This window comes from Anomaloglossus baeobatrachus, chromosome 2 (assembly GCF_048569485.1).
Source record: "Anomaloglossus baeobatrachus isolate aAnoBae1 chromosome 2, aAnoBae1.hap1, whole genome shotgun sequence".
Classification (NCBI taxonomy): domain Eukaryota; kingdom Metazoa; phylum Chordata; class Amphibia; order Anura; family Aromobatidae; genus Anomaloglossus; species Anomaloglossus baeobatrachus.
The window spans coordinates 671097595-671169683 of NC_134354.1; the positions used below are offsets into that span (position 1 = coordinate 671097595).

Below are 72089 nucleotides of genomic sequence, written 5' to 3' on the forward strand. Positions count from 1 at the left end.
GGTTTCTCCGTCAGTTCCCCCTGTGCTGACATAGTCTTTGCTAATCTGTAACCGATCCCTCATCACTCATCCCACTCCTTGTCCATTCCACCCCCGGACAGCTTAACTGAGCCCGCCGGGCTAAGTCATAGGCTCCCGACCACTAGAGGTGGCCTCGGGTTCCGGGACCGGCCCTCACACCTAGGCCCATGTTCTTTTCTTTCCCTTAGTCAAACCCACTCTGCCTCCTAACCCTAAGATGGCTGCACTTATTAGTCTTTCCCCTCCCCTAACTATTATTAACCTTATCTGAAATCGTATCTAAAGCCTTCTTCCACTCGTACACCTGTACTAACCTAAGTTTACATTACCTAAAATACCCACTAAATGGCAACATTTCTAACTTTATGCTAAAAGTTATCTAACTTGTACAAATAGTTATTATCACATACACACAAATTTCAAGACAGCCATCATTATGTACTCTACAGGGGGAAAATGTCGACCACCTCCTATACTTGTTAAAACTCACTTGTGGCAAGTAACACATGTGGACAATATGAAAATCCCACCTTAAACCAGATAATAAGGGTACTCAATCTTTGGGTGTCTGTGTATGCCATGGAGAACAGAAAGAGGAAAAGAGAACTGTCTGAGGACTCAAGAACCAAAATTGTTTAAAAATATCTACAATCCCAAGTTGACAAATCCATCTCCGGAGATCTTAATGTTCCTTTATTCACAGTGCGCAACATAATCAAGTGGTTTACAAACTATGTATCACAAGGAGGTTTTGATGGGTATCACCAACTGTACCAACTGTCATGACAGTGTCAGGATCTGTGGAGACTACAGATTCTGGCACTTTGCCTGCTAAATTCTCTGATGTCTGTGATCAGCGCAGAGAGACTCGGGCATCGACTAACAGACTTGTAGTTCATAGGCAGGCTATCAAGAGTTATTTCCTACTGCGCTGGTTGTTAATCTCCTTTGATCACGTGCTGTGGGGAAGCCAGTCATATTGCATCCCCTCCTATATATGATGGCTGGACAATTCCATTAATGCCAGCTATAGCTAGCTTATACTGGTCTGGTGGTGTGATGCATGCTTACTGGTGGTTGTAGTACTTTATTGCTCTGAGAGGTTGTGGTGTTAACTTTTGTCCTTTTGTTGCTTCCTTACTTCTCTTGCTTTTCTCCTTATTCTCTTACTGTTTATTCCTGTGAGTTTGCAGTGTGCTTGAGTTTTTATTTTCTCTTGTATGTCTTTATATGTGTTGCCATCACACTCCTGCCCCTTCGTTCCCTGGGGGGGGACAGATTAGTTCTGGTCAGAAGAATAGCCAGGCAGATGACTCAAGCATCTCCACTATTAAGGGTAACCCTGAGTTAAGGGATAGCCCAGGGTCCCCTAGCATCAGGGACAGCATAGAAGCCCCCTGTTCCTTGTTATCCTGCAGTAACATCGTGACACCATAGGTCTGTAGCTAATCTCCCTGGACGTGGACGGCAAAAAAAAAATTGTTGAAAGGTTGCAACGCAGGATAGTGCGAGTGATGATAAGCAGCCCCAATGAAATTCTTAAAAAATTCAAGCCGTCAAGGTCAAGGTAAATCAGTGTCAGCACAAACTATCTGTCGACATTTGAAATAAATGAAATGCTATGGCAGGAGACCCAGACGGACCTCACTGCTGTCACAGAGACACAGAAAAGCTAGACTGCAGTTTCCAAAAATGTACATAAGTAAGACAAAATCTTTCTTGGAAAGCATCTTGTGGACAGATGAGACCAAGATAGTACTTTTTGGTAAAGCACATCATTCTATTGTTTACCAAACACGGAATGAGGCCTACAAAGCAAAGAACACGGTACCTACAGTCAAATATGGTGGAGGTTCAAAAACGTTTTGGGCTTGGTTTGCTGCCTCTGGTACTTAGTGCTTTCACTGTGTGCAAGGTATCATGAAATCTGAAGATCATCATCTCATTTTGGGTTGCAATGTAGTGCCCAGTGTCAGAAAGCTGGGTTTGTGTTCTACGTCATGGGTCTTCCTGCAGAACAATGACCCCAAACATACTTCAAGAAGTACCCATACATGGATGGAAACAAAGCGCTGGAGAGTCCAGAAGTGGTCAGCAATGAGTATGGATCTAAGTCCAATTAGAACACCTGTGGAGAGATATTAAAATTGCTGTTGAGAGAATGCACCCTTTAAATATGAGACACCTAGACCAGTTTGCAAAAGAAATGGTCCAAAATTTTAGTTGAGAGGTGTAAGAAGATTGTTGATGGTTATAGGAAGCAATTGATTGTTGATTGTGATGGGTGACCATGCTCGACACTGCTCGATGGAGCATAGGGGTGCTTAAGCAGGCTTGATACTCAATCTAGTTATCCTGCTTCTCGAGCGCTGTTCTCAAGTCCCTGCTAGACATGAGCGAACATGGTCCATAATAGTACACAAATTTCAAATTTGGTACGAGCCTTAGCCTGTTTGGCTCGGGCATGGTAACACAAGCACTTTTCCCAAAATTCGGCAATGTTCGGTTTTGTTCAATAACTGATCGCGTTTTCCAAAAATGATTTTCTAATAACAAGTTATGCTTTTGGATAGAATCGTGGTGATGTATGATGAACAGGGGGATGTGTTTAATAAGTGGAGTGGGTGGTGATTCGGGGGAAGCCAGAGGAACGCCATTTTTTTTCTTAACTTTTCTTGCGGATGTTCATGCACCCACAAGGTTCAGGCACAAGGGCTTGTGTCATTGGCTGCCTAAGTCACATGTCCCTCTGCATAAAATGATGACATGCGGCGTCGGCACTATTTTGTGAATGTGAATGTTAAAGATTAGGGAAGGTGCTACCGCTGCTTCTGCACACTTAGCTTATCTAGGGGTTTAATCATAGGTAATTGAGATAGATAGGAGAGCAATAGTGTAGAATAGAAATGTGCAGTGCAGGGAAAAGTGTGTGCCACAAATCGGCATTTCATGATATAAATAGGGAAGGCTACTTGTGAGTGCCTCCTAAAGAGTTGCCAGTGAACGATCTAAATAGGCTTTGCTACTTATTACTGTCTGCTCCAAATTACCCAGTGAACCACATTTCTAGGTATTGGTAGTTAGTAGTGCCTGCTCTAAATTTGTTAGTGAAGTAGCTAAATAGGATTTGGCACTTTTCGCTGCCTTTTTCAAATTGTGCAGTGAACACATTTCTAGGTATTGCAACTTATTAGTGCCTTTTTCAAATGACCCAGTGAACCACATTTCTAGGTATTGTTACTTATTAGTGTCTGCTCTCAATGTGCTAGTGAACTAGCTAAATAGGTCTTGGAACTGTTCAGTGCCTGATCCAAATTACGCAGTGAACCACATTTCTAAGTAGTGCTACTTATTACTGCCTGCTCCAAATTACTAAGTGAACCACATTTCTAGGTATTGTTACTTATTACTAGAGATGAGCGATGTTCAAATCAAACCATTCGCCAATTTCAAATTTGAGTGGTTTTTGGCAGTGTTCGAGTCGTTCGACGAACTCGAACGATTTGCTTCATGTTCGACTGCTCGAGTTACCGTTCAATAACTGTTCGATCACCAAAAGTGTGGCTTTTCACAGTAAGGCTATGTGCACACGTTGTGTATTTGCATGCGTCCTGCATCCCCAGCACAATCCCTCTCTCTTTCCTACTCACCGATCACTGGCGCGGCGCTGCACGGCTGTCACAAAACTCTGGCGGCTTTTCCTCTTTTGAAAATGGCTGCCGCTTATTATTCAATCTGGTATTCCCTGCTTTCCCCGCCCACCGGCGCCCATGATTGGTTGCAGTCAGACATGCCCCCACGCTGAGTGACAGCCGTCCCACTGCAACCAATCACAGCCGCCGGTGGGCTGGTCTATATTGTGCAGTAAAATAAAAAAAAAAATTAAAAAAAAAATAAAAAAACCTGCGGTTCCCCCCAATTTTGATACCAGCCAAGATAAAGCCACATGGCTGGAGGCTGGTTTTGTCAGGATGGGGAGCGCCACATTATGGGGAGCCCACCACCCTAACAATATCATCCAACAGCCGCCCGGAATTGCCGCATTCATTAGATGCGACAGTCCCGGGACTCTATCCGGCTCATCCCGAATTGCCCTGATGTGGTGACAATCGGGGTAATAAGGTTAGGTTAATCATGACAGGCACCTCCCCAAGATACCTTCCATGATTAACCTGTAAGTGAAAGTAAATAAACACACACAACGAAAAATCCTTTATTTGGAATAAAAGACAAAAAAACCCCCCTCTTTTACCACTTTATTAATCCCCAAACAGACATCCAGGTCCGAAGTAATCCACATGATGCTTTCAGCTCTGCTACATGAAGCTGACAGGGAGCGCCATAGAACACGAGTGCTCTGTGTGAGCTCCACGCAGCAACTGAAGTGAGCCGCGCTGTCACCGGAGACTTCACTGAGGTAGTGCCTGCGTGTCTCATTCTCTCTCTCTCTTTCTTTCTTTCTCTCTCTTTCTCTCTCTCTCTCTTTCTCTCTCTCTCTCTCTTTCTCTCTCTCTCTTCTCTCTCTTCTCTCTCTCCTCTATCTCTTCTCTCTCTTCTCTCTCTCCTCTATCTCTTCTCTCTCTTTCTCTCTCTCTCTTTCTCTCTCTCTCTCTTCTCTCTCTCTCCTCTATCTCTTCTCTCTCTTCTCTCTCTCCTCTATCTCTTCTCTCTCTTTCTCTCTTCTCTCTCTCTCTTCTCTCTTTCTCTTCTCTTCCTCTCACTTCTCTCTCTCTCCTCTATCTCTTCTATCTCTCTCTCCTATCTCTCTCTTCTCTCCTCTCTTCTCTCTCTTCTTTCCTCTCTTCTCTCTCTCTCACTCATCTCACTCACTCATCTCTCTCTTTCATCTTTGTAGCTGAATAATCTACTTCTGGTTTCTCTACTGTAATACAAAGGTCAAGATTACCAAATCTTCCTATGCTTTTTATTACAGGCAGTGGCTCAATCAGTAGAGCTGCTGCCTAGGGAGAATTAGTTCACGAGTTTGAGTCCTGTCCGTCCGGGTAAAGAATTTAATTTATTTATAATTTTAAATTATAATTATTATTTATTTATAATTATAATTTAATTTAATTATGTACTGAGGGGAGGAGCCAGACATCAGCTGTGAGCCGTGGGACACACCTCTAAAATTGGAGCAGTTCACGGAATGAGGCTGCATTGCTCTCTCCTCTCTCTCCTCTCTTTCCTCTCTCTTCTCTCTCTCTTCTCTCCTCTCTCTCTTCTCTCTCCTCTCTCTCTTCTCTCTCTCTCTCCTCTCAGACCTGGCGATGATCAGCTGATGCGGTCACCTGACGGAATCAGCTGACAATGTAAGTCGAGGGGTGAGGTCGGCTTTTTACCACCCAGCTGGCTAAATTATCAACTGATGCTGTCGGACATGAGTCTGCACAGAAGTGTGTAGTTTGCTTTTTTTTTGCACTGATGCATCAGCTGATTGTATAAAAGCCGTTTATACAATCAGCTCCTGTGATTCAGGCCCTTGAACCTGACACATCATCTGATCGCTTTGCCTTCCAGCAAACCAATCAGAGGATATTGGATCCGGATTGGACGGCGCGGGACCCTTGACCCAGGATTACTGCGGAGGGGGTTCTTTATTTCAATAAAGATGGAGTCACTAATTGTGTTATGTTTTATTTCTAATAAAAATATTTTTCTGTGTGTTGTGTTTTTTTTATCTGTACTAGAAATTCATGGTGGCCATGTCTAATATTGGCGTGACACCATGAATTTCGGGCTTAGAGACACTTGATAATATCCAGCTAGCCCTAACCCCATTATTACCAGAAAGCTTGGGCACCCTGTGCTGCGGATTCCAATCCCCAGCTGCCTAGTTGTACCTGGCTGGACACAAAAATTGGGTGAAGCCCACGTCATTTTTTTTAAAATTATTTCATGAAATTCATGAAATAATTAAAAAAAAAAGGGCTTCCCTATATTTTTGGTTCCCAGCCGGGTACAAATAGGCAGCTGGGGGGTTGGGGGCAGCCCGTAGCTGCCTGCTGTACCTGGCTAGCATACAAAATTATGGCGAAGCCCATGTAATTTTTTGGGGGGGGCAAAAAACTCCTGCATACAGTCCTGGATGGAGTATGCTGAGCCTTGTAGTTCTGTAGCTGTTGTCTTTTGTTTGTCTGTATGGAGGTGAGCAGACAGCAGCTGCAGAACTACAAGGCTCAGCATCCTCCATCTAGGACTGTATGCTGGATTGAGAGGCAGGGGGAGCAGAACTACTAGGCTCAGCATGCTCCATTCACTAGTGTATGCAGGAGAGCAGACAGCAGCTGCAGAACTACAAGGCTCAGCATACTCCATCCATGACTGTATTCAGGAGTTTTTTGCCCAACAAAAAAATGACGTGGGCTTCGCCAAATTTTTGTATGCTAGCCAGGTACAGCAGGCAGGTACGGCTGCCCCAAACCCCCAGCTGCCTATTTGTACCTGGCTGGGAACTAAAAATATAGGGAAGCCCTTTTTTTAATTATTTCATGAATTTCATGAAATAATTAAAAAAAAAAAGACATGAGCTTCGCCCTATTTTTGTGTCCAGCCAGGTACAACTAGGCAGCTGGGGATTAGAATCCGCAGCACAGGTTGGCCCGAGGTTTCTGGTCTCCTCTGCTGAAAATTACAGTCCGCAGCCGCCCCAGAAAATGCCACTTTCATAGAAGCGCCATCATCTGGCGCTGTATCCAACTCTTCCAGCAGCCCTGATGCCGGGTGGCTTGCTGGGTAAGAAAGGGTTAATACTAGCTTTGTTTTACTAGCTAGTATTAAGCCAGAGATTCTTAATGTCAGGCACGTTTGACCCGGCCATTAAGAATCTCCAATAAAGGGTTAAAAAAAAAAGACACCACACAGAGAAAAAATACTTTGATAGAAATAAATACACAGACACACTTAGAGACTCCATGTTTATTACTCCCTCTCACCCCTCCACGATCCTGGTCTTCTGTCTTCTTTCTCCTTCAACCCATGCAGCACTGCTACATCAGACAGCACTGCATGGGAGGAAGACGCTGCTGCTTCCATGCAGTCTAATCACTCAGTGAGTGAGCAGAGGCTGGGGGTTGTAAGCGGTGAGGTCACCGCTACCACCGTTGCAATAGTAATCTGACAGGCGGGTTAGTATAGCAACGGTGATCTCTGATCACCTGATTCCCAGCGCCGCTATTCAATGGCTGTCGCATCCAGTCCCTGCATGTGGGCTGACTCTGTAAAGAACGCCGACATGCAAGAACGGGGAGCCAAGTATGTGCCCAAGCATCTCGCCGGTACACGGAGATGCTCAAACGAGCACCGCGTACTGGAGAGATGCACTGACAGGACCTAGCATGACGTCTAGCCATGTGACCAGTCTGTAGCCAATGAGATAATAGACACGTGACTGGTCACATGCTATGACGATGTCACGGATGGTCCTATCATCAGTGCTGGTTACCGGGAGGGTGCAGTGATGATCAGAAGGAAAAGCGGCGGGAGACAGAGTCTGCAGGACGCATCGCAGGGACCTGTAAGTATAATGGCAATGTTTATTAACTGTATGTGTACATGTATAATGTGTTTGTATGTGTTTATGTTTGCCTGCCATTGTTTTCAATGGGGTTTGAAGGTGTTCATCGAACGTTCGCCGAACACACCTGCCGTTCGACGAACCGAACTGAACTCGAACACTAGGGGGGTGGCTCATCTCTACTTATTACTATTAGTGCATGCTCCAAATCACCCAGTGACCCACATTTCTAGGTATTGGTACTTGTTAGTGCCTTCCCAACATTGTCATCTCAGGCAAGAAATAAAGAATTTATTTGACAGGTGTGGGTGTAGGGTTGTGAGATATCTGTTTGAAAGGGAAAGGGTATATCAACAATGAATGTTAAATCACAACGACGTTGTGGTGGAAGGGTGAATAGGTGGGGTGTTCGAGCTGCATGTGTAGGATGTTATAACATTAATCAAAGCCCTACTGAGCAAACACCGGCTCATCCTATCTCAAGAGATATGAGTATAACTTCTGTCACTGGACAGCCTACTCCACTAGATATCTTTGGCAGCCACACCTTGCTTCAATTTCAAAATGAAGGTGGTAAACAGCATGTACTAGAGTGGATGGCAAGTGCTGAATCAAGTGGCCTCTCCTCCTTTTCCTGCACCTCAACATCACACACAGTTCATTCCTCAGACGTGCCACCCAAATTATGTTGGTTTCCCCCATGTCACGAATTTCCAAATGGCAAACTGATTGTGGGGAACCACACATGGGTTAGACTGCAGAGCTGTTCACACATTCTATCCCATGGGCATCAGAGGTCTGCTCTAAAAATTCCCAGACTAAAGAAGAGGAAAGCATCTCTACCAATGCACAAAACCTTTGTTAGTTGGATCTTGGACCAGAAGAATTAGGGTCCAAGCAGGATGCCGGCCCTCATCAACTGACGTAAACCCCCGGTGGTGGAGGTGATGATGATGAGACTCAGATATCTGAGGCACACGCATACTGTTCTGTAATGTTAGGTCATGAAGAGGAGGCGTGGCAGAACATAGAGCATGACAATGAAGTTGTAGATCCCACTTGGTGTAAACTGAAAGCACACAGCTGATAAGCTCAGCAGATGAGGAGGAGGAAGAAGACAACGAGGTTATGTTGGTGATTCCCATGCAAACAGCTAGTGATGCAATTATGAGAAGCACTGCATCCTTAAGCTGGGTTTACACACTGCAACATCGCAAAGGACATCGCTGTAACGTCACCGGTTTTGTGACGTAACAGCGACCTCCCTAAGTCTCTGCTAAGTCGCTGGTGAGCTGTCAAACAGGAAAACCTGGCCAACAACTCAACAGCGATCCGGACCTGCAGAGCGACCTAGCTGGTTGTTGGGGACGTTGATAAGCAGCCTTTTGAAAGGGAAGTTGCTAACAAAGTCGCTGCAAAGTCTTCACACACTGAAACTTCATGCTGCACAGCGGGAAACAAAGGACCTAGGAATGGTCCTGAACGATTTGTAACGATTACAACTTCACAGCAGGGGCCGGGTCGCTGATAGGTTTCACACACTGCAACATCGCAAACAACATCGCTATTGCGTCACAAAACCGGTGACGTTACAGCGATGTCGTTTGAGGATGTTGCAGTGTGTAAACCCAGCTTTAGACACAACTCTGGCTGTGGCTAGCAGCGGTCGCAGGTCTGCAGTTTGCAGGAAGGGTTGCCTAGCCTGGGCCTTTTTTGAGATCACAAAGGTTGACCCAACTTTCGTTATCCGCCAACATTGTAAACAACGACTGAGTAGAGGCAAAAATTCAAATAATTTGACTACAACATGCATGAACTGGCACATGTGCAACCAAGAAGCATTACTGTGTGAATCTTGCTGCACTAAAATGCGGACTACCCTGCTTCCCAACCACCGGCTGCCAAGTCAACCGTGTGCTGCTTCTTCCTCTTCCTGTGTCACCTTTGAAACTATTCTCCCACAGGTCTCCAGCCGCGCGCAGAACCTCCACTTGTTTACCCTCTACAGTCGGGGTGAGTGAGAGCGCATCAGCTGGTACGGAAGTGATCATGCATGATGTTTTTGACCCATGTGAGACACCGAGCACACCCCATGTTTCTCAATCCAGCATTACATCTCTGCCTACACCTCCCTCGCAGTCCACCGGTCGGTCGTGTACATCTTACTCCACCCAGCCAGCCCTCAGTCCCACACTTTTGGTCACATAAAAGATCAATTCCTCCCACACATGCCAAAGCAAAGAGCTTGAACTTTACCATATCTAATCTGTTGGCCATGGAAATGCTGAGTTTCCACCAGGTTGATACAGATGGTTTCCAAAACCTGATGGTCGTTGCAGTCCCCCAGTATGAGTTGTTCAGTTGTTATTACTTCTCTAATAAAGCTGTGCAGGCACTACACCATCATGAAGCAGTCAACATTACTTTGTCCTTCAAAACCTCTGTGTCTCCCAGGGTGCATTTCACCACTGACACCTGGAAGAGCAAGCATGGTCTGGGGCATTACATCTCGCTGACTGGCCACTGGGTTACTCTGGTGGCTGCAGGAGCAGGCGGGGAAGGGGTTGCTTCCCAAGTGTTGAAATCCCCAAGGCTTGTGGGACAAACCTCTGAATCTACCGCTTCCTTCACTGCTTTTGCACGTCATCTAGGGCCTCCACCTGCACCCTCAACCTCTCCTTTAATGTAACACGCATTCCAAAAGTGCAGAGAGAATCCCGCCCATCCTCCATACAGTTCAGCCAGGGATCAACGCAATCAGGCAGTGCTGAAATTAATCTGCATCAGAGAATGCAGTCACACATCTGAAGAGTTGCAGATGGTTATCCAGGCCGAGATTCATCAATGAATGTCTCTACTAAACGTGGGTCCAGGGAAGGCCGTGTGCAATAATGGTGCAAACCTGGTGGCGGCCCTACACCTGGGCGATATCACACATGTGTCTTGCACGGCTGACGTACTCAACCTGGTTATGTAGCAATTTCTTGCCCACTATTGCAACCTCAATGTGCTGCTGCAGAAGGCACAGTCACTGTGTGCTTACTTCCACCATTTGCACCCCATGGCTAATCAACTTGCATCACTACAAAGGTCTTTCGGCTTACCCTTGTCATGATTGTCATTACGTGTCTTATGACTAGGGACAGGCTCAGGGCTAGCTCTTCTTCACCATCTGAGATCATGCACATTGACAAGCTTTTTTCCTTTGGGCACATAAGGGTTTAACTCCTTCTATTGTAGCAGCAGACTTCTCAGTTCTGTTCAGCTGTCAGCGGCTATTTCCAGCCTGAATATTAGCCCTTTGCTTCCTGCAGAAGGTGCTGGTTATTCAGTTCAATCTGCTGCTATGCCTGGAGTGGTGAGGAGTTGGATGCTGCTGCTGGTATTTATTGCTGAGCTAGGTGCAACTTCCCTGTGTTGTTACTTTTCCCCTTTACTTTGTTACCCCTCCCAGTACACCTTTAGTAGTTCCCTGGTGTGGGTTATAGATATGCATGTGTTTCAGTTAGTACCCCTTGTCTGTTCTTTTTGTTGATGCAGTTTTGAGGGTCTCTGTTCCGGTCTGTCCCCTTGGGTGGTGGGAGTGGAGGGGACACTATCATCAGGGCCAGGACAGGAGATAGGGAGAGGTTGGGGGCTCAGCTGTCACTACCTTCCAGCGTAATTCTTGGTTGAGGGTAAGCCTAAGGCACCCCCTTAGCTTGAGGATAAGCGGCAGGGTCCCCAATCCGGTCAATTCTCCCAAACTGTCAAGCCCATCGTGACAACCCTTTAACTGGGTGATATACGATGTGCCAGCACAGTGGAATTCCACTTTGCACATGTTGCAGCGACTGTGGCAGCAGCAGCAGCAAGTCCCTTTTCACTATGCCATGAGGCATAGTCTGGGACACCAGTGTCCAGATGTAGGGCAAGTCACAATTGCGGAGTGGGCACAGATGAAGGACCTCTGTACCCAGTTTTGAAATGGCTACAAAGAAGGGTAGCGCTGACGAATCCATCATCAGCATCACTATTCCGCTCAGCTACATGTTGGAGCAAACTTTAAAGGGAAGGTATCACGTTTTTTTATTTTTGTATTAAAAATAGTGATTATGAAATCAAGTATTTCTAATACAAAATGAAAATCGCAGCTTACTTAGTTTTTATTTAATTCTTATTTTACTGGAGGCACTGGGGGCTGCCATGCTGGATTTGCCGTGTGTGTAACGACAGTAATTCATTCCTTTATGGCAGCCCCTGTGCATAGAGAACGGTAGTCGGGATCCGACCCCATTCCCTAACGTTACAGTGGGTGTCTGCTGTGACCTGGACGCGCCCCCTGGGCTGTCCAGATCACAGCAGAGGAAGGAGATCAGCGTCATTATTGTGGAGCTCACAGCGTATGGGCCGCCTCCCCTCCCCCCGTTACCGTCTCCGATGACATCCCATCCCTCCATTCTCCCCAGCCCCTGCTCTGCCCCCGCTACTGCCGCCGCCCCTCCCCACCGCCGCTACTATCTCCAGTGACATCCCCCCTCCCTCCGTTCTCTGCCCGCTGCCGCAGCTCCCCCCACACTGCCCGCTGCCGCAGCTCCCCCCGCTCTGCCCGCTGCGGCACCTCTACCCACTGCAGCTCCCCCCGCTCTGCCCACTACCGCATCTCCCCCCGCTCTGCCCACTGCTGCAGCTCCCCCCGCTCTGTCCATTGCCACAGCTCCCCCCGCTCTGCCCGCAGCCGCAGCTCCACCCGCTCTGCCCGCTGCCGCAGCTCGCCCCGCTCTGCCCGCTGCCACAGATCTCCCCGCTCTACCCGCTTCCACCGCTGCTGAGTGTGTGTGTGTGTGTGTGCACGCTCGCCACTGCATTGTTAGTACCTGTGTGTGTACCGGTGATACTGTCTGCAGGTATGTGTATCTAATCCTATCCTGTGTGATACTGTCTGCATAGCTGTGTATCTAATCTCCTGTGTGATACTGTCTGCTGAGCTGTGTATCTAATCCTATCCTGTGTGATACTGTCTACAGAGCCGTGTATCTAATCCTATCTTGTGTGATACTGTCTGCACGGCTGTGTATCTAATCATATCCTGTGTGATACTGTCTGCAGAGCCATGTATCTAATCCTATCCTGTGTGATACTGTCTACAGAGCCGTGTATCTAATCCTATCCTGTGTAATACTGTCTGCTGAGCTGTGTATCTAATCCTATCCTGTGTGATACTGTCTGCACGGCTGTGTATCTAATCCTTTCCTTTGTGATACTGTCTGCACGGCTTTGTATGTAATCCTCTCCTGTGTGATACTGTCTGCTGAGCTGTGTATCTAATCCTATCCTGTGTGATACTGTCTGCATAGCTGTGTATCTAATCTCCTGTGTGATACCGTCTGCTGAGCTGTGTATCTAATCCTATCCTGTGTGATACTGTCTACAGAGCCGTGTATCTAATCCTATCTTGTGTGATACTGTCTGCACGGCTGTGTATCTAATCCTATCCTGTGTGATACTGTCTACAGAGCTGTGTATCTAATCCTATCCTGTGTAATACTGTCTGCTGAGCTGTGTATCTAATCCTATCCTGTGTGATACTGTCTGCACGGCTGTGTATCTAATCCTCTCCTGTGTGATACTGTCTGCACGGCTTTGTATCTAATCCTCTGCTGTGTGATACTGTCTGTACGGCTGTGTATCTAATCCTATCCTGTGTGATACTGTCTGCACGGCTGTGTATCTAATCCTGTCGTGTGATACTGTCTGCATGGCTGTGTATCTAATCCTGTCATGTGATAATGTCTGCTGAGCCATGTATCTAATCCTATGTTGTGTGATACTGTCTGCTAAGCAGTGTATCTAATCCTATGTTGTGTGATACTGTCTGCTGAGCTGTGTATCTAATCCTCTCCTGTGTGATACTGTCTGCTGAGCTGTGTATCTAATCCCCTTTGTGATACTGTCTGCAGAGCCGTGTATCTAATCCTCTCCTGTGTGATACTGTCTGCACGACTATGTATCTAATCCTATCCTGTGTGATACTGTCTGCATGGCTGTGTATCTAATCCTATCCTGTGTGATACTGTCTGCAGAGCCGTGTATCTAATCCTATCCTGTGTGATACTGTCTGCATAGCTGTGTATCTAATCCTATCCTGTGTAATACTGTCTGCTGAGCTGTGTATTTAATCCTATCCTGTGTGATACTGTCTGCAGGGCTGTGTATCTAATCCTATCGTGTGATACTGTCTGCATGGCTGTGTATCTAATCCTATGTTTTGTGATACTGTCTGCTGAGCTGTGTATCTAATCCTATCCTGTGTGATACTCCTGCTGTCCTTGGTGACACTTTAGACATTTGTGGTCATCAACAAAATGGCTGTGCACTGTGTCCCTACATGTCATTCTATGTTATCTGTTGTAAACACTCAGATTAGGAGGGGGGAGGCGTGCCATCACACACAGGAGAGCAGACTCCGCCCACTTTACTGCAGGCTGTAATGTGAGCTTTTTTACAGTGGGATTTCTGTAGGATTTCAGCAGTTGTTCCCCCTAGTGTTTAACAGTGGAAAATATCAAACTTTTTAATTATTTTTTTATTTTTGCTCAATTAAAAACAAATAATATTATTTAAACAAAACACTAAAACATTATTACTTTACATTTTTTCAGTTATTGAAATTTTTTTTTTTTGACGATACCTTCCCTTTAAATAGTCTGCGGGAAGAGGTGGTGGTCCCAGATGAAGATGAGAAAGCAGAGGAGGATGAGGAAGGGATACCATTTACTCTAAGGTCTGGACAGTCGTTGCACAGGTAGTTGTCAGTGGAAGGTGGAATCCATCGATAGAGGTGGGCTCATGGTAACAAACAAACTGGTAGCGAAGGAGCAGGAGCTGAGGAGCAAATGGAGGAGAAAGAGGTGATGGGTACGGAAAACTCAGGAGATGAAGAAGAGATTGATCCTGTCTCTGTTGTCTGGTTGGTGGGAGGAGATGGAGGAGGCAAGCTTAAGCGTTACAACGCCACTAACACAACATAGACTTGGACCTCATGAAAGCGTCCAACACACGAACACCTTCTTGCTGCACTATCTGCAACATGATGGCCATTTTGTTAGAATTAAAAATAATGCTGATTACTGGGTTGCCACTGTGGTAGATCCACAGTACAAGAGTAAATTTAGCAAGATGCTATCCTCCTGGAAAGGGACGCGTGGATGCTGGAATATTGAAATAATCTTGTAGACCATCTTAACAGTAGTTTTCTACAAGACAGCAGTGAGGCAAACAGTGTGCATCTTAGTTCTATTATTCCAACCATGGGAATGTTATGCCGTCAACGCAGAAACATTAGCAGCAGCAGTTCAAGTGGCAGAAGCAATTTCTATGAGGTTTTACACATTTTTTAGACCATCGCATGCATTAGCAGAACAGAGTAGAAGTATGACACATAGTGAACGACTGAAGAGGATGGTGCAGGAGTATCTAGAGCTCAATATCATGAAGGGGGTTTGGACCCCTTTGCATTTTGGACTTCAAAATTGAAAGTGTGGCCTGAGCTCACCAGTCACGCCTTGGAAGATTTGGCCTGCCTGGTAGCCAGCGTTCTCTCAGAACGTGTCTTCAGCAGTGCTGGCAGTGTATTGATGGATAAGCGCATCCAGCTGTCCCATGAAAGTGTCCCAGGATGTGCAGACTAGGCGATGGTGTAGCGTCGGTGGTCTGGGAGCACCAGCCCTATGCCTGTCTGTCATCTTGCTGTCTCTGGTGAAGGTAGAAATACTGTTTCAGGCCTTGTTACAGGGTCGTTCCCATGCATCCATGTTGTGGCATTCAATTATTTGTAGTCTGTGCCAATTGTTGTCACTTTTCCTGTTGTCTGACCTTAATTTTTGGAAATGTGGAGACTTCAAGTGGGGTCTTAAAATTGTGTCTTGTCCTTATTGGCAGGGTTCTGGGAGCAAGAGGCCTAATCCTGTCACTCATGCATATCTTTATTTCTAAAATGGAAATGCCAGGCCACATCTTGTGTTGCATGGAGCATACCTCAAAAATGTGCAGAGACACTATGGGTACATTGGAAGGGCAATTGATTGAATTGTCCTGCTGTCTGCCTGAAATGTTTTTAAATATCAAGACTCCAAGATGGGCCTCCAAATTGTGTCTTGTCTGTACTGGTAGAGATGTGGGGCCAAGAGGCCTAATCCTGTCACTCATTCACCTTTTGATTTTTAAAATGGAAATGCCAGGCCACATCCTGTTTGGAAGTCTACGCAATCAGGCAGTGCTGAAATTAATATGCATTGGAGAACGCAGTCACACAGCTGCAGAGTTGTGGATCGCTATCCAGGTCGAGTTTGATCAATGGCTGTCTACACTGAACCTGGAGCCAGGGAAGGCCGTATGTGACAACAGTGCAAGACTGGTGGCAGCACCAAGCCTGGGCGACCTCACACATGTGCTTTGCATGGCTCACGTCCTCAACCTGGTTGTACAGAAATGTCTAGGCCACTATTCTGGACTGGATGCGCTGCTGCAGAAGGCGCAATCGCTGTGTGCTAACTTTTAAAAATGAAAATGCCAGGTCACACCCTGTGTGTTGCATGGACCATACCACCTCACTGCTGTGCAAACATACTATGGGGATATGGGGGAGGGCAATGGATGCCATTTTCTGCCTGAAATGTTTTTAAATATCAAGACTCAAAGATGGGTCTACAAGTTGTGTCTTGTCTGTACTGGCAGGGGTGTGGGAGTGCCAGCTTTACACCTGTCTCCCATCCACCTCATTATTTTGTTATGTCAATAGTCTAGGAAGCCAATGGCTATGCCAAAACAGTGGGGCTATAGTGTAAAACGTATTTCTAATGTTTCCTCCAAAGGTGTTCTTTCTGCCTTAGGTTTGTCCTCCCATTGAATCCAATGGGGAGAAAGGTTTGGTGAACAAAGGTTTGTTTTTTGCCAAGGCTTGGAGGACCGAACTTTGAAAGGTTCACTCATCTCTAGTGATGACTACTCAAACCACATATGGGGGATGCCAAACTGAACTCTTGCTGGAAAACCTAGATCTGCCTCTGCTTCAAACGCTAAGGGGTACTTTGTACGTTGCGACATCGCTACTGCAATCTCGTCAGGGTCAAATTGAAAAAGACGCACATCCGGCGCCGGTAACGACGTCGCAACGTGTAAAGCCTAGAAGCACCGATAAACGATCGCAAAAGCGATGAAAATCGATGATCTGTGTAGTGTCGGTCATTTCCATAATTTCACTGCAGCGACAGGTACGATGTTGTTCCTCGTTCCTGCGGCAGCACACATCGCTGTGTATGAAGCTGCAGGAGCGAGGAACATCTCCTTACCTGCATCCTGCATGCAATGAGGAAGGAAGTAGGTGGGCGGGATGTTTACGTCCCGCTCATCTCCGCCCCTCCGCTTCTATTGGCCGCCTGCCGTGTAACGTCGCACGACGCGCCCCTTAGGAAGGAGGTGGGTCGCCGGCCAGAGCGACGTCGCAGGGCAGGTATGTGCATGTGAAGCTGCCGTAGCGATAATGTTCGCTACGGCAGCTATCACAAGATATCGCATCTGCGACAGGCGGGGACTATCGCGCTCGGCATCACTACAATCGGCTAGCGATGTCGCAGCGTGCAAAGTACCCCTAAGTTCCCACAATGAGTATTTGATGCCTTTTTGGTTCTGCAGATTTTCTGCACCAATTGGCTAAATTAGGTTAGTTGCATTTTTCATTACATTTTTGTGTGTTTTTCGTGCAGTTTTCAGTTGCATAGTTTGTGTCTTTTTACTATGTCAAGTTTTAAATAAAAACGCTTTGTTTTGGAAACTTCATATTACTTATATTTGATAAGACTATTGCTAAAGTCACATGTACATTACACGTTTTGTAAATGTGTAATTCTAATCTCATTAAAATTTATGGGGAAATTCAACAAATAAAACGCATATTTACTACAAGAAACGTTGACATGTTGCAGACTTCAAACTGCAGCGAAGCTCGGTTTCCACAACTTAAAAAATTAGCTGTGGACATGAGATTTCTATAAATCTCATATACTTTGCTGTAGCTGTGATATGCTGCAATTTTGCTGACAAAAAGACACAGCAGAAAAAAAGCACCAAATACTCATTGTGGGAACACCTTTAGAGAACCATGAATCCCATGTAGTGGCAGCAATCTGCTTCTTCAAGCTATAACTAAACACAACTATATTTTTTAATAAAATAACAAAATAAGATTAGACAAAAGAAAGGTTTCAGAAAGGGATAGTGTTTTATTTCCTCTGTGATGTATGATATACAATTATCGATGCATGAAGTTCTTTTATAATATTTGAGCCTTCGGCATGTTTCTTCAAATTTTAGATGTTCTGAAAACAAAAAAAAAATATGAATTTAGTAACCTTGTCCTGTAGGCTGTTGAAGGAACATAAACGCTTTAGAAACGCTTTAGAAATCTTAAAAAAATCATTTACCACAATAAACCAAGAAAATAATGAACTTTACATACAGCACATTACATTTAGGTTTCTTCTTGTTACTTATTGTTACATGTACTTATTGTACATGACAATTTTTTAGACTTTCCATTTTGAGTTACCAGTTTAAAAGTACCAACACTTATTACATTACAATCAATAATCTTCTAAGTGTCACTGTATTTGGCCATTTGGACCTTCTACCAATTTTACTAGCAAATGGTAGTAAGAAAATTCTTTCTTAAACACAAAGGGCCCAATTCCTTATTGGATTTAAAATGTACAGGTCCTTATTGACTTATACGGGGTTCAGGGTCCGGGGTCAAGTCTGGATTTCAAACTAAACTTTTAACTAAAGTCCGGTAATACCCAGCTAACCCAAAATTCCCCAGGTTCACTCACACCTAATTGTGAACACAATTCTTGAAACACATGAGCCATTTTGAAGATTTGGACACAAAAAAGGCAATGTATATGACAAGACAAAAAAAGAAAATGGACTTAAAAAAAAACAACATATAATTGATGAACCTGGGCCCTAAAAAAAATAGTTAAATAGTTATTGATTATAACCATGAACTGGAACTTACGCTGTTGATCCAGGAAAGGTATGCAGACACTCTGGTGAACACTGTGGGTTTCAGGTAAGCATTGCATCCAAGGGAAGACACAAAGCTGGTTACACCATGGACTTGGTAGACACCACCAACGGAGCAGTTCAGAGGTCCACCAGAATCACCCTATAAGAGATGTAGTTAGTATTCGCAACGCTTGTGCTACATTTCAGGTTGTAGCCATTTGTATAATAGTAGAATAGCTGGAATATTAATATTACAACAAAAGTAGTGGCACTTATTTCTTTTTCATGTCTATGTATGTAAATCATAAATTTTGTAAATGTTATTTTATATCTGATCTTTAATTCCTAATTTCCTTGCTAAATTACTCATAAAAATCAAATCATATTTTAAATTGTTTACAATGCCTTATTTAAATATTGAGAAAATAAGAGAAATAGCTACAAAACAATGACCAGACTTACATTGCATCCGGCCTGGGATCCGTTACCACCGGCACACACCATGGAAGTCTTAACAGTGCTGCCCCAGTAGGAGCTGGTAGAGCAGGTGGAGTGGGCTACGACGGGCAGAGGGGCCTGCTGGAGGATGGATGGCAGAGAACCACCAGCTGCAATAAGAGTCATCATTTTTAGTATTGTTTAGCCTCCACATTAGGCAGGTTTCACTGAGGACTTTCAGGATGTTACTGATTAGAATTTATATTCAGTTTAATATCTGTCTTCTGACTTTTTGTTGCAGGTTTATTCTTTTTATTTACTTCCAGACATACTGGTTTCATAAGTAATAGATATTTCAAAAATACAGCCTCAATCACAACTTACTGCTGGTTCTTCCCCATCCTGAAATGGTGCAAGCGTGGTTGTTGGCAAGGACAGCACCATCTGCTGGCAGTGTAGCCAGTTTAACATAGGTGTTTATGGTAGCACTTGCTGACAGATGAATGATGGCAATATCAAAACTTAAAAAGAAAACAAGGCAGGAATAAGAGTCACATAATTTCCATTCAGCATACATAATAAGAAATGTCTACAGATGAGTCTATTTATTCAAATATTGATTTATTTTTCCTTCCAAGGCACATGGCTCATGCCATCCTCAGAACCTATAAGGCTTTAGTGGGTTTGTTAGAATCTTCTACCTCTGACAATTTAGCCCTTTGAAAGATAAGTTAGCCAATATATTTATGACTTCATAGTGCAGGTCATCAAAAAAATAAAGTGTTAAAGTTGAGTATTCATCGGTCTGGAAGTGCATTGGGTGTAATGATGCTCTTCCAGCTTTTCCTCTCACACTGTATTCATTGCCTTGCACTACAGATTGTACGATTTTTGGGGTTCGGGTTCGGAAACCGACTTCCAAAAAAAACAAAGTTCGGGTTCGAAGTCCGAGTGAGTTACGAGTGCAAACAACTCAAGCAAGCACCGATGTGCTTGGGTATGAGCGATGCTCAGCCCTATACGAGCCGCTTGCGGTGTTTGATCGGCTCACACTGTGGGTAAAATCAGCATGATCAGATGCAGTATGCACACAAAAATATATTTTTTTTAAAAACCCTGTCTACCCCTCCATGGAAGTGTTCTGCTTATGGCTGGCAGCCTGTGGGTTGAAACACGAAATACCCAATTACAGACTTCCATTGACGTTCGAATCAAGTCAGGGTCACAAACCAAACGTTTTAAAGGTTCGAATGTACCTGGCGAACCAAACAGCCAAAGGCTCATCTGTACCTAGCACCACTCTTCACTGGTTGATTGACAGGTCATTGGTCATGTACCAGAGCAATCATTCCTGTCAATCAACCATAGGAGTGTGATGCTAACCAGGGAATATAGCGTGAGGCTGAGGAGTTGGAAGATCATCGTCACTGAGCAATGCACTTTTGGATTAATGTATATAGATCTTCAGAATGCAAATTCTCCTGCTGCAGCAGCTCTTTGGGGGTCAAAAAGGATAAACCCACTTATCTTTTAAAGAGCTTCACAGTTTTAGGAATGGTTTTGGTGGTAGAAGATTATGACAAGTTCACTTTAATACCTCCTGTTCTCCATGCTTTCTTCCGTTCCGGTGGTTGAACTTGTTGGACATATGTCTTTTTTCAACCATGAACATAAACAATGTAATAATCATTATACATATACAGTACATTGTATAATTTAATATGTATAAAGTGAAGATCTTGACAGATCTGATTCTTCTATTATTTTCCCTGATGTGTATTAGCGTCTAGTTTCCAAATACTTACCCAGCAGCTACATTGTTGGTGTTCCAGTTTGCGTGGATACGAATCACTGACACTGAGATTACCTGTTCGGTGCCTTCATTCACGCTCAGGTTGTGATCTCCCAAGACTACACGGTAGGTGTTGGATCTAATAAACAGATATGAAAAGGTAAAGACACAGGTATAAGGAGGCTTGTTATGTGTATACTGAAAATACAGTTGGGCACCATTTGGAATAGGGGATCTGGTAACCCTCTGGATATACGGTAGATACAGGTCTCATAGGTAAGTCTACCATCTATGAAACATTTATGACTGCTCTGAGACAAACTCTTTAAACGCGACCTAACAAACTTTCTGTGAACTCCGTCTGCGAGCTGGCGGTCATAGAAAGTCATCATTTCTGCTCTAAAGACAGGGCTGATGCCCTTATCTGTACAGCACAAGTGATTATACAGATCACAGCTTCAAGCGCCCTAAGGAGACTAGTAAAAACACTAAAAAGTGGAAAAAAAGTTATAAAAAATATGAAAAAAATAAAAAAAACACAAAAGTTAAAATCACCCCCTCTTGCTCCACTGAAAATAAAATAAAAAAATGCCGATTGGTATCACCACATTAAGAAATTCCCAATCTATCAAAATATCAAATAAGTTAATCTGATCGGTAAACAGTGTAATGAAAAAAAAAACTATTAGAAAAATTCAAAACACCAGAATTATTTTTTTGGGGCTGCCACAACATTGGAATAAAATGCAATAAGAGATGAACTAAAGATCACATCTTCCCAAAATTGGAATTTGTAAAAATGTCAGTTCAGAGTGCAAAAAAACTGAGTTATCACACAGCCCCAAATGCCAAAAAATGAGAATGTTACAGTTCTTGGAAAAAAATGTCACCAATTAAATTAAAAAAATAAATACATTTGGTATCTACGATCTTGTACTGACCAGGGGGAATCATATTGCCAGGTTAGTTTTACCATATATTGAAGATGGTAAAAAAAAAAACAAAAAACAATTGCACTTCTTTTTCCAATTTCACAGGACTTGGATTTTTTTTTTGCCGTTTTCCAGTACACTATATAAAATTATTGATGGAAAAGTAAAAAAAAAAGTTATGGCTTTTTGAAGAAGGGAAGGAAAAACTCGAAAACGAAAAATGGTAAATTGCCGGATAGTGAATGGGTTAAAAAAAAAAGATCCTTGTAAAAACAGATGGTTTTGTTTATATTTTGCATCTGTTTATGTTCAATTTGTAACTGATCCATTCTTTACTAGTGCTGTCTCTGAACAGCTAGAATGTTCCGTGCATTTGCAGAGATAGAAAACCGAAGAGCTAACTGCTGACATAACGGATGACCATCTGCTAGGATCTGTTCCCTATAGATTTCAGTGTTAAAAAAAGGATTAATTTACTCTCCGTTCTTTGGCTAGACTAACAGGTTGTGCAGAAAAATGTTTTGGTGGAGTTTTTTTTTAGGCTAAAAATAAATAGCCGTAGGAAATGAGGCAAATGGAAGTGATTTCATGACTCCTCTATTCCAATTCGAATGAATTGATCCTATACTGGAATATTTGATTTACGTTTTTATGATCCCAAAGTGGATCAAAAAATAGAAATAATTACTGGAGGTGTGAACAGAGCCTAGGCCACATTTGTAGTTCCCGAGAATGAATATTACCTGTCTACACAGTGAGCAGCGGTCATCACACGGTTAGCACGGATCAGGGAGCCTCCACAGGTGTGGTACCAGCTGCCTCCAGACAGATACTGGAGAGACACCTATGGGAAGAAACACACAGGGAAAGGTTTAGCATCGCACTGGGTGTAAAAAAAAAATTGTAAGGAGAAAATATCATATATCATATATCATATATCTATATATATATGTTGTGTAATTCAGATTTAGAAGTCTCCCTGCCAAAGCACTCCTGCATGCCCCTTTTAAAAGACAATGCTAGAAATGTATGCTCCTTAAGAAGAGGGGTCGATAGAGGACAGTATCCTATGACTGCACACAAGATTTTTTTGTAGGCAGTAATCAAGAATCCTTTTATACTTTAGGAATGGTTAGTTTTATGGCCATGTGCACACAGTGCAATTTTGATGCGTGTTTTTGATGCATTTTTGGGTACTGTATTGTCACAAATCTGCATGCCTATCCTCATGACAGCAAAGTCAATGAGAATTCTGAAGTTCTGTGCTTATTTTTTCCTTGCAGATTTGGTGCAGAAGATAATTTGTAGCATGTCAATTCTTGGTGCCTTTTTGCGTGCGTTTTTCAGCCCTTCCAGCAACTGACTTCATTATGAAAAGCGCATAGCAAAAACGCACTAAAAACACGGCAAAATGCACCTCATTTTTGGTGCGTTTTTCAACCAGAAGATGCAGATTTGGTGCAGCAGAAATTTCTGCACCAAATTCTCAGCGTGCGCACTTAGGGCTCGTGCGCACGTTGTGTAATTGCATGCATTTACGCTGCGTATTGCACTGCAGCGTAAATGCATGCGTCCTGCGTCCCCTGCACAATCTATGAAGATTGTGCATGACACGTGCGCACTATGCTTTTATGAACCCAGCGATTTGGATGCTAACATTTTTACCTATATCTGTGCATTCATAAAATGAGCATGTTAATTAATTTGTGCTCTTTGGATGCAGCTCCCACTCTGTCTATGGTGAGGGCAGCAGCCATAGCCCATGAAATCGGCTTTTTTCTACAAAAAAAACTGTATCCATTATGCAGTGTTTCTGCAGCGATTTAAAGTGCACATGTGCTGTCAAATTGCTGCAGAATATTCAGAAGGTATGTGCGCATGAGCCTGTAAGGGGTGAGCAGACCCCTTACAAGGAGGCACAGTTCCCCCTGAAAAAACTGTTAATGTTTATGTGATTTAATAAAAATGTTTTATGCTGTTTTAGTGGGTTCCCCTAGTGGCCGGGTGGATGGCTGTCCCCATAGCAACGGAGCAGGAGCAAGGTGGAGCCGGCAGCAGAAGGGGGAGGGAGGAAAAAGTGTTGAAGAAAAAGTTTGAGTCAGAGGCAGTTGAGTACGGGACGGGAGAGAAGAAGCAGAAGGGGCAGAGTGTGGGAGCTGGGTGAACAGGAAAGCGAGAGAAAAGAAGAGAAGAAGTGCCCTCAAGTGTGAAGCAGTATTGGTGTGGGTCCAGTCTGTGTTAGCCGGAGTGGGAGCCAGGTGAAGTGGAGTAGCCGGGCACATCCCCACTAGAGGAGACATCCAGAGAAGGTTTTCCCCAGCCGAAAGTTGTGACATCATCTGAGTATTGCCTCTGTCATGAAGAAGTGTACAATAAACATGTCTGCTGGTTCAATTGATCCACGTCTATCAAGTGTTTGTATCTCTGACGGCGACATCTGCACCACCACACTCTGCCCCACCAAGTCATCTCCTGTCCCAAAAGTGACGGCGGAGCCAGGGGTAAGCCTGCTAGAAAAAGGGGCCACGACTACAACCCCCGAGGCACCCCTGGCACCCCGTTACATGTGGCGTAGTCGGCAGGATCCGGATTATATGCAAGGGATCCCGATTCAAGAAGATGGAGACCAAGTGGTGCCTAGGGCACAGGATCCGGATTATTGGCGAAGGGTCCCGATCCCATGGTGGGAAGAAGAAGTGGTGCCTAAGGCGTTGGACCGGGCACAAGATCGCGGCAAGATGGCCGCCGTCTTCATGAACACAGTGAGAGCGCGAAGAATTGGCGCCAAAAGAAGAGCCTGGGGCTGGCCGGTGAAGAAAAAGAAGTGCGGAGTGCGCCGCTCAAAGAGGGGAGGTGCTGGCCCCAGGATGCTGATGAAGATATGTGAAGTGGGCGGTGTTACAGGAAAAAAGAAGAGCCGCCTTGGCCGGGTCGACTTGATGTGCGAGACTGGGGGTGGAGTGTACCCAAGAGCGGGAAAAGAAGGCCCGCCTCCACCTTCTCCAGCATCTCCACTGTCCCCGGCGCCATTGCAAGAAGCGACAGTACAGAGACTGACTCTGAGCAAAATGGAGACTCCGAGAAGACAGCATGCTGCAGTGGGCGCGCTGGTAGCAACCAGCCTGGCCAGAGGACGCCCGAAGCAGACTGCGGCCGCGGAAGGACTTGTCCTTGCCCTACCGGCTGTGCCAGAAGGACCGGAGCGGCCCACAAAAGTATCCTGGGTCACTACCTGGGACGCCGCGACCGGTGAGACCTCGACTGAAGTCCGGGCCACCTACACGGCACAGCTACATCCGGGAAACCAAGTCCTGGGAGCTCCAATCCACACAGCAGTTCCGGCTCCGGAAGAGCCACATGCCCGGGAGCTAGAAGAGAACAAGTGGGAATTCTTTTGGGAGCCGGTGAAGCCGACGCCTCTGACGCAGCGAAAGTCCCCATCGCCTGAACCCGATCCGGTGCAGGAGAGGTTACTGGCCGAGACCGTGGCCCGCGAGATGATGGCCGGTCCTCTCAGTGACGAGTTTGAACGGCAGTGTACCGTCGGCACCGTAGTCAAATTTAACCAGAAAGAGGGCTATGGATTCATTGAGGATGAGGAGACCGGTGACCATTTCTTCTACAACCGGGTGAATCTGGACACTGAGGGCTTACCACAACGCCTTCATACCTTGTACCCGGGAGAAAAAGTGAGATTCCGGAGAGAAGTGGGATGCCGGGGCCTATTTGCAGTAGGGGTGACCCGGATGCCCACTACCCAAGAGGCCGCGCAGTGGCAGCAAGAAATTGAATAGGAAGAGTGCCAATACCGGAGGCGGACCCAACAGAGACCGGTACTGGCTGAGATTTCCCGGCCGAGAAGCACACTAGCGGTATCACCCGAAGTTACGACAGGACCGAGTGCTGATCCAGAGAAGGGGACCCCGGCGGTGCTGGCAATTCACCAGAGCCTGGTCACACATCCGGTGATCGTCGTGGGCAGCCCACAGCCATCCCGTTCAGAGACTCCGTCACCCCCGTCGGGGGTTGAGGAGGAAAAGCGGAGGCAGAGGCGCCAGAACCAACCGTCAACTACGAGCCATTCCGGAGGCTGCGCCGCTTGCCAGGTCAGTCCCTTTCTGATTATGTGAGGGCTCAGCGGGCCGAGTGGCAGCGCGCTTATCACCCCGAGTGACCCGTAATGACCGGAGGTAATGGACACGTTCATGTTGAAGACCGGCATTGTTCCAGAGCCGGAAAAGTTCTACAGTTTGCAACCAAAGTTTAAGCTACGAGCCCGGAAGGAGCCTGATACTGGACTGAGCCCAGGGGCCCCCTCTGTGTTGTCAAAGAAGACTTTGTTGTTTTATTATCCTGCCTTCAAAGACCGGGAGTGCTATGAAAGCCTCCGGGCACATCGTCTACAAAGACCGGGAGTGCTGCAAAAGCCTCCGGGCACACTATCTACTAAGACCGGGAGCTCCTAGGAGGGACTCCGGGTGCCGGACTTGCGCGCCCCTTTGAGTGTGCCTTGATGTGAACATTTTTAAGGTTTTTTATAAAAGTGACCTTGCTGCTAAGTTTGCATATTGCTCAGTTTCTGTTTTTCAGGTGCAGGCCTTGCCGGGAGGCTAAGGCAGGAAGAGGGGAGGAATGTAAGGGGTGGGCAGACCCCTTACAAGGAGGCACAGTTCCCCCTGAAAAAACTGTTAATGTTTATGTGATTTAATAAAAATGTTTTATGCTGTTTTAGTGGGTTCCCCTAGTGGCCGGGTGGACGGCTGTCCCCATAGCAACGGAGCAGGAGCAAGGTGGAGCTGGCAGCAGAAGGGGGAGGGAGGAAAAAGTGTTAGAGAAAAAGTTTGAGTCAGAGGCAGTTGAGTACGGGACGGGAGAGAAGAAGCAGAAGGGGCAGAGTGTGGGAGCTGGGTGAACAGGAAAGCGAGAGAAAAGAAGAAAAGAAGTGTCCTCAAGTGTGAAGCAGTATTGGTGTGGGTCCAGTCTGTGTTAGCCGGAGTGGGAGCCAGGTGAAGTGGAGTAGCCGGGCACATCCCCACTAGAGGAGACATCCAGAGAAGGTTTTCCCCAGCCGAAAGTTGTGACATCATCTGAGTATTGCCTCTGTCATGAAGAAGTGTACAATAAACATGTCTGCTGGTTCAATTGATCCACGTCTATCAAGTGTTTGTATCTCTGACGGCGACATCTGCACCACCACACTCTACCCCACCAAGTCATCTCCTGTCCCAAAAGTGACGGCGGAGCCAGGGGTAAGCCTGCTAGAAAAAGGGGCCATGACTACAACCCCCGAGGCACCCCTGGCACCCCGTTACAAGCCCTTAACCCAAGCAATTGAAGGTTTGCCCCCCACAAGTCCCCATAGCTCCTTTTTGCATTGCGGATTGGTGCAAGTATTTTGTAATCTGTCAGGCGTAGTATATGTTATACTTTATATCTCTGTATATATATAATATTATATCACCCTCTCCTGGCCATTTTTTTTATCTACAATAATTTTATATGAGCTGTTATTTAATAAAGAAAATATTAATTTGCATAAAATCCGGTAGTCCAAATTGTTTTTGGTGTGTGGTTCAAAATACTTTAGGTGAACTCAGTAGCTATGTGCTACCTTTCCTATGGGAACTTGGGTTTTAGAAATATTTTATGTTTCTTCATCATAAAACCCTGATTGACTGCAGCTGTGGCTTGAATGAGCGCACTGCATATGGATTTCTACTGCTCCCATCAAACTCCACGATATTTACACTGTATTCTGTAAACTCCTCTATCTAGTGGTCATTTAAGGAATTTTACAATTTAAACAGTCATTTAGGAGAGCAAAGATGGGAATAATCCTTAAAAGAAAACCTGTCTCATCTGGAAATACTATTTACCTGCAAATCTAGTGGTAATTTGAAAATAAATAGCAATTAAAACAATCTTATGTTGCCAACTCACTTGAGTAGCGGCTATAGGGAGAAGTGAAATTTTATTCTCCCTGCAGTCGCTTTCTTCCAGTTATCGAGGCCTTTGGGGTAGGGTAGGGAGCTGTTAGGCTGGAAACACATCTATGCGAGTAAAATCAATCCGACTGGGCTGAAAAAAACTCGGCTTATTTTAGTTCACGTTAGGTCCGAGTGCAACGCAAGTGCGATGCTTTTTTCTGAATAAATTAATGATTTTTCTAGCGTGTGTAATGCGTGTGTAATGCGTATTTTTTACTATGTCATCTGCCATTCAGCTCTGCTACATGGCCGCTGACAGCAGACACAGAACAGCCATGTAGCAGAGCTGAATAGCAGATGACAGCAGACACAGACAGAGCCGCACAATCAGAATGAACTCGGGTGAACTTCACCCGACTTCATTGTCATGCTGCGGCTCTGTCTGTGCCGCGTCCTGATTAGCGGTCACCCGTGAAGGGCTCACCGGTGACCGCTAATCCCCCGAGTGACTGAAGTTAGCTGCCCTCTCTCATACTCACCGATCTCCGGCGCGGCGCTGCACGGCGTTCACACTGCTGCGGCGGCTTTTACTATTTTGAAAAAGCCGGCCACTCATTAAACAATCTCGTATTCCCTGCTTTCCCCGCCCACAGGCGCCTATGATTGGTTGCAGTGAGACACGCCCCCACGCTGAGTGACAGGTTTCTCACTGCACCCAATCACAGCAGCCGGTGGGCGTGTCTATACTGTGCAGTGAAATAAATAATTAAAAAAACCGGCGTGCGGTCCCCCCCAATTTTAATACCAGCCAGATAATGCCATATGGCTGAAGGCTGGTATTCTCAGGATGGGGAGCTCCACGTTATGGGGAGCCCCCCAGCCTAACAATATCAGTCAGCAGACGCCCAGAATTGCCGCATACATTAGATGCGACAGTTCTGGGACTGTACCCGGCTCTTCCCAATTTACCCTGGTGCATTGGCAAATCGGGGTAATAAGGAGTTAATGGCAGCCCATAGCTGCCACTAAATCCTAGATTAATCATGTCAGGCGTCTCCCCGAGATACCTTCCATGATTAATCTGTAAATTACAGTAAATAAACACACACACACCTGAAAAAATCATTTATTAGAAATAAAAAACATTAACAAATTCCCTCATCGCCAATTTAATAAGCCCCAAAAAGCCCTCCATGTCCGGCGTAATCCAGGATGGTCCAGCGTCGCTTCCAGCTCTGCTGCATGGAGGTGACCGGAGCTGCAGCAGAGACCACCACTCCTGTCAGCTCCATGCTGCAACTGAGGTGAGTAGCGCGATCAGCTGAGCTGTCACTGAGGTTACCCGCTGTCACAGGATCCAGTGTAACAGTAACTGCAGCTGTAATTTATTCAACTCTTTGTTGATTGACAGTCAACTCTATACACACATGCTGCACACATACGCTGCAGACAGGGGCCTAACTGCAATAAGTGCAAGGGTTGCAATCACACTGGGTCCTGGGAGCCTAGGGGACCGCAAAAGTCTTTTTGTCCTCTATCAAAAAGCTAATGCTATTAAAGACTTGTTATAATTGGGGACCCCAGTGAAGCTTTTACATTGGGGCCCATGAGCTTCAAGTTACGCCTCTGGCTGCATAGCTGGCTGACAATCAATGTGCCACTGAGCGATTACAGCAGAACTCACTGTATAGTGTACGGTGAATGTTATAGCTCCCGGCACCGTCTCTCTGACTGCAAACAGGTGACTGGAGGAAGTGTCTCAACTAGCCGGCTACACTGGATTTAAGGGTGGGGTCAGATGAGCGTATAGCATCCGATGGGGTATGCTAATGAGTCGACACTCAGCTCAAACTCTGCTGTGATCGTGAGCCGATTGTCAGTCACTGTGCTCTGATCCTCTCACATGTGTGTGCGCTGGGAGGATTCTCCAGAGTCAGGGGCGGCGGTCATTGACCACAAGTATGTGATATGCATACTCATGGCTAGAATGTGATTAGATGGGCGCAAACTCACTCAAGACCTTGCATTGACTAACCCCATATCCATCTAGTTGGATTCTGCCTGGGAGTTTGCATATCGCATACTAGGGGCCACGTGACTGCTGCCTTCGGCTCTGACATCGGCGAATCCTCAGATCACGCAGTGCGTACAATGTGAGGGTTCACAAATCTGCAGTCACATAGAGTGACACATAGAGGGACTGCAAACTTGTCATTTTAGACCATACAACACTTTTAAAGTGTGACCGTTCTTTTAATTTTTATTTCATAAATCAACAGTACACATGAAAATAAGCAATTGTGTTTTATATATATATATACATATATATATATATATATATTTTTATATATATATATATATATATATATATATATATATATATATATATATATATATATATATATATATATATGTGTGTTATCAGATAAATTTGCTTCTTTCTCCCCCTGGACTGATCTTTCAGTCTCAAAATTTTCAATTCCAGGGTAATATCCTTCTTCAGTGAATACAGATTTTTATATTAGAGGGATAGAAGATGGCAGTTGTTTGTAATTAGCGTGTATGCAGAAAGGAAGCAAGAAGGAGGAGCTCTGCCCCTAGCTCCGCCTCTAGCGCCTCCCTTCTACAATAGAATCTTGACAGTATTAACTGTTCTCTCATCTCAGCAATATAAAAATTTGTTTTTGCCCTGGAATTGAGAATTTTGAGAATGAAAGATCAGTCCAGAAGGAGAAGGAATCAAATTGCTTATTTTCATGTGTACTATTGATTTATGAAATAGTAAAACAATGGTTACACTCTAGATGTGTGGCCCTCGCCATGATGCATTGTACCACAGTGCTAGGTTGGAACAGTCATTTTGTGCTGACAGTCCCTTTAACAATATTTTCTTTTCTTTTGTAAACTGCTAGAGATGGATGGATGGATGGATGGATGGATATACGGTTGGATGGATGGACGGATGGACAGATGGAAGAATGAACGGATGGTCGGATGAATGGATGGATGGATGGTCGGATGGATAGATGAATGGAGTGGCTCTGAAGGATTGCAAACCCCATTTAAACTTCCTCTCCTCCCACTTACCCCCTTCCACATCTTATATCTGCTAAACATGAGAAATACGGGTGGGCTGATCATATTCCATTAATTCTATGATAACACCTACAATAACTTTACATCACTTACCTGCCATGGCCAGGCATTTTTGCCTGCATTGGATCCCCCTACTACACGTGCATTGTCATCAACGTCTTCAATGTAGCTTGGGTTGCAATGTCCTTGGGTAAAGTAGAATTAAACCACAAATTAGTAATGTCATTGTTAAGGTTTTCGTGACATGCTTACCCCAAAATGTAGTTATCTGCACATCTTTAAAGAGGTTTTCCCATCTCCAAGATCCTATTGCAATATGTAGTAGGTGTAATAATAATAATAAGAATAAGAATAAGAATATTAGCAAATACCTCCACTTAGAAATGTGGTATAATTTTTCTCAAAACCTTAGTCTCTTACCTCAGGGCCTTATAGCAGCTTAGGTATCCAAGGTTACGGCCACTCATATAGGGACAGTTAGTTAGTTGCTTGTGGTCGTAACCATGGACACCTAACCACATGAGATAGGAAACATGGCTATATTAGGAGAACTATACTTAATTTCTATTTGGAGGTATTTGTTAATATTATTATTATTATTATTATTATTATTATTATTACACCTACTCCATATTGGGATAGGAACTTGGAGATGGGAATACCCCTTTAAGGCTGATGCATCCCTAAATCAAATCTATAAGGGAATCTATCTATAGGATTAATCTTCTTAAGCCGTGTATATGGACATATACTTTAGTTCATAGGATGTAGAATAAAATGATAACTTGAGATCTGCGATCTGATTTCTTATATCAGAGAAATCCGCGTTTTGTTCCAGGGTTTGGGCCTGACACTGATCTGCATGAGAATTTGCCTCTATTGTAATTGAAAGGGGCATTACTAGAGTGAGACATGTAATTGCTGACAGTCTGTTCTACATGTCTCACACTTGTAACACCCTCATTCATTTATAATAAGCCTTGGAGGCAGATTCTCAGGGAGATCTGTGTCTAGCCCTTAGATCTTAAAGGGAACCTGTCATCAGAAATTTAGCTATAAAGCTAAAAGTTCCCCCCTCTGCAGCTCCTGGGCTGCATTCTAGGAAGCTTCCTATAGTTTTTTTGGCACCTTTTATAACAAAATAAACACTTTGTAAACTGGTACCTTTTCGTATGCAAATTTCTAAAATCGTCCATGGGGGCAGGCTGCCTGGGGTCCGTTGCTGTCCTCCTGCAGATTTACGCCGCCCCCAAACGCTGAATTTCAAAAGCTCAGGATGCCGCCCCTGGGTGCCCGTGGTCCCGCGCATGCGCTGTTCCACTGTAGCGGTGCCGTGCACTGCGTGCACGTGTGACCGCTAGTGACGCTTTGCTCGGGCACGAGGTTATGGGCGGCGCTGTGAGTGTCATCAGTAAGTGCCGCCCATAACCTCGTGACCGCACTTTCCCCTATGACTCCAGCGCTATGCGCAAGCGCTCGCTGGCCTGATGCCCGGACGTCCCCTCCTTCCCATCTATTTCCTGCTGCTGAGCAGGATGGGAAGGAGGTGACGTCCGGTCATCTGGCCAGCGAGCGCTTGCGCATAACGCTGGAGTCATAGGGGAAAGTGCGGTCACGAGGTTATGGGCGGCACTTACTGATGACACTCACAGCGCCGCCCATAACCTCGTGCCCGCGCAAAGAGTCACTAGCGGTCACACGTGCGCGCAGTGCACGGCACCGCTACAGTGGAACAGCGCATGCGCGGGACCACGGGCACCCAGGGGCGGCATCCTGAGCTTTTGAAATTCAGCGTTCGGGGGCGGCGTAAATCTGCAGGAGGACAGCAACGGACCCCAGGCAGCCCGCCCCCATGGACGATTTTAGAAATTTGCATACGAAAAGGTACCAGTTTACAAAGTGTTTATTTTGTTATAAAAGGTGCCAAAAAAACTATAGGAAGCTTCCTAGAATGCAGCCCAGGAGCTGCAGAGGGGGGAACTTTTAGCTTTATAGCTAATTTTCTGATGACAGGTTCCCTTTAACAGCTTATCAGCAAAAATGTTGATTTCTCTGGAATAAGACCAAGGATTGTAGATAGCAGGGTATCATTTTATTCAGCTTCCTATGACCTACATACCCATATAAAGGTCATAGGAGTTTTGACTAGAGATGAGCGAGCACCTAACTATTCGTACCCGCTATCCTCATAACGAATACTGTCTAATACTTGTGTATTCATTCCGAATAGCATGTGCAATGCAAGTCAATGGGGAAAAACTCTCAAAGTAATGAGTAACCCAAATGCTGTACTATTCATGTGAGTAGCAAATAGTGCGGAATTCAGGTTTCTCGTTACATTGCGAGTATTCCCCATTGACTTGCATTGCACACGCTATTCGGAATGAATACACAAGTATTAGACAGTACTCGTTATGAGTATAGCGGGTACAAATAGTTAGGTACTCGCTCAACTCTAGTTTTGACCCTACTGACAGCTTTCCTTTAAGTTATGAGATCAGATTGGGCAGTGACCGACACCTAATGATCAGATGGCAGATGTAGGCACATATTAGATATTTTTGATAGATCACACAGAAACATTAGACACCTCAGAACAGCAGCACCTAGAAAGTGCATAGACAACAATAAGTAGCGTTAAAATTGAAGAATATGTCTTACCACCGAGGACAAATGCAGCAAGTAGAAGGAATGTCAACATCTTGGATCCACTGTAGTTTGGTGTACAGGGCATAAGTGAGTCTGTACTCCTATTTATATTGCTTGCAGCCCTAAGCTTCGTGTGGTGGGAAGGTTGGCAGATGTTATATTCACAATATTTGCAATATCTTTATCTGTTATTGTATTTTTGTCAAGGACACTTGGAATAATTGAGTCAGCAGTAGTTATAAAACACAACTAAAGATAGATTATATCCCAATAATTTATGGGAACCTATACTCCTGTACATTTCTGGTTGTGGGGGATAGCTATAGGATTAGCGGTTACACCTGGTGCCTGGAGCCTTAACCCATTACCGTAACAAATAATTTATTTTCCACTTCTGTTTTCTCCTGCCCTTTTCCAAGAGTCATAACATATTTTTCCATCAACATAATCAATTGAGGGCTTGTATTTTTGTGGGATGAGTTATAGTTTTGAATGAAACCATACATTTTGCTATTCTATGTACTAGAATAGGTGTACTAAATTGTAAATGTGGTGACAAAAAATAATTCTGACTTTTTTTGGGGGGTGAGAGGTGGGGAGGGGGTTGTTTTTCATTATGGTGTTCACTGTAAGCTAAAAATTACCTGGCAGCATAATACTTCAAGTTAGTGAAGTTAAGGGAATACCAAACTTCCAAAGTTTTTTTTAATTTTTGTGGTAAAAAAAAATCTGAAATTTGTAAGGTAAATAAATGGTTTATGTCACACTTTTCTAAGACCCATAATTTTTTTGATGGCCAGCTGCCTGCCTCTCCGTGCTAGAGGCCCGCGGGCTGCCTGCCTCTCCGTGCTGGAGGTCCGCCGGCTGCCTGCCTCTCCGTGCTGGAGGCCCGCCGGCTGCCTGCCTCTCCGTGCTGGAGGCCCGCTGGCTGCCTGTCTCTCCGTGCTGGAGGCCCCCAGGCTGCCTGCCTCTTCGTGCTGGAGGCCCCCAGGCTGCCTGCCTCTCCGTGCTGGAGGCCCGCCTGCTGGATATCTGTCTGTGTGAGGGCTCCTGCTGCGTGTAGGAGGCTGTGTGGGAGCTCCTGCTGCGTGTAGGAGGCTGTGTGGGGGCTCCTGCTGCATGTAGGAGGCTGTGTGGGGGCTCCTGCTGCATGTAGGAGGCTGTGTGGGAGCTCCTGCTGCGTGTAGGAGGCTGTGTGGGAGCTCCTGCTGCATGTAGGAGGCTGTGTGGGGGCTCCTGCTGCATGTAGGAGGCTGTGTGGGGGATCCTGCTGTGTGTAGGAGGCTGTGTGGGGGCTCCTGCTGTTATGGACAAGATTATGAATTATTATGAGTATATCATTGTTACATGGAGATATCCATAAAGAACAGGATTTAAGATGGTGTTTGAACTGTACCCCACATATCTCTTGGCATAAGATTCAGACAGACAGTCTGGGCTATTCTTGTGACCAGTGAATCATGCTGACATTGCTTAATATAAATGAGGAACCAAGCACATTACAGTAAATTGTATATCACAGAATAAGCTGTTCTACTTTATCCAATAGGAGACGTGTTACGTATTCTTGGCACCTAGCCAAGAAGCCGGTTATTTATATCTGTACAAACTTCCGGAATAAAGGAGTCTTACTTTCTATTCATATCTGAGCATGTCTCTAGTGTGAGTGAAAGAGAGTGGTTATGCATGCTACCACGGGTGACTCATAATTTGGACTGCAGACAGTTTAAGAGGGATGCACGACTGAATGGCATCAACCTAAATTAAGGCCTTATCATTTGGCACCCAACGTACCTTAGGACGGAGCTCTGGATGGCGGACGGCCGTGCTGACACCTTCAGTCGAAAGGCAACTACGCGAGAGGTGGAGAATTGCGCACTCCAAATGCAGGTGAGAAAATTTGTATAATCTCACCTTGCAAACCTCCTGCGTGTACTTGCATTTCGAAGGGGGGGTTGGTCTGTCCCAGTCTAGACACCTAATGACCGCCATCTCGCATGAGATAAGCCGTACTAAGAGATCTCACACCAAGGTGGTCAGGTTCACCTTAAGCTGTCTGTAATGTAATATAATTGTAAATCACATGAAATGTAATGTGGTTTGAGGTTTTTTTGTCTGCTCTAGGAGAAAAGCAGAAGTTCTGTGTTTTATTTTTCTCTGGCTTAACTGCAGGGGAAAATGAGGAAGTTGTTATATACGCTGGATATATGGATATATATGGTTATATCTGCAGGTGAGATCAGCCACCTGGATGGTGTATATAGTGTCCTTATTGTTATGTCATTGTGTTGACCTGTGTCTACCTGTTGAAATGTCTGTCTATTTGCAGCAGGTGGAGTACTTGCTGGTATCGCTCTAATCACTGTGTTTGCAGCAAGGCTGGCTGCAAAAAGAGGAAGTTCTATGTGCTTTGTTCGTACTTTGAGAGAATGTACTTTGATATATTGAAGCTGTTTCTTCTATGAGTGAAGAAAAAAAAAACAAAAACTCTGAAGCTGTACTTTGAAGTATGCTGTTTAGGTATACTGTTATGTATACTGTGAGATACACTGGTGTGTGACAAGTCCGGTCGATAGTTGATGTTTGATAAGGCCTTGGACGGACCTGATCTTCGGGGATAGAAGATTTGGAAGGGTTTTCTATGTACAGGTGCAGTGTTGTATAAAGTTGCTTTCACAGCAGTGTTGTATAAAGTGGGGGACTGACCCTGACTGTTACCTGGTACGGTGTTTCTGCTAAGCAGTGAGTTGAAGTTGTACTCATTGGTCTTGTTTTAGTGGATGTCAGTGTATTCTTACCTAGGAATTGAATATACTGGGGAAAACCCTTGATTTTAGGCTTAATCATTGAGTATTGATGTTCTGGACGGATTTGTTCAAATAAGGTGTATATAGTGTGAACAGAGGTTACTAGTACATGAAGTAAGAGATAGTGAGGGTGAATTTAGTTTCTATCACCCACGTGACACTTCTTCCTGGTAGGACAACCCGTTTGTGTTGTGGTTTGAGGACTGAGGTAGAATCAGTCCACACCTGTCAAGTTAACGGCAGAAGAATTAGTAAGCGAGCAAAAAGGTAAAAAAGTATATTAAAAACATGAAGTCGCTCCTTCAGTGATCACTGCAAAGAGAGGGAGATTAGAGGAGCAAGAATGGAAAGATGTTTTGTTAAATAAGCGAGGGATCTTGAAAGATAAAGATCTCCTTATGGATGCTGAGGCATGGTATAGAACGTCAAAAGATGTTAGGAAATTGGCATGGAAAGAGGAATGGGATGGAGATAGTAGATATTTCTATATTGCACCAGATCAGAAAATGGCACCTCAGGAAGTGGCCAAGCCCATTAGGAAACAATGCCCCCCTCCTCATAAGTCGTCCCCAGAGGGTTGGACTTGTGTAGTTGTCCCCCTGCCCACCAAACGCCCTCCCTAGCCTGCCCAGACGTCATTTCAGGTCGGGCCGCACCTATTTCCCTTTTCCAGCCAATTTTCAGTCCCAAGGCCACTGGCCTATTTGTTGCTGGAGCAACAGAAGACACCGAGGGGGGCAGGAAGATGGCAATGATTTAACAATGATTCACCCCACCACCAAAACTGATTTGTATAGGCTCACCCAGATTAAAGCTGGGGATTCTTTCTGGCCAGTAATGGAGCCAGGTTTGCGGGTTTACAGTGAGGGTGTGTGTATCTTATCACCCAAGTGACACTGGAAGATGTTTATGTATAATGTACGCAGTTTTTGGTGTATAACACCGTAGGGTTGAAATTGGAAGAAAGGAAAAAAAAAAAAAAAAAAGGAAGTGTTAGTTTCTATTTCAGTGTCCTGTAAATGAAATTCTGAGGAGGGAAAAGGCGCAAGAAATAGGGTCTTACCCGGTATATGGGTTTGGGCGAAAAAAGAGAAATGAATACACTCACCTGATCAGGTTGTGCCAGTCACAACCCCTGTGCAGACATATGTGAGTGCTGGAGTGGTTAAAGCAGCGGCCCCGTTGGAGAGAGAGCTATAAATGTTCAGAGTGAAAAAGATGGGTTTTTTTACCGCGCTATAAACCACAACGGGTGTTATAAAAATGAAAATTCTTTTATTGAAACATTCCTACGCGTTTCAGAGGCATGCACGCCTCCTTCTTCAGGGAAAAATGTCATACAGATTGTAAGAAATACAAGGGTTTATATAGGAGTATCCAGGAGAAGTCACGCTCCCGGAGAAAAAAATCATTATCTCATGACTCATAGCCAAGAGGAGTGAGACTACGTCATGATTGAAAAAAACACAATACTGCATGGTGTTACACATTAAATAAAAAGGTTTACCTTCCACCAGATTTATAATGGGAAGCATACCCTTAGTAGAATAATTAAACCAGAGAAAAAAAAGGAGAAAAAAGACCGTTGTCTTTTTCTGCAAGAGAAAGAAAGAAAAAAAGAAAAAAAGTAAGAAGTGTTCAATATATGAGTATAATCGGACTTGAACCTAAGGGAGTGCCAAGGGGACAATGGGAGAGATATTCTCTACCCACTATTCTATTCTTTGAAGGGTACTGTGAAGCAGTGACTGCGAGAGATCTATAAGGCTAGAATCTAAAAAGTGAACTATAAATCTATATATGAAAAGAAAATGTGTGTGATACTTTTATTAGTGCTTGTACAGAGATGAGAATTAGGATAGCTTGGGGCTCCCGTATAGAAATGGAGGGGAAAGAAACGAGCCGATGTCTCTCTGGAGTGAACAGAAAGTGGATATTACCACAAAAAAAAGGGGGGGGGGGGGGCAGGGAAAAAAATAATCAAGAACTCTTGCGAGGGGAATGGGTATCCCTATAATGAAAGGATGAATTAAAAGTTCGGACCGTGGGAAAAAACGAGGGGACGCATGCGTATATCAGAGAGAGTGAGCGGTTTCCAATAATGAAAGGTGGTGTGAGTTCAAACCGTGGGAAAATCCGGTACAGCGCATGCGCTGGGTTTTTTACGGGGATTTGAAAGAAAGTGATCAGATCCACCGCTCTATGCAGGGAAAAAAAGGGGGGGGAGGGGGGGCTTTGTGTTTTAAGAATGGGTGAATGTATGAATATGTAAATGTATAAATATAAATATGTAAAAGAGATCACTCTATGGTGAGCAATCCGTGTGAAAAGGGGATATAATGTGAAAATCCCTGTGCCTCATCATTTGAAAAGGGGGGGGGGGAGGGGAGGGAGGATCGTTATAGAGAGGGGTTATTTTATTAAGTGTGTTTTATAGAGTGAGTGGAGATCATAGGCTTGTGGAATCACTAGGAAATAAGATCGTGTGTGGAATTAAAAATATTTTAGTGTATACTACAGAGTGAGTGCAGATCATAAAATTCATAAAATTGTGAAAAACTCAGAAAATAAGCCTGTGTATGGGATTATTTGGAAGAAAAGAGGGGGTATTTAATTAGGTGTATTTTATAAAGTGAGTGAAAGAACATAGAATAATAAAATCTCTAGGAGCTAAGCCTGTGTATGAAGTTAAAATATAGTCATATATGAGAGGGGATATTGGGAAACAGAAATAGAGGATAATTGCTTGTTTCAAATGAGTGACCATAGAAAAAAACAAAACCCTTTAAAAATACATTTTATTATTTCATGTTAAAACAATCCCTAGACATACACACAAACAGGACAGACAGTCCCAAATCTGCCAACGTCCAATGGAACCCCTCTGTAATCCTACCAAAAAGGGGCAGGCAAATAAATGGGATAAGTCAAATTGTCCCCTAATGAACAATCAATTCATGCTGTATCATGATAAATCCAGTATCGTGTAGGAGTATCAAAAAAATGATGATAGTGGTGCAACCAGGGTATGGCCCAAATTCCCTTCAAAAGGCCCTACCTACCCGCGGAGGTTGGCACCCTAGACCTGGACGCAATGGCGCCCCCGCTCACCGATGACTCACCCTTCTTTCCCTCCACTGATCTTATGTGCAGCTATTCTGGGAAGAGGAGGGAGTGTGGGGAGGTTGCACCAACAGACTGATCAATAAATGAGGACTCAAACACACACATCAATGATACAGTAGATATTCCATATTACAACAGTGTTAAAGTGGACCAGATCAAAAAAGAGGATCACTTGCAATATCAAAGTACGATTTCTGATCCTGAGTACTAAAAAATTCCCCTAGCACCAATCCAGTAATTGTCCAACAAACCTCCAAGTGGACAAATAGTGAAATACATTAATTGCCTATTCGGTATATTGCATATAGCTTCTGTGTATCATAACCAGATCATACAATAGATGCAATCCCTAAGCTGAAAATCAATGCAAACGGAGGCAAAAAGCTCTTAAGGGGTCACACAAATAAGGTCATTTGATCCCAGAGCAGTCCTCTCTATGAGCTGTTAGGGACCATCCACCAGGTTATATCATAAGTAGGCACTTCACAGAAGGCAATACACATAAACTTTCATAGAAGGCACATTGCTATTGTGTATTTCACAAGAATGCAGTGGGGCACAGCCAGAATCAATCAGGTCCAAGTAACCATACAGCAAATAAATCTGATATGAACATAGTACTTATCTCATCCTTGAAGCGCTATGAATGGTGGAAATACACCTGGGTCCAAGTTGACACCTGTAAGAACTTGCCCAACGCGTTTCCCCCCGATCACGAGTCACATCGGGGTTCATCAGGGGCACCCTATTAGGGTAAGTAGCACTGGCTGCAGTCAGCCACGTGTGCACCTCGGTATCCGTCACCGTTTTGATACTCCTACACGATACTGGATTTATCATGATACAGCATGAATTGATTGTTCATTAGGGGACAATTTGACTTATCCCATTTATTTGCCTGCCCCTTTTTGGTAGGATTACAGAGGGGTTCCATTGGACGTTGGCAGATTTGGGACTGTCTGTCCTGTTTGTGTGTATGTCTAGGGATTGTTTTAACATGAAATAATAAAATGTATTTTTAAAGGGTTTTGTTTTTTTCTATGGTCAATAATCGTGAGTACACCCTTTACAAAAAAATTTTTTCTGGTCTTTGGTTGTTTCAAATGAGGCAGACTGAAAGACAAATGTGTGAAATGAAAACATAGATAAAAATAGAGAAACGCGCTTGGAACAAAGTTAAAAATACATCTATCACATGACATGGATAACAAAGGCAAGTCACATACTGAATTGTTGATGTTAATAGATTATCACAATTAGTAGAGAGAAAAAAAGATGATATATCTATAATATTGTTATATTGTTATGAAACCATGAACATGTACAGTAAAAATGAAAATTGTGACTATATCTAAAATTATTATTAATAATATTGATAATTATTAATAATTATTAAAATAAAAAAATTGATCAATATCAAAAATATATATGTAGATTATTAGAAAAAATTCATAAAAGAATTTTAATAATTATTTTTTTTTTTTGTTTTGGGTATCTGGAAAATGTCGGATATAGCAGTTTTATCTGATAAGGGGATAATAGACAGAAATTACTCTCAGGGGTGGATACTATATAGCTAATGATTATGGGATCCTTCAGGAAACGTATAATATATCTGTACAAAAAGGCAGTATTAGTGATGGTACTTGTAATAAAAATGATAATAATATAATGATATACTAATATCACAATATAATGATATAATGATATAATAATAAAACCATAATAAAAGGACCCCTATAGTAAAAAGGCTTCCAAGGAGAATAAAAATCTTTCAAGGAGAATAAAAGTCTTTCAAGGAGAAAAATATCTTTCAAAGAGAATAAAATAGAAAAAAATAGAATAAAAATCTTTTCAATAAAACAGATCCGTAATTTCATTTAATCCAAATGGTTTCAATGTATTAAGTCTATGGATCCAATAAGTTTCTTTCCTGCTGAGGGCTTCCATTCTATTGTTGGTGCTCGGGGGGATCTGCTCAATTGGTGTGATTCTGAAGTCAAAAGTATTATTGTGCTGAGTTGTACAGTGCTTAGAAAGTCCATGTAACATAAAGCCAGTCTTTATATTGTGACGATGTGAGTTCAGTCTGTTATGGAGGGGCTGACTGGTCCTCCCTATATATTGCTTGCCACATATGCAATCTATCAGGTAAATCACATAATCCGATTGACATGTCAAGTGGTTTTTAATATGAAAAATCTCAGAACCCCCCAAGGAGCTAAAGGTCTTTTTCCTGTGTTGTATACTCCTGCAGCACAGACAATTTCTTGTGCCGCATTTGTAGGAACCCTCTAAAAGGGTTGGTTTATGCCCTACTGTTTGGGTCCTCAGTCTGCTAGGTGCCACAATGTTCTTGATTGTGGGGGCCCGCCTGAAAGTGACCCCAGGTTTATTAGGTAATACAGATTTTAGTATGGGATCGTTTTGTAAGATACCCCAGTGTTTCTCAAAGACTTCCCTTATTATTTTATTTTCCCTGCTGTATGTGGTAATAAAGTTTAGACCAAAATTTGCTGTGTTCCTATTGACAGGGGACTCTGAGGTGGATGGGTTTTTTCTGGGTGTAATGAGGTCCGCTTGTTTAATTTTGCTGGTCTCTTGGTAAGCTCTCTGAATGAGGGATTTTGGGTATTTTTTCTCCAAAAAACGCCTCTTTAGGGTCCCCACTTGCTCTTTGAAATCGATATCCTGTGAACAATTTCTTCTGATCCTCTTATATTGATTTAGAGGAATATTTTTTAACCATTTATTATAATGTTCGCTGTTAAAATGGATATATCCATTTGCATCGACTTTTTTAAAATAGGTTTTTGTGTGAATTTTATCGTTGCGATGAAAAATGGTGAGATCTAAAAAATTAATCTCCTCTTTATGTATAGTTGATGTAAAAGACAAGCCCCAGTCGTTCCCATTTAGGTTGTCTAAAAATGTTTCAATGCCAGAGTGGTCACAATCCCAGATGATGAATAAATCGTCGATGTACCTTTTATATATGACGATACTCTTATCATATAGGCCATTCTCTATAAAAATCGTCTCAAAGAAACCCATAAACAGATTGGCGTACGTACATGCTGCCTTTGACCCCATTGCTGTGCCAAGGCGTTCGTGGTACAATTTGTTATCAAAAGTAAAATAGTTGTTATGAATGATGAAGCTCATTCCTTCTGTTAAAAAGTCTTTCTGAGTTTGGGGAATCCTGTTATCATTTTCCAAGAAAAAGGAGAAACAGGACAGCCCCAAATAATGACGTATATTTGAGTACAGTGCGGCCACATCTATGGTGATGAACATATAAGACTTTTTCCATGGAATATCATTCAGTTGTTTTATAAGGTGGACCGAATCTCTGAGATAACTATTTAGACTGAGTACATGAGGCTGCATCAATGTGTCAATATAATGGGCTAAATTTGCTGTTAATGAGTCAATCCCCGATATGATAGGCCTCCCAGGGGGGTTAGCCAGATTTTTGTGGATCTTTGGGAGATGGTAAAAAAACGCCAAGACCGGGTTTTTTACTGTCAAGAATCTTTTTTCTGCCATATTAAAAATATTTTTATCTATCCCTTTTTGAATTAAATTTCGGTATGTAATAATGGCTAGGTCATATTTATTTCTATCTACCACCCCATAGTACCCTTCAAAGAATAGAATAGTGGGTAGAGAATATCTCTCCCATTGTCCCCTTGGCACTCCCTTAGGTTCAAGTCCGATTATACTCATATATTGAACACTTCTTACTTTTTTTCTTTTTTTCTTTCTTTCTCTTGCAGAAAAAGACAACGGTCTTTTTTCTCCTTTTTTTTTCTCTGGTTTAATTATTCTACTAAGGGTATGCTTCCCATTATAAATCTGGTGGAAGGTAAACCTTTTTATTTAATGTGTAACACCATGCAGTATTGTGTTTTTTTCAATCATGACGTAGTCTCACTCCTCGTGGCTATGAGTCATGAGATAATGATTTTTTTCTCCGGGAGCGTGACTTCTCCTGGATACTCCTATATAAACCCTTGTATTTCTTACAATCTGTATGACATTTTTCCCTGAAGAAGGAGGCGTGCATGCCTCTGAAATGCGTAGGAATGTTTCAATAAAAGAATTTTCATTTTTATAACACCCGTTGTGGTTTATAGCGCGGTAAAAAAACCCGTCTTTTTCACTCTGAACATTTATAGTGTCCTGTAAATGACGCACGTATGTTGAAATGGAGAATTCTCCCAAGGGGGGAGATTAGATGAGAATTGATGAGTAATTCTGAATCTAGTAACTACACTATGTGTATTTTACCTGTCTGTGAAAATAAGAAACATAAGCTGATATATAGGGTGGACTTGTGTGCTGTCTGTGGAGCACTGTGTCCACGTAAGCCCACCCCATTATTTCTGTTCTGAATGTAGATTTCTTTCTGTCACTCTGTGTTTTGCTCAGCCCTGGGTGGAGTATGGTATGGGGATATTATTGAAGGGGCTGACAGGAGATGGGGATACGCTGGAGGCTCGGCCCTGACCACCATCAGGTCTACTGTCGAGATGAGGGCGAGTACAGGGTCCCTAGTTACAGGGTCAGCCCAGGGGTCCCTATATAATCCATATTCCCAGTGACAGATTGAATACCTCCTGAATGTAGATGTCACAATACATGTCACTCCCTCCCAGGACTCTTCAGACGCCATTTTTGGCCAACACCTACTTCCTCCTTTAGCGGCTGTTTCTTATCGGTAATTATTTTCAGTGGACGTTTTAACTCAGACACTACATAGTTCATCTTTAGACGCCATTTTAGTCCAGCCGACACCCAGTTCTTTTGTTTCAGCAGCCACAGCCACTGCTCTGTTTATTGCTGACATAGCAGGGACTGCAGAGGGGGGAGACAGGGACCTGGAACACACACACTCCATTTTTGGTCATATATGCAGTTTTTCCCACTAATGAACTTTTTCCCACAGTGTTCCCACTAATGAACCTTAGCAGAGGTTATTGCTGATAGTCCTGTGGAAACCTTTTCCCTTCACTTTTGCATGTTTGTTTTTGCTGTATCTAGTATACAATTTAGTAGACCATATAGACTGCTCACTATTAGTCCTGGTGGACAGTGAATATTTTTCTGCCTATGGCAGTTGCTGCTCAGCCTAGTTTGAGATATTTTCACTTGTATGTTATCCTGCCTGGTATCTTGCACAAGAGTTCCCTGATAGAGAGGGTGGAGGTTCATGTGGTCCCAAGGGGACATTGATTATCAGGAGTTGACATATATTAGGGTTTTTCGTTGGCAGCACCCAGTAATCCTTTGTGTCTTAGTTTGCAGGGTCTGACAGGAGAGAGGGATAGGCTGGAGGCCCGACCCTGACCACCATCAGGTCTACCGTCGGGATGAGGGAGAGTGCAGGGCCCCCAGTTACAGGGTCAGCACAGGAGAGGTAGAGTAGATACGCTCCACTGCTTTTTTCTAGTTGTGTAGATGTAGTCAGTGGGTCCTGCTGGTAGTTTCCAAACCCTCTTGTGCTCTTTTCTCTTTCCCCGGGGTTTTAGGGAGTCTTAGTTTTTAGAATTTCAGTGTTCTCCTGACCCCAAAGTTACACCCATTGCTCTTCCTTACAAACCTGGGTATAGTCCTTTGTATCAGGTCTCCGAGAGCCCACGTGTAAACTACAGCTGGTAAGGACCAAGACACCCTCCTTCAAATGGCAAGACGTATGGAGATGAATCTAGCAGCTTACAAGATCACCCCACATACAGATGTGCAGCAGTCACAGTCACCTGAGTTACAGTCACAGTCACCTGAAGAGTATCATCACGTCATCTCCAGCCCAGAAGTCATTCTACATGTTTGCCATGGAAGAAGATAGCAGTCCTTTGAACACTACTCAGCCAGATTAAACACCTACCTAAAGCACCAGTTGAAGATCAGTGCCCGTATGACATCACTGCTCCCTGACAAAGTCACCATCTCCCGGTGTGCGGTCCTTAATCCTTGCTGAACGTCTCCCTCTTCCAAGGGGGGAGTGTCCCACCTCTGACACCTTGGTGGAAGAGGTAGTCGACTCTGGCATAGCTGAAACTCTGGATTCGATACAGTGACGGATACACCTTTGGACCCTGACTTAACACCTTTGCGGATGGATCAAGATGTGCATCAAGAAGACGGTTCCACATGGGTATGGTGCTGGTAGCAGAAGACGCTGTGCTGATAGAGCAGTCGCTACCCGCATGCCTGTCTGTGAAGAAGCAGATGTATGTGCTCTCGCTGAAGCCTGCAAGATGGCAGCCAGCATCTACTCTGTGGAGGACAAGAGACTTAATCACTGCCAATGGAACTGTAAACCGCCATGAGGCCATAGAAGAACGGATGGAAGCTTTGCTATTGCCAGACAGTCACGGTGAGCAGGGTTGAGGCCTACATTGGAGGAGTCAAGGGAAGCAGTATGAAGTGCCCTCACTGACAGAACATCCAAAGAAGCCCCAAGACCACTCACCAAAGAAACAGTCAGTCAATATGTGCTTTTTGAATGACCCCGATGTGAAGAAGAAAGGAAAGTCTGGAGAAAACATTATCCTGACCCTAGAAGAGCAAGTCTCAGAAGAAGAAGAGGACTGAGATAGGGTGCAGCTGTGGGCTCCCGGAGACCATAGAAAGTGGCTAGTGACCTGCTTTCACTGCCAGCCAAAGAGATATGGCAGGCCTTAGACACAGAACTGACCCTACACACCCCATACCAGCCACAGAATAGAGGGAAGGTTGGGAGGATGGGGCAGTGTAGAAGGCAAGGGCATGAGAGTCTTCCCCTTGTATTGTTCAGTGTCAGACACACCCCAGCAGGGACCACTAGGTTGAGACCCTATGAAATCCTGTTTAGAAGTACTCCCAGATACTTCAACTAAGCTTGTTGTTTGTTTAAACATTTGCCTAATATACGTTTTTGAGTTTTCTCCTCCAGATCCAACCAGATCTAGATTTTCCTCTCTTTTCCTTTTCTCTCTCTCCTCTTTTCATCTCTCTTTTCTCAATCTTTCTCTCTCTTCCTCTCTTCTCAATCTTTCTCTCTCTCTTTCTCTCTCTCCTCTCACTCTTTTTCTTTCGGACGAAGATCCATGCATTCCACTACAAAGAGATGTCGGACCTGCCTGGGACCAGGAGATGGCTGTCTTCCCTCTTCTACCCGATACTTTGTGCCAGGACGATGATATCTAAGCATGTGGACCGGAAGACGACTGTACATCTTATCTTTGATATTCCCACCATTACACCATTACCGCCTGAGGACTGAGGAGCATGAGACTCTGAGTGAACCCAACCCTGATAAATATTAGCCAATTAAAGGACTACTGCCACGTTCCCCCTTCCTGAATAACGTGTGCCAGCGGAACATAGCCATGAGGACAGTCTAGAGAATACGGTCAGGATCTGGCTTCCTATGCATAGTCTGTTGGATGGGGAGATTCATCCACAAGGGATGGGTTATCTCGTATGTGAGTGAGGTAACCATCGGCATTAGGACAGATCAATAGACTCGGGAAAAGTAAGGAAAGACTTTTTGGCTATCTCCAAAGGGGGGACTGTTATGGACAAGATTATGAATTATTATGAGTATATCATTGTTACATGGAGATATCCATAAAGAACAGGATTTAAGATGGTGTTTGAACTGTACCCCACATATCTCTTGGCATAAGATTCAGACAGACAGTCTGGGCTATTCTTGTGACCAGTGAATCATGCTGACATTGCTTAATATAAATGAGGAACCAAGCACATTACAGTAAATTGTATATCACAGAATAAGCTGTTCTACTTTATCCAATAGGAGACGTGTTACGTATTCTTGGCACCTAGCCAAGAAGCCTGTTATATATATCTGTACAAACTTCCGGAATAAAGGAGTCTTACTTTCTATTCATATCTGAGCATGTCTCTAGTGTGAGTGAAAGAGAGTGGTTATGCATGCTACCACGGGTGACTCATAATTTGGACTGCAGACAGTTTAAGAGGGATGCACGACTGAATGGCATCAACCTAAATTAAGGCCTTATCACTGCTGCATGTAGGAGGCTGTGTGGGGGCTACTGCTGCGTGTAGGAGGCTGTGTGGGAGCTCCTGCTGCGTGTAGGAGGCTGTGTGGGAGCTCCTGCTGCGTGTAGGAGGATGTGTGGGGGCTCCTGTTGCATGTAGGAGGCTGTGTGGGGGATCCTGCTGCGTGTAGGAGGCTGTGTGAGGGATCCTGCTGCGTGTAGGAGGCTGTGTGGGGGCTCCTGCTGCGTGTAGGAGGCTGTGTGAGGGCTACTGCTGCGCGTAGGAGGCTGTGTGCGGGCTCCTGCAGGTATTTGCATATAGTTGTAGTGTGGCCTCTAGATATAACTCCTGTGGACCCCAGACACCCCAGTCCGACCCTGCATTCATCTATCTTTTATAAGGTATCTACTGTATGTGTGCCATGTATATGGTGTAATTTATGCAGTGGCAAAATGACGGGGCCTGTGGGTGCCATTGCTATTTCCTTGGATGCATGGTTGAACACCATTGAGGAGCAGATGGCCACTGGCTCTCTGTTTCGAGCAAGGGCGAAGGGGGAGCCTGTGATGTGATGCCAGTGGGCCCAGCAGCTGCGTCCAGAGTGTGTGCAGAGCATGTGTAGGGGGTAATACACACATACATTTTATATATATATATATATATATATATGTTGCGGGCGGAGGAGGGGACGCTGCGCTCTCCCACTGCTCGGGTCCGGCTGCTGCTGCTGCTGCTCGGTGGTGGCTCGAGCGGTAGGCCGGATCCCGGGGACTCGAGCGGCGTTCCTCGCCCGTGAGTGAAAAGGGGGTTTTGATTGTGGGGATTTGATTTTGTCCGTGATGCCACCCACGGTTGTGGTGAAGTTGTGACACCACCGCTGCTCTGGACGGGGATCCCGGGAGCGGTGACAGGGAGCAGCTTTGATGTTAGTTCTCCCCTCCGTGGGTAGGGGGTTGGTTGTCCCGGGGCCCGGTGATGGGGTAGGGATGGATGGCAGGCGGGGTTACGGGACCTGGTGAGGTGCAGGGTCGCGGGGGCAGCGCTGTGCCATACGGCACGGTGGTACTCACTCAGCCAATGATGAGGACACAGTTCTCGGTAAAACACACGGCTGGATGGACGGGTCCCACAGACGGCTGCGGTGTTGGTTCTCCCGGCAGGTTGATGGTGACTGCCTTTCCCTGCACCTATGTACTCTAAACGGTTCCAATGGGTTCCCACCGATAACCCGCTCCCCAGCTTGGATATGGGCTGGAGGAGTCCCTTTTGCCCGCAGGCTCTGGCCCTGGGAACTTTAGCCTTCGCGGTGACTGTGTTTCCCTCTCTCGGTTGGACGGTTGCCTTCTGTCGGGACTTGGCTGCTGGGAAACCCAGGAGGTTCCCTTCGCTGACGGATTTAGCAAATTCACGGCGACTTCTAGCCTTGCCGGGGTCCGTAAGCCCCTGCCGGTTGGTGCTGGCTTCTCTTTGCGTACTGGTCCGGTACCGCCGGGCCACCGCCCGTCCACGGTCCTTACGGTAAACTCTGATAGGCCACTCCTGCAGACGGTCACCACCGTCTGCCAACCTTGCTGATCTGTCCGGGCCACACACCCGGACCAACTTCAGGCTGCTTAACTGCCACTTCCCTCCTTCCACTTTCACTTCCAAACTCTATCTCTCTCCACTCCTCAACTCCTCTCCAAACTGATCTGCCTGCTTTTCCCGCCTCCAGGACTGTGAACTCCTCGGTGGGCGGGGCCAACCGCCTGGCCCACCCCCTGGTGTGATCATCAGCCCCTGGAGGAAGGCAACAAGGGTTTTTGTCTGACTTTGGTGTGCCTGACCGGGAGTGTGGGGTGTGTTGGTGTTGTTCTCTGTGGCCCCTGGCTTGTCCAGCATGCCACATATACATCCTACATATGCCCTGTACCTGTCACGTGTAATGTAATGTAATTCTGAATATTGACCTGCCATATCCTAAAGGTGTGTAATATGTGCTCTGTTAGGATTTCACTTGCTGATTCGAGTGGTAGTTATCTGATCGCTCACATATGATTTGCAACGTGTGGTCATCTGCCAAATGACGTCTCCTCCTGTTTTTCTCAAATTGAAAATGATAACAATGAGAGAAGCAGGAGGAGACGTCATTCAGCAGATGACCCTGAGTATGCAAATCACTGGTGAGCGATCACATGACCTCTCAGATTGGCAAAATCTTAGCCGTATATTATATACTTTGGGGATGCGGCTAATGTGCAGAATGTCACACAGGGGAGACACTGGTTTGTCCAGGGCAGCAAAGCAGGGAGATGCCGCCGGGGACCGGCCTCCTGGGCTCATCATCCTAGCTGCATCGTCCCTGGACAGATATTAAATGTGTTTTATTTGAAACGCGGCAGCATCAGAGTAAAATATACACAACTGCAATAATAGAGTCAATGTCTGATTCCTTACACCCGCAGGTCGTGCAGGGGAATCAGCGGTCAGAGAACTTATGTTGTAACAAAATAACATTGGAGTCTCATACGTGACATGGCGTCACTGCTGTCTGCACATCACATGTAATGGTTTAGTGTAGGCATAGCCGGCTTTAGGCATGTGCGAGTTGTGCGGCCGCACAGGGCGCCGGCAGGCAGACCTCAAAGGGGGCGCCACAGGGAGCAGCTGTTTACTTTCACTTTGCTGCTCGCGCCTCTCCCCCTCCTCTGTGCCATGCGTCTCGTCTCCTCCCGCTCGGCACAGCCTCAGGCAGGGGGCGCCCTCCTCTCCTCTCCCTACACATCCTCCAGCACAGAGCGCCCCTCCTCTGTGCCCTGCGTCTGGTCTCCTCCCGCTCGGCACAGCCTCAGGCAGGGGGCGCCCTCACCTGCTCTCCGCTCTGTGGCCTCTCCTGTCTTTACCATAGAGAGGGCGGAGGGGCAGCAGCAGCAATGCCGGAGATGCTGTTTTAAAAGCCACACTGAACTCCTGCAGCCAGGAAGTGACTGTGAGTATAACATGCTGTGTGTCATATCAGTGCTGTATTATGTGCTGTCTGTCTGTGTGTTATGTATAACATGTGTGTGTCCTGTACACTGTGCAATGTCTGTCTCTCTGTGTATCTGTCTGTCCGTCTATTATCCGTCTGTCTGCCTATCTTGCTATTATATATCTGTCTATATATCTCAATTATCTATCCTATATCTATCTATCTATCTATCTATCTATCTATCTATCTATCTATGTATTATCTGTCTGCCTATCTCTCTATTATATATGTCTATATCTATGTATCTTTCTATTATCTATCTGTCTGATATCTATTTGCCTATCATCTATCCAGCGTCAGTCTGGTACACAGACACCAGTCAATGCCCCACAAAGCTCTCTTAGGCTATGTGCGCACGTGTGCGTATTACATGCATTTACACTGCGATCTGCAGCGCAGCGTAACTGCATGCATCCTGCATCCCCTGCACAGTCTATGGAGATTGTGCAGGAGCCGTGCGCATGTGGCATATTAGAACGCAGCAATTCGGCTGCTGCCCGAATCGCTGCATTCTAAGAAGTGACATGTCACTTCTTCCGTGTGGTTTGCATGCTGTCTATAGGGAGAGGCAGCATGCAGAGCGCACATTCTCTGCCGGCACCATGCACTTCAGAACGGAGCTTTTCAGCTGCGCTCTGAAGCGCACCTTTTAGGTGCGGTACAGAGCGCACAAGTGCGCACATAGCATTAGGCTGCTTTCACACACCCGTTTTTTGCAGTACGGCTCAATCCGGCTCCAAAACCTATGCAACAGATGCGGCGAAACAAGCGGATCCGTTGTATAAGTTTTTCCATGCGGCCCATCCGTTTCTTGACTGATGCGGCTTGATACTGAGCATACGCAGTGTAAAAAAACGCATCCGGCATACATAGGCTTGCATTGTAAATCGCGCCGCATCGCGCCGGATCCGGCACAATGCGTTTTTTGCTAAATATGCCGCATGCGGCAAAAAACGGACACAACTCAAGTACATGCGGCACAATATGGCGCTAATGCAAGTCTATGCTGAAAAAATGCAACCGGCGGCAAAAAAACAGTTGCGTTTTTTCTGCAAAGCGCCATATTGTGCCGCTCAGCAAAAAACGGATGTGTGAAAGCAGCCTAACTGAACATAAAAGGGACCCACCGGCAGGGGCACCACTGGCATCAAAGATCCAGAGCTCCGACCCAGAACTTCTTGGCCGGAGCCCCGAATCTTCTGCAACCACCGCACTGAACTATGTCGGCGTCACCCCGATACAGTTCAATCCTGTGACAGAGCAGAGGGCTCCCTGCTCTATCACTGCCCGTCTCTTAAGCCACAGACCGCTGCAGGCCTGTGTTTTAGGAGACCGTATATCCACAAGGGCACTGCAGTGACATCATTGCATCGCGCTGCCTCCGCAGGCCACCATAGAAGAGAAGATGGAGGCTGCGGTGCTGGGAATCAGGATTAGGTGAGTATAATTTTTTTTTATGTCTATATAGGATCTGTGAGGGCTCCTGTTGTATATAAGAGGCTATGTGGAGGCCACTGCTGTGCATAGGAGGCTGTGTGGGGGCTCCTGCTGTGTATAGGAGGCTGTGTGGGGGCTCCTGCTGTGTATAGGAGGCTGTGTGGGGGCTCCTGCTGTGTATAGGAGGCTGTGTGGGGGCTCCTGCTGTGTATAGGAGGCTGTGTGGGGGCTCCTGCTGTGTATAGGAGGCTGTGTGGGGGCTCCTGTTATGCATAGGAGGCTGTGTGGGGGCACCTGCTGTGTGCAGGAGGCTGTGTGAGGGCTCCTGCTGTGTATAGGAGGCTGTGTGAGGGCTCCTGCTGTGTGCAGGAGGCTGTGTGGGGGTTCCTGCTGTGTGCAGGAGGCTGTGTGGGGGCTCCTGCTGTGTGCAGGAGGCTGTGTGGGGGTTCCTGCTGTGTGCAGGAGGCTGTGTGGGGGCTCCTGCTATGCATAGGAGGCTGTGTGGGGGCTTCTGCTGTGTATAGGAGGCTGTGTGGGGGCTTCTGCTGTGTATAGGAGGCTGTGTGGGGGCTCCTGCTGTGTATAGGAGGCTGTGTTGGGGCTCCTGCTGTGTATAGGAGGCTGTGTGGGGGCTCCTGCTGTGTATAGGAGGCTGTGTGGGGGCTCCTGCTGTGTATAGGAGGCTGTGTGGGGGCTCCTGCTGTGTATAGGAGGCTGTGTGGGGGCTCCTGCTGTGTATAGGAGGCTGTGTGGGGGCTCCTGCTGTGTATAGGAGGCTGTGTGGGGGGCTCCTGCTGTGTATAGGAGACTGTGTGGGGGTTCCTGCTGTGTATAGGAGGCTGTGTGGGGGCTCCTGCTGTGTATAGGAGGCTGTGTGGGGGCTCCTGCTGTGTATAGCAGGCTGTGTGGGGGCTCCTGCTGTGCATAGGAGGCTGTGTGGGGGCTCCTGCTGTGTATAGGAGGCTGTGTGGGGGCTCCTGCTGTGTATAGGAGGCTGTGTGGGGGCTCCTGCTGTGTATAGGAGGCTGTGTGGGGGCTCCTGCTGTGCATAGGAGGCTGTGTGGGGGCTCCTGCTGTGTATAGGAGGCTGTGTGGGGGCTCCTGCTGTGTATAGGAGGCTGTGTGGGGGCTCCTGCTATGTATAGGAGGCTGTGTGGGGGCTGCTGCTATGCATAGGAGGACCCCAGACACCCCAGTCCCGACCCTGCATCCATCTATCTTTTCCATAGTATCTATGTATGTGTCATGTATATTGTGTAATTTATGCAGTGGCAGTGACTGGGCCTGTCGGTGATGGTGCCCATTGCTATATCCTCGGATGCATGGTTGAACACCATTGAGGACTGGATGGCCACTGGCTCCCTGTTTCACCCTTGCTCTGCAGCTGTGGGCCCTGGATAGGTGTAATGACATCAGGGGGAGCCTGGGACGTGATGCCAGTGGGCCCTGCAGCTGCGGCCAGAGTGGGTGCAGAGCACGTGTAGGGGGTAATACATACATATATATATTTACTAGCTGTAGTACCTGGTGGGGCCCGGGAAAGTAATTGTCTCTCTCCCTCTCTCCACTCTCTGTGTCCCTCTCTGTCTGTCTCCCGCGCTCTCTCTGTGTTTCTGTCTCTGCCTGTCTGTGCTTGTGTTTGTATGTATCTCTGTGTGTCTCTGTCTCTGTGTATCCTGTCTCTGTGACTATATCTATGTCTCTGTGTCTGTCTCTGTGTGTCTCTGTGTTTCTGTCTTTATCGGTCTCTGTGTGTGTCTGTCTGTATCTCTGTCTATGTATCTGTCTCTGTGTGTCTCTGCCTCTGTGTCTCTGCCTCTGTGTCTCTGCCTCTGTGTCTCTGTCTGCGTGTCTCTGCCTCTGTGTCCCTCTCTGTCTGTCTGTCTCACGCTCTCTCTCTGTGTGTTTCTGTCTCTGCGTGTCTGTGCTTGTGTTTGTATGTAGCTCTGTGTGTCTCTGTCTTTGTGTATCTCTGTCTCTGTGACTATATCTGTGTCTCTGTGTCTGTCTCTGTGTGTCTCTGTGTGTTTCTGTCTTTGTGTGTGTCTCTGCATCAGTCTCAGTGTGTGTGTGTGTGTGTGTGTGTGTGTATCTCTCTCTGTGTTTCTGTGTCTGTCTCTGTGTTTGTGTGTCTCTGTCTCTGTATCAGACTCTGTGTCTCTGTGTGTGTCTGTATTTGTCTCTATTGACATCATATAATCTGACACATTACCTGTCTTAAAAAAAGAATGTCCTTTGTTGCCTATAGCAACCAATTACAGCTCTTATTAATGACCTGTAGTTCCCAGCGCCATTGATTTTAGTGTAAGCAGGTTTTTGCGGCGAATAACTGTAAAGTGTGGGGTTAAAATTTCTCATCAAAACATAGTCTATGACGTTCCCTGGGTCACATGAGGCGTCTGTGTGCAAAATTTCGTGATTGTAAATGTGACAGTGCGGATTCCTTTATTGGACAGACACACACACACACACACACACACACACACCGTTATATATTAGATTATACACCCTACATATGCCCTGTACATGTCACGTATAGTGTGTAATGTAATGGAATTCTGAATATTGACCTGCCATATCCTATAGGTGTGTAATATGCGCTCTGTTAGAATTTCACTTGCTGATTCGAGTAGTTGTCACCTGATCACTCACATGTGATTTGCAATGTGTGGTCATCTGCAGAATGACGTCTCCTCCTGTTCCTCTCAAATTGAAAATGATAACAATGAGAGACGCAGGAGGAGATGTCATTCAGCAGATGACCCAGAGTCTGCAAATCACTTGTGAGTGATTTCATTGGCAAATGAAATCCTAACAGTGTGTATTACACATTTTGGGGGTTCGACCAGTCAATGTGCAGCAGAGCAGGGAGAAGCCATTGGGCACCGGATTCCCGGCTCCTCATCCTCACTGCATGGTCCTCGGCAGAGATAAAATGTGTTTTATCTGAAATGTGGAAGCATCAGAGTAAAATATACACTACTGCAATAATGGAGCCGGTGTCTGATTCCTTCCACGCGGGGGTCGTGCAGGGGAATCAGCTGTCAGATTCCTTACCTGGTAGAAAATAACAGTGGAGTCTCATATGTAACATGGCGTCACTGCCGTCTGCACATCACATGGAATGGTTTAGGGGATGTTCACACGGGGCATCTTTTTTACCACAAATATGCAGTGTTTTTGTCCCAAGAATGCACCAAAAATGAACCGCGGCAAAAATGCATAAAAAAACGCAATGTGATTTTGACACATTTTTACCGCGTTTTGCCCAATGCGGTTTTTAAGTCTAATCTATTGACTGGAAGGGTTCAAAAACAAAAACGCAAAAAGAACTGACAGCTGCATCTTCAAAAACGCAGCCAACAAAAGATGCCCACTGTGGACAGCAAAAGAGAAATCCCATAGACTTTGCTGAGGGGAGGAAATGCATGCAGGGGCATCTTTGTGACCTCAAAAATGCTACAAAAGATGTCCTGTGTGAACTTAGCCTTAATGTTGTTATGAACGACGCCATTCTATCAATGTAATGCATCGTCAGCAGCTGAGTTGTGTATTATGGGGCTCTGCAGCAGCTGAGGTGTGTATTATGGGGTTCTGCAGCCGCTGAGATGTGTATTATGGGGTTCTGCAGCCCCTGAGATGTGTATTATGGGGTTCTGCAGCTACTGAGTTGTGTATTATGGGGTTCTGCAGCAGCTGAGGTGTGTATTATGGGGTTCTGCAGCAGCTGAGTTGTGTATTATGGGGTTCTGCAGCCGCTGAGATGTGTATTATGGGGTTCTGCAGCCGCTGAGTTGTGTATTATGGGGTTCTGCAGCAGCTAAGGTGTGTATCATGGGGTTCTGCAGCAGCTGAGGTGTGTATCATGGGGTTCTGCAGCAGCTGAGGTGTGTATCATGGGGTTCTGCAGCAGCTGAGGTGTGTATCATGGGGTTCTGCAGCAGCTGAGGTGTGTATCATGGGGTTCTGCAGCAGCTGAGGTGTGTATTATGGGGTTCTGCAGCAGCTGAGGTGTGTATCATGGGGTTCTGCAGTAGCTGAGGTGTGTCTTATGGGGTTCTTAAGCAGCTGAGGTGTGTATTATGGGGTTCTGCAGTAGCTGAGTTGTGTATTATGGGGTTCTGCAGTAGCTGAGGTGTGTCTTATAGGGTTCTGAAGCAGCTGAGATGTGTATCATGGGGTTCTGCAGTAGCTGAGGTGTGTCTTATGGGGTTCTGAAGCAACTGAGGGGAATTATGAGATTTTGCAGCAGCTGAGATGTGTATAATGAGGTTCTATTGCATCTGAGGTGTGTATTTTGAGGTTCTGCAGCAGCTGAGGTGTGCATTATGAAGTTCTGCATATTACATTATTCGGCGTGGATTTACAGTTAGGTCCAGAAATATTTGGACAGTGACACAATTTTCGCGAGTTGGGCTCTGCATGCCACCACATTGGATTTGAAATGAAACCTCTACAACAGAATTCAAGTGCAGATTGTAACGTTTAATTTGAAGGTTTGAACAAAAATATCTGATAGAAATTGTAGGAATTGTACACATTTCTTTACAAACACTCCACATTTTAGGAGGTCAAAAGTAATTGGACAAATAAACCAAACCCAAACAAAATATTTTTATTTTCAATATTTTGTTGCGAATCCTTTGGAGGCAATCACTGCCTTAAGTCTGGAACCCATGGACATCACCAAACGCTGGGTTTCCTCCTTCTTAATGCTTTGCCAGGCCTTTACAGCCGCAGCCTTCAGGTCTTGCTTGTTTGTGGAGTTCAGAGTAGAGCTGGGCTCAACTACGGGTATGGGGGAGGTGCTTAAAGGGAAAAACGTTACAGTAGTTAAACTAATCCCAAGCACACAATCAATTGCAACAGGGTAATGCAAAAAGTGATTTTTATTATAATTATGCAAGCAGAAAGAGAATGCCACTACCGAAAAAGCAAAGACAAAGCCAAGCCAACGTTTCGGCCTTCACAAGGCCTTTGTCAAGGACTTGCGTGTATCAAGGAATGACGGGTATAGACGGATTAGACGTCAAATGGGTGAACCACTGGTAGGACGTTTTGCTTTCAAAGAACAACTTGCCAGAATCAAGGAGGCATGAGAGGTGAATGGGTAGATGGAGGAAGTGCCTTACAGGGCACAGGGGCAGGGGGACAGGGTCCCAGAGGTGCAGGCAGGAGGCATGCGTCATTCCTTGATACACGCAAGTCCTTGACAAAGGCCTTGTGAAGGCCGAAACGTTGGCTTGGCTTTGTCTTTGCTTTTTCGGTAGTGGCATTCTCTTTCTGCTTGCATAATTATAATAAAAATCACTTTTTGCATTACCCTGTTGCAATTGATTGTGTGCTTGGGATTAGTTTAACTATTGCTTGTTTGTGGGTCTTTCCGTCTTAAGTCTGGATTTGAGCAAGTGAAATGCATGCTCAATTGGGTTAAGATCTGGTGATTGACTTGGCCATTGCAGAATGTTCCACTTTTTTGCACTCATGAACTCCTGGGTAGCTTTGGCTGTATGCTTGGGGTCATAGTCCATCTGTACTATGAAGCGCCGTCCGATCAACTTTGCGGCATTTGGCTTAATCTGGGCTGAAAGTATATCCCGGTACACTTCAGAATTCATCCGGCTACTCTTGTCTGCTGTTATGTCATCAATAAACACAAGTGACCCAGTGCCATTGAAAGCCATGCATGCCCATGTCATCACGTTGCCTCCACCATGTTTTACAGAGGATGTGGTGTGCCTTGGATCATGTGCCGTTCCCTTTCTTCTCCAAACTTTTTTCTTCCCATCATTCTGGTACAGGTTGATCTTTGTCTCATCTGTCCATAGAATACTTTTCCAGAACTGAGCTGGGTTCATGAGGTGTTTTTCAGCAAATTTAACTCTGGCCTGTCTATTTTTGGAATTGATGAATGGTTTGCATCTAGATGTGAACCCTTTGTATTTACTTTCATGGAGTCTTCTCTTTACTGTTGACTTAGAGACAGATACACCTACTTCACTGAGAGTGTTCTCGACTTCAGTTGATGTTGTGAATGGGTTCTTCTTCACCAAAGAAAGTATGCGGCGATCATCCACCACAGTTGTCATCCGTGGACGCCCAGGCCTTGTTGAGTTCCCAAGCTCACCAGTCAATTCCTTTTTTCTCAGAATGTACCTGACTGTTGATTTTGCTACTCCAAGCATGTCTGCTATCTCTCTGATGGATTTTTTCTTTTTTTTCAGCCTCAGGATGTTCTGCTTCACCTCAATTGAGAGTTCCTTAGACCGCATGTTGTCTGGTCACAGCAATAGCTTCCAAATGCAAAACCACACACCTGTAATCAACCCCAGACCTTTTAACTACTTCATTGATTACAGGTTAACGAGGGAGATGCCTTCAGAGTTAATTGCAGCCCTTAGAGTCCCTTGTCCAATTACTTTTGGTCCCTTGAAAAAGAGGAGGCTATGCATTACAGAGCTATGATTCCTAAACCCTTTCTCCGATTTGGATGTGAAAACTCTCATATTGCAGCTGGGAGTGTGCACTTTCAGCCCACATTATATATATAATTGTATTTCTGAACATGTTTTTGTAAACAGCTAAAATAACAAAACTTGTGTCACTGTCCAAATATTTCTGGACCTAACTGTATCTTACAAATTTTCCAACAAAATTATTTGCAGCATTGCCAAATGGGGTGTGCCCAGTCTGGTTAATAAAGGGATTACAATATATATGCCGTAGTTCTTCCATACACCGTGCCCCTCCCTTATGGTTTGTATGTGGTGCTGCACCTCAGTCTGCTCAGGGTAGTGGAGCTGAGAGGCAGCGACACATACACAGCGCCCCCCGTCCTTATGGTGTGTATGTGGTACTGCACCTCAGTCTGTTCAGGTCATTGGAGCTGAGAGGCAGCGACACATATAACCTGAGGACTCTTTATTGTGTGGAAAGCAGAGATTTTTTTCTAATTTCGTACATTCCCCTTTAACATCTGTATTTTGGACTTTTTGGTCCGGCGTACACACAGCATCGGCCGCCGGCTCCATGGTGCCTTGTCTGCTATCATCTGGTACATTTATCCTCAGGATTTGTATAGTAGATGTGGATCCCACCAATGGGACCACGACCTGCGTCGCTCTAAGTGTATAGGAATTTATACCATCTCTCCACGAAGAGCAGCGGCACCTCATTCTGCAGATACATGTGCGCCCCATTGGGGGGGATCCATATGTACCATCCATAATGTAATATCCAGGCATACAGCATGTACGAGATGTGGTGGAATTAATGTGGATTGAGAATCAGATTCTCCAGCACAAATCTGGAGGACTTTATTGTACATTTGAAGAAATCAATTTTCTTAGGATATAAAAAAATTGCCTCTGGTCCTCGTTTGTTTCCTGGAAACTGGGTACAAAATCAGTAAGGGGGGGGGCACCAAAGGGCAGTTTTGCACAGGGCACCATTCAGGCTAAGGCCGGCCCTGAGTGTAGGTATGACGGTCTGTCAATGTAATGCATCGCTAGCAGCTGAGGTGTATTATGAGGAGCTGCAGCAGCTGAGTTGTGTATTATGGGGTTCTGCAGCAGCTGAGGTGTATTATGAGGAGCTGCAGCAGCTGAAATGTGTATAATGAGGTTCTGCAGCATAGAATGTGTGTATGATGAGGTTCTGCACCAATTGAGATGTGTATGATGATGTTCTGCAGCAGCTGAGGTGTGTATTATGAAAGTCTGCAGAATATCACGATTCAGCGCGGATTTATCTTACAAATTTTCCAACAAAATTATTTGCAGCATTGCCAGCAGGTGTCAGCCCCAAACTGGTTAATAAATGGATTACAGTATATATGCCATAGTTCTTCCATACACAGGGCCTCTCGTTCATGGTGTGTATGTGGTACAGAAGCTTAGTCTATTCAGGTCATTGGAGCTGAGTAGCAGTGACACATATAACCTGAGGACTCTTTATTACATAGAAAGCAGAGATTTTTTTTCTAATTTCGTACATTCTCCTTTAGCATTTGTGTTGCCCTGGGCAAGCCAGGGGACACAGGTCATCACAACACACACACCCCACATTCCCTGCAGGTACACCAGCTAACCAGAAATCCTTGTTGCCTTCCTCCAGGGGCTAGTGTCCACACCAGGGGGTGGAGCCAGGCGGTTGGTATCCACCCACCAAGGAGTTCATAGCCCTGGAGGCAGGAAGGAGCAGGCAGTTCAGCCAGGGAGGAGGAAGTGGAAGGAAGTGAAGTGTAGTGGAGCTGAAGAAGAAAGCTGAAGTGACAGAGAAGTGAAAGTAGAGAAAGTGCAAAGTGGCAGTTTAGTACAGCCTGAAGTGGTCTGAGGCTGTGTGCCTGGACAGAGACAGCAAGGTCAGCTGACGGCGGAGATTGTCTGGAGTGGGACTGTTTGGAGGTTCCTGGAAGGACCGCGGACGGGTGGTGACCCGGCGGTCTGGAGCAGCATGCAAAGGACAGTCAGTACCAGGGCAGGGGCCTCTCGGACCCCGGCAAGGCTAGGAGTCGCCATAATTTGCCGAATCCGTCAGTGAAGGGGACGTAGATCCCCCAACAACCAAGTCCCGATTGAAGGCAACAGCTCAACCAGTACAGGGGAGACACCGCCACCGCCAGGGCACCAGTTTCCCCAGGGTCAGCGCCTGCGGGCAAAGTGTGGAGCTCCTCCGGCCCAGATTGTAGTCGGGGAGCGGGTAACCGGTGGGAACCCATCGCTACCAATAGATGTAACATAGGTGCAGGGAAGAGTGATCATCACCGCCAACTGCAGGGAACCGCAGCACCGTGAACCGTCCGAGGGACCCGTCCAACCAGCCGTTTGTTTACTGAGAACTGTGTCGTGGTTACTGGCTGAGTGAGTACCTCCGTGCCGCAAGGCACAGCGCTGCCCCCGCGTCCCTGCACCCACCAGTCCCTGCATCTCCCTCACCATCACCGGGCCCCGGGATCACCAACCCCTACCCACGGAGGGGCAATGCAACATCTCGCTGCTACCCACCATCATCCCCGGGCCTATAGAGCAGCGGTGGTGAAATCACCACAACCGTGGGTGGCGTCACGGACAATAAACAATTCCCACACCCAACAAAACCCCTTTCACTCACGGGCGAGGAGTGCCGCTCGAGAAACCCCCGGGATCCAGCCCACGGCTCGAGCCAGCACTAAGCAGCAGCCGCCGGACCCGAGCAGAAGGGGTGAGCGTAGTGTGCTGACACCCTCCTCCCCGCCCGCGACAACTTGGCGTCACGAACAGGATCTTACCGCTCTGCCGTCTGGTAGAGGTGCGCCTTGTTACCGCCGGAGGTATCCGGCAGGAAAATTTCAGAAGCCGCCATCTTTGGCGCGAAAAGTTCCCGCTCGAGCGTCTTCTCGAGTAGTAGAGGCGCGAAGGCCAAAAACCCCGCCCCGAGAGAGGAGGGGCCGGGAAGAGCTAAGGGGGACGCGATGGCGGCTGGACGCATGTAAGTGTGGCGGTGCAACAAACACACTGGGACCCCCCCCGGTCCATCGACCCTAACGGGAAATGTCCGCCCCACCTAGTCCTGCAGAGACTACTGAGCTGGTGTCTGGAACAGCGGCATGGCTGAGGGCCCGAGCGGCGGAGATCTGCCATCACTATCGGAGTCAGATCGGCGGGCTGATGGAGCAGTGGGCCGCAGAGGTGAAAGCGCTAGTGGCTGTGGCACGAGTGTATGGAGTGGAGGCCGTGATGGAGGAGCTGGAGAGTGACCCACGCCCCTGTGTCCCCGAGGGACCGGCCGCTGCGGCTGAGGGACCCGGTCTGCCCCTGGCTCCTGTGTTACCTCCGTCCTACGCACTCGCGTGCTGCACCGCACCTGGTCCATCGGGTGTGCCTCCCTCTGTGACTGCGGCGGGGGCAGAAGATAGCGACTCCGGGCCTGACACTGAGCCTGTGTCAGAAGAAGAGGAGGAGGTCGTTGCCCTGCCTGGCATGGAGGCCACTTATATTCCCCGAACCGGAGGCAACGGATATCGGGCGGCCCTTCCACGCCGTGCTTGCTATGCACTGGAGGGGCTAGTGCCCGTGTCCTTCCACCCCGAGCCGGGTGAGGAGGACGAAAACACCCAGTAGGGCAGCGGATGCCCGCTGCACCGTCCCCGTTGGGACCACCGTGTTTGTTTAAAAGTTTGAAAAGTTCTGAAAATGATAAGAAAATGATACCAAGTACCTCACCTGATTTACCGTGATTTGCAACCGGCTGGAGCCGGCACCGTTGTCCCCGTGGGGACCGTTTAAAGTTTTGCATGGAGGACTATCCATGGACAAGCCCGTGAACTTGCAGGGCAACCACAAACGTTAAGTGGCTTGTAAATAAGTTGTTTGCCGTTACCGTTTTCCGCAATGCCGCCTCCGGAGAGGCAGGTTGGAGGGAGGGCCCTGAGCAGAGCAGGCTAGGGCCCAGCCACCAAAGGAACCGGTGGCTACCCTCTGGAGGGAAGGACAGATCCCGCTCGGGTAACTTGTGCTGGACTGTGGGTCAAGGGGTGCTGCCTGGGCTTTAGGGGCAGCATCAGGGCCAGGTTGCTTGGGTGGGAGAGAGCGGAAACTGTAACCGTAAACCGTTTGCAACGTTAAAAGAAATGTGCCTCCCGTTAAGGGAAGATTTATTAAAAATGTACATATGTTATTTTACCATGTTATCTTTTACAGAAAATTAAAACCGGTGTTGGACGGCAGCCCGCGGACGGTCTGCATTTTGCTAAGGGGGAATGTGTCGCCCTGGGCAAGCCAGGGGACACAGGTCATCACAACACACACCCCACATTCCCTGCAGGTACACCAGCTAACCAGAAATCCTTGTTGCCTTCCTCCAGGGGCTTGTGTCCACACCAGGCAGGGGGTGGAGCCAGGCGGTTGGTGTCCACCCACCAAGGAGTTCATAGCCCTGGAGGCAGGAAGGAGCAGGCAGTTCAGCCAGGGAGGAGGAAGTGGAAGGAAGTGAAGTGTAGTGCAGCTGAAGAAGAAAGCTGAAGTGACAGAGAAGTGAAAGTAGAGAAAGTGCAAAGTGGCAGTTTAGTACAGCCTGAAGTGGTCTGAGGCTGTGTGCCTGGACAGAGACAGCAAGGTCAGCAGACGGCGGAGATTGTCTGGAGTGGGACTGTTTGGAGGTTCCTGGAAGGACCGCGGACGGGTGGTGACCCGGCGGTCTGGAACAGCGTGCAAAGGACAGTCAGTACCAGGGCAGGGGCCTCTCGGACCCCGGCAAGGCTAGGAGTCGCCATAATTTGCCGAATCCATCAGTGAAGGGGACGTAGATCCCCCAACAACCAAGTCCCGATTGAAGGCAACAGCTCAACCAGTACAGGGGAGACACCGCCACCGCCAGGGCACCAGTTTCCCCAGGGCCAGCGCCTGCGGGCAAAGTGTGGAGCTCCTCCGGCCCAGATTGTAGTCGGGGAGCGGGTAACCGGTGGGAACCCATCGCTACCAATAGATGTAACATAGGTGCAGGGAAGAGTGATCATCACCGCCAACTGCAGGGAACCGCAGCACCGTGAACCGTCCGAGGGACCCGTCCAACCAGCCGTTTGTTTACTGAGAACTGTGTCGTGGTTACTGGCTGAGTGAGTACCTCCGTGCCGCAAGGCACAGCGCTGCCCCCGCGTCCCTGCACCCACCAGGCCCTGCATCTCCCTCACCATCACCGGGCCCCGGGATCACCAACCCCTACCCATGGAGGGGCAACGCAACATCTCGCTGCTACCCACCATCATCCCCGGGCCTATAGAGCAGCGGTGGTGAAATCACCACAACCGTGGGTGGCGTCACGGACAATAAACAATTCCCACACCCAACAAAACCCCTTTCACTCACGGGCGAGGAGTGCCGCTCGAGAAACCCCCGGGATCCGGCCCACGGCTTGAGCCACCACTGAGCAGCAGCCGCCGGACCCGAGCAGAAGGGGTGAGCGTAGTGTGCTGACACCCTCCTCCCCGCCCGCGACACATTTGTATTTTGGACTTTTTGGTCCAGAGTACACGCAGCATGAGCCGCCGGCTCCATCGTGCATTATCTGGCATTATCCTGTACTTTTATCCTCAGGATTTGTATAGTAGATGCTGATCCCACCAATGGGGCCACGACCTGCGCCGCTCTAAGTGTATAGAAATATATATCATCTCTCTATGAAGAGCGGCAGCACCTCATTCTCCAGATACATGTGCGCCCCATTGGGGGGATCCGCATGTTCCATCCATGATTTAATATCCAGGGATACAGCATAAATGGTTGAAATCGGAAGACCTCTAAAAGAACGAGATCAAACGTGGTGGATTTGAGGTGCAGATTCTCCAGCACAAATTTGGAGTATTTTGTACAATTGAAGAGCTGAATTTTATTAGGATATAAAAAATTTGGCTCCTATCGTCATTTGTTTCCTGGGAAACTGGGTAAAAAATCAGTAGGGGGGGGGGCACCAAAGGGCAGTTTTGCACAGGGCGCCATTCAGGCTAAGGCCGGCCCTGCTCACAGTAATGCAGCCATCTTTGTTGTGGTGTTACTGGGATTGGCTTGGCTGCACAGCGTCATAGGGGCTATATAAGGCTGCTGCCATTTTGTGCACGCATTCATTCCGGAGCTGCCGGTGTAGCTAGACTGTACTGTGTGCGGGAGAGCGTTTCTACAGCCAAGTAATAATAGTCCTTCTAAGGGCTGAAGATATTTTGCATTAGCTGCTAGCGGCTGTGTAAATCATAGAACCAGGTATAGGGACAGTGCAGTGCGTTGTTTGATATAGCGTTCCTGCTGCAAAATCTAAAATAGTCCTTTTAAGGGCTGAAGATAGTGTGCATTAGGTGCTAGCAAGTGAAGAAATCGCAGAAAGAGCTATAGGTGCATTGTGGTAGTGCATTGCTTTTTTCGGTTAGATCCATTCCTGTTTTAAACCGCAAAAAAAAAAAATCCTCTTATTAGTGCTGCATACGGTCTGTTACTGCAGTGTATAATATACGGAGAGCTTTTTCACAGACAGGGAGAGATGTAAAGTTGTCCTGACATCTGCTACTAATAATCAACAATCCCAGCACTGCTACATCCCTTGTGTGTGTTCTAATAGGGATAGGTATTACAACTTCCTAAAAAAGGTCCAAAAAATTGACAAAACAACGGGTTCAGGTGTAGTGTAGTGCCTGTCAGCCACCATCTCAATTCATACTAGCTCAGTTGCGTCTTTGTGTTGGCTTCATAGTATACATAAACTCCATAGGACCCTACTGCTAAAAAAAATAGTGTAAGTTTAAAATAAATAAATAAATAAAAATTGCTGTCACGGCCTGTAGTTCTGCCTGAAGCCATATACCATACTATATATAGCATCCTGGTGGTGGCTTCATATCTTACAGAACTTAGATAGTGGCCTGCTGCAACTAACACACAGTGTCAGTGTTCCAAACTTTTAATTAATACTCGTTGTCAGTGGCTCTACTTCTGCCTGAAGGCCAATACCTTACTAGCAGCAACCTAGCATACATTTGGCGGCTTCATATCTTACAGAACCTACATTGTGTCCTGGTGTTATTAAAACACAGTGTCAATGTTACCAAATTTTAATCAATACTCGGTGTCAGTGCCTCTACTCCTGCCTGAAGCAAAATACTGTTATAGCACCAAGCTAGCATCCTGGTGGTGGTGTCTTCAGATCTTCCAGAACCTACATAGTGCCCTGCTCTTACTAAAACACAGTCTGAGTGCCAAAAAACAATACTAAAATAAAAGTGGTGTCAAACCCTGTTTTCTTTTAGGGCTGAAAGACATTCACAACATCTTTGTCGACTCCTCCAAGTGGTACTTTGTCCAATAAAGGTACCTTGCGGTTTTTAGACTTTTAAGCCCCGTCACATTTAGCGACTTACCAGCGATCCTGAAAACGATGCAACCTGATAAGGATCGCTGGTAAGTCGCTGGGAGGTTGCTGGGGAGATGTCACACAGTCAGACCTTACCAACGACTCAGTAACGATACAGGTCGCAGTAGCGACCTGTATAACAATCTCTGCTGTCATTGGGACTCTGTCACACAGTGTCAAACATAGCGATGTGTCCTGCTCAGCAGGACATCGCCTTTGAAGAAAATGGTCGAGGACATTCAGCAACGACCGGCGACCTCACAGCAGGGGCCATGTCGTTGCTGGATGTCACACATAACAAAATCGCTGTTGCGTCACGAAAACCATGACTCAGCCGCAATGTCGCTAGCGATGTCGCTTAGTGAGACGTGGCCTTTACAGAAACAGCTATCATGGGAAACTTAACACAAGTTTAACAACCCGGCATCAGTGTCGTTCCACTGCCTGTACAAATGGTCACGTTACAGTATTCACCTTCAAATAATCAAACCAAAAAAATTGGAAAAAGAGGCGGTAAGGGCCGTGGACGAGGTGGTAGTGACAGTGGTGGTCGCCCAAGCAGTGTGACCGAGCCAAAGAAAAAGGTTCCTGCTTTATCTACCTCTCCCTTCCTATCCCAATTTTCTTGTCCACATGGGAAACCACTCTTGCGCCCTGAACAGTGCGAACAGGTAATGAGTTAGCTAGCAGAAAATGCCTCCGGTTACTTGTCGAGTAGCAAATCCCAAGGGTCCACACAGACAGACTTGAGTAGCCCAGAGGCTGGCCCATCAAATCCTCAGCCTGGTTCTCCTTCCTCACAACATCAGTATTCTAAGGAAATATATGACCCTAATGCAGGTTACTCTGAGGAACTGTTTACGGGACCCTTTGACCTTTCTTGCCTTTCACCGCGCAACACCACCAACGCAGGTGAGGTCGTGGTGTGCAGTGATACACAGATCTTTGAGCACCCAAGGCCAGAAGAAAGCCATGTTGTTAGCCGTGACATGCTGGGCAATCAGGGGGAAGTGTTGTAGGATGATGAGACACACTTGCTCTCAGGTCAGCCTGAAACCTCTATTACTGAAGATGTTGACCTTCAGGAATTTGAAGACAACCTGTTCAATGATGAGGTGACTGATCCAACATGGACGGGTGGCATGGATTGCGAGAGCAGCAGTGCAGAGGAGTATGTGCCCATAGTCCGCAAAAAGGCTGTAAGAGATAGAGTTTCGACCACTGCCAGAGGACAATCAACTGCACATGACACCACCACCTATGGCATCTTAGAGTCCAAGGGTCCAAGCACCACCTGTGCCATCTCAAAGTCCAAGGGTCCGTGCTGCGATTGTGTGGGAGTTGTTTTCCAAGAGTCCTTCGGACCAAACGGTTGCTATTTGTTAAATCTGTCAGACCAAGCTTAGCAGAGGCAGAAATACTTCCAGCTTGGGTACCTCCACCGTGAGAAACCATATGTTAGCCAAGCACACCGCTAGATGGTTGAAAGCTCTAGGTGAAAAACATGATTTCCAGACTCAAAACTCTGCCACTTCCCCTGGGCTGCCTGCTTCCCAAACTGGTGTGCAAAAAGGTGGCGCTGATACCTCCTTTTCCCAATCTGATGTTGGCCAAACTCAATCATCAACGACCACATCCACTTAAGGTGTTCCAGTGGTCTGTTCAGTTGTCCTTACCACAGAAAATACCCCGTAACGCACCCAAGGGCAGAAACCATAACTGCACACATTGCACAAATTATAGCCCTTGCGATGTTGCCGTATTGGCTTGTGGGAACAAAGGCTTTCCGCGACCTTTTGGCGGTGTTAGAACATCGGTACTCTGTGCCTAGCCGCCACTATTTTTCACATTGTGCCGTCCCCGCGCTCCACAATCACATGTCCGTAAACATCAAACGGGCTCTCACCAACGCCATAACAGGGAATGTCCACTTAACCACAGACACATGGACAAGCGGAATTTAACAGGGACGCTACATCTCACTGACGGCACACTGGGTGAACCTGGTGGCGGCTGGTACAGAGTCTGAGCTGGCAACATCCCATATAGTTCCCACACCCAGAATAGCAAGCCCCACTTCAATCACAGTTTCAGTAGCCTCCTACACAGCAACAACTCCCTCCTCCTCCTACTCTTCATCTGACTCTTGTGCATCCTCCTCAACATCCGCCGGTGTCCAACAGTCAACATCATTCCCCAGCTGGGATCTCTGCAGCACTGCCTTGGCTAAGCGGAAACATGCTCTACTGAAGCTCATCTGTATCGGTGACAAATTGCACATGGCACCTGAGCTTTTGAAAGCAACAACTGAGCAGACAGATGAGTGGTTTGTACTTTTGGACCTCCGTCCAGGGATGGTAGTGTGCGATAATGGTCGTAATCTGGTGGCGGCTTTAAAGCTTGTAAAGCTTGTACGCATTCCTTGTATGGCCCACATTGAAAATTTAGTAGTTCAGCGCTTTCTCAAAAAATACCCTGGGATACCAGACCTACTTACCAAGGTACGACATATTAGCGCCCATTTCCGCAAGTCATCTCCCTCTTTTGCTGGCCTGGCAGTGCTGCAGCAGCGCTTACACTTGTCTCGTCTCAGACTAATATGTGACCTCCCTACGAGATGGCATTCAACCTATCATAGATGGAATTCACCTATCATCACAGCACCCGAGGTGTCTGTGGATCCAGACTTTACAATGGTTGCTAGTAATCCGCACAACCTCGGCCAACATGCTAAGGCCACCTTTGGTCAGCATCATGAGGATGAAAAGGATGATGAAGAAGAGGAATGCTTTAAAGTTGGTAACTAAGGGATTGACATCCCAAGCTTCAGGGCTGTCCAGCATGGAGGAGCAGGAGGAGAAGAAGAGAGAGACTGAGGAAGAGAGGAGGTTTAGGTTTGCTATTCTTAGCAGTGACAAACAAAGGTTTCCAGTTCGGAGTCTGGGACAAATGGCACAGCTCATGTCACCCTGCCTTTCTCATGACTGTCGGCTAGTCCACATTTTGACAGATAACAAATACTGGTTATGTACCTTCCTTCTCCCACATTACAAAGACAAATTTGCTTCGCTACTTGTCGAGGCAAAAAAGGATTGTACTATGGAAACATTCAAGAGGGCTGTAGTGGAGCAGTTGATGAAACGATTACCCTCAGATCATGCTGGCATCAGAGGTAGCGTATCATCTCACACAACAGGATTACAAGAGAGGGCTACGCACAGTAGGAGCAACACAGACGGGGGGCTAATGTCCCAAAACTGGTACATTTTCCACAAACTATCAACTCAGAACCAAATACCGGTTGGGGGAACTATGACAAGGAGGGAACACTTAAGTAAGATGGTGAGGGACTATGTAGGTGACCGTATCAGCGTGCTTTCAGAGTCTACTGTTCCCTTTAACTATTGGGTTTCCAAGCTCAACACTTGGCCAGACCTCGCCTTATACGCTTTGGAAGTGCTAGCTTGCCCTGCTGCGAGTGTTGTCTGAGCATGTTTTCAGCTCAACGGGGTCAATATTAAGAGATACTTGCACACGGCTATCAAAGAGAAAGTGCAGACAGTTTGACGATCAAAATGAACCATAGATGGATTGCCTCAGAGTATCTCAGGCCGCCTGTTAACAAGACCCAATAATAAGTGTAGCCCCAAAATTTGTATTTCTTAAGTTCAAATAAGTTCCATTTTTTTCATTCAAGACTATTTTGTCTTCTATCATCTAATGAGACCGCATGACTAATCTAACTTTTTATGCCGCGGCGATGTAATTGTTTGGACCAATCACCCAGGGCAATATTTTTCAAGCCTTTGTACATTATGCACTGGCACAACCACTGTTGAGGCTACACTGTCTATAACAATTGGTCAGGCAGTCTCTCTGTTCTTTATTGATGCTGTGCTCCACGGTGTGTTACACATGGCCCCCTGCGGAATCAGATTCTTTTTAGCTCCTTGGTATTTATGCCCTGTTGCTTATCCTACCAATTTTTTTAAAAAAAAGCTGTTGAGAGCTATTGGGAGTACCTTCTGATACTGTGCTACATGGTGTTTGAACCATTCCCCCCTGGGAAAACTGAATTTTTTTTAAATCCTCGGTGTTAACTAGTGGAATAAAGCCTGAGTTCCAGAATGAAACAACTGCCACTTCTACGGTGCTGCATGCTTCACAAACTGCAGTCTAGGAAGCAGGTGATGATGCCGCCTGCTCCCAACCTGCTTTTGGTAAGATGCAATCATCATCAGCGACATCAGCTTCGATGTCCCAGCGTGGTGTTCATTTGTCCATAAAACATACATTACTGAATCATTTGAATAAAATTTGAATAGAGGGCCACTTTAGCCAGTGGTGTTGGTGGAGGAGGAGGAGGGCAAGGCCAACACCCAAATGGCCACATTGGCAATAGCACTGTAAAGTGTTATGGAGTATGTATTCCAACTTTCACACTAATGATATAGGGGACGCAGAAAACTACAAATGACTGCCATCCCTCCCCAATGTATGTTACAGGGCCCACCTAAGAGCCCTAAGAAGTCAGATTTGAAGACAGCCAGTGGCCCTTCCTACATTTGAGTAGAGGGCCACTGGAGCCGGTGGTGCTGGTAGAGGAGGAGGAGGGCAAGGTCAACATCCCAACAGGCACATTGTAGCTGACCTTTCAAAGTGCTGTCAAATATGTCCCAAAAAGGTGTGAAACAGACACCAATATAATGTATAAGTTACAGCCATTTCTAATCAAAAAAGAAAGAAAAATGTAAAAAACGAAACATGTGAACATATGCTAAAGTGGGTTTTTTTGGAGGTCGGGGCTTAATTTGATGTTTTATTACAGTTATTAGGCACTAGAAACTGTTTCTTAGCAATTTCCTTGCTTTTATTTTGGTTTGAGAGCTGTTCTGGCGACTAGGTAAACGCCGCGTGCTGCTCTGAGCCCGTTATTCCAAGACACCAGAAATGCAGTCAGGCACCTTCTACAGGCTGTACCCATACTGTTTCAGCCTTTTCCCATCGATATCAGCCTTTTCCTGAGTCACCATAGGTCACTGTTGGGTCCAATGTAAAATTATTCTGGTTTCCCATAGACTTACATTGGGTGTTGAATATTCACGAATAATGGAATAGCGGCAAAGCGAATATTAGGGGTATTCGATCATCCCAACAAATTTTGTATTTTTACACAATGCACAAAAAAGCACTATATGCACAAGCACATGATGCACTGTGAATTTTGGATGACATAATGCTGTATGCACTCATAGCAATATGCACTATGTATGTAGAAAAAACTTTTATGATATTTAAACCCAGCAAGCGAGAGTCACTGAGCTTGCGGGGGTCTGCAGTGAAGTGCGGGTGTGCAGGTAAGTGCATAGTTTAAGCACAATATCATAGTTTGACACAAGAGCATAGTTTGAAGTTATCCTTATAAGTTTCCCATTGGTTTTTTCTTTGTTTGTCTAGTTTTATCTGTATGGTTTATCCCAATTTACTAGGTTCTCCATGCACAATGCTACCAGGTGTGTATCTTGTTAGATGTATGCATGCCTTTAACAGCCGTTCGAGGGTGAATATGTCTGCACTCGATGCAAGGATGTTACGTATTTGGAAGCCCAGGTAACTAATCTAAATAAGCAGTTTGCGACACTCAGGGGCATTGAAAACCTGGAGAGGAGTTTGGAGCTCACTGAGCTTTCTCTGGCAGGGACCAGTGCTATGGAGGAGGGTGGAGGTGGAGAAGGTCAGGACCCAGAGGTAGGTAGCTAGGTAACCATTAGAAAAAAAGGTAGGGGGGAAAGTGTCAGGGAGCGAGCCTAGCCCTGATCTGGCACAACCTAGTAAATATGCCTCTTTGGCTCATATTAGGAATGAAGGGCCAGGACTAGGACCCCTACAGCAGGATGTTGCCCCTAGCAACCAGGAAAATGACTGCTGTAGAAAGGAGGAAAATTGGAGTGCAGCAAAGCCCAGGCAGATGTTGGTGGTAGAGGACTCTATAATTAGGCGGACAGACATGGTCATCTGTTGCCGAGACCGTGAATGCCGAACAGTGTGTTGTCTGCCGGGTGCTCAGGTTCGGCATATTGCGGATCGGATAGACAGATTGCTGGGTGGGGCTGGGGAAAACCCAGCGGTCATGGTGCACATTGGTACTAATGACAAAGTTAGAGGTAGGTGGAAGGTCCTTAAAAATTATTACAAGGAACTAGGAGAGAAGCTGAAATCCAGGACCCCCAAGGTGGTGTTTTCAGAAATACTACCAGTGACATGAGACTCATTAGGCTAGAAGTAAGGAATGTGTTAATAGTATTAAATGTATACTAGCAAATGCAAGAAGTCTTACAAACAAAATGAATGAATTGGAGACTCTTATGTCAACCATGGATTATGATGTGGTGGGCATTACAGAAACCTGG

At 46.0% G+C, this 72089-nt stretch overlaps 1 protein-coding gene across 1 annotated transcript; it reads right to left on the reverse strand.

The window, feature by feature from the left end:
* Positions 1 to 17801: 17801 nt before the first annotated feature.
* Positions 17802 to 31230, reverse strand: LOC142290534 (chymotrypsin-like elastase family member 1). The gene is made up of 8 exons (XM_075334491.1): positions 31186 to 31230; positions 30859 to 30950; positions 22486 to 22586; positions 20824 to 20949; positions 19403 to 19539; positions 19043 to 19188; positions 18591 to 18740; positions 17802 to 17892 (listed from the first exon to the last, which is right to left on the reverse strand). The coding sequence occupies exons 3-8, from the start codon at positions 22509 to 22511 to the stop codon at positions 17884 to 17886; spliced, it is 594 nt and encodes a 197-aa protein (XP_075190606.1). The 5' UTR covers positions 22512 to 22586; positions 30859 to 30950; positions 31186 to 31230; the 3' UTR covers positions 17802 to 17883.
* Between the last annotated feature and the right edge of the window lie 40859 nt (positions 31231 to 72089).

Bases quoted from the DNA above. Each gene is read 5' to 3' on its own strand.
- LOC142290534 (XM_075334491.1), bottom strand. From the start codon at position 22,511: ATGACCGCTGCTCACTGTGTAGACAG. The intron at 19,189-19,402 runs GTAAGTTGTGAT...CTCTTATTGCAG, and splicing joins AGGATGGGGAAGAACCAGCA to CTGGTGGTTCTCTGCCATCC. The intron at 18,741-19,042 runs GTAAGTCTGGTC...CATCTCTTATAG, and splicing joins GATCCCAGGCCGGATGCAAT to GGTGATTCTGGTGGACCTCT.